This window comes from Phasianus colchicus, chromosome 16, assembly GCF_987193195.1.
Source record: "Phasianus colchicus chromosome 16, bPhaCol1.hap1.1, whole genome shotgun sequence".
Lineage (NCBI taxonomy): Eukaryota > Metazoa > Chordata > Aves > Galliformes > Phasianidae > Phasianus > Phasianus colchicus.
In genome coordinates, this window is record NC_143451.1 from 1,791,702 (window position 1) to 1,858,206 (window position 66,505).

The 66,505-nt window shown below is 53.7% G+C and overlaps 6 protein-coding genes across 6 annotated transcripts; all 6 read left to right on the forward strand.

Moving 5' to 3' along the window:
* Positions 1 to 6,024: 6,024 nt before the first annotated feature.
* LOC149915707 (uncharacterized) lies at positions 6,025 to 11,335 on the forward strand. The gene is made up of 7 exons (XM_090151577.1): positions 6,025 to 6,975; positions 7,652 to 7,729; positions 8,071 to 8,130; positions 8,885 to 8,956; positions 9,157 to 9,216; positions 9,308 to 9,397; positions 10,637 to 11,335. The coding sequence occupies exons 1-7, from the start codon at positions 6,864 to 6,866 to the stop codon at positions 10,870 to 10,872; spliced, it is 708 nt and encodes a 235-aa protein (XP_090007703.1). The 5' UTR covers positions 6,025 to 6,863; the 3' UTR covers positions 10,873 to 11,335.
* Positions 11,336 to 15,236: 3,901 nt separating this feature from the next.
* LOC149915708 (uncharacterized) lies at positions 15,237 to 20,083 on the forward strand. Its single transcript, XM_090151775.1, has 7 exons — positions 15,237 to 16,170; positions 16,847 to 16,924; positions 17,266 to 17,325; positions 18,080 to 18,151; positions 18,368 to 18,427; positions 18,519 to 18,608; positions 19,848 to 20,083. The coding sequence occupies exons 1-7, from the start codon at positions 16,059 to 16,061 to the stop codon at positions 20,081 to 20,083; spliced, it is 708 nt and encodes a 235-aa protein (XP_090007901.1). The 5' UTR covers positions 15,237 to 16,058.
* Positions 20,084 to 25,189: 5,106 nt separating this feature from the next.
* On the forward strand, positions 25,190 to 29,295 carry LOC149915709 (uncharacterized). The gene is made up of 7 exons (XM_090151776.1): positions 25,190 to 25,382; positions 26,059 to 26,136; positions 26,478 to 26,537; positions 27,292 to 27,363; positions 27,580 to 27,639; positions 27,731 to 27,820; positions 29,060 to 29,295. The coding sequence occupies exons 1-7, from the start codon at positions 25,271 to 25,273 to the stop codon at positions 29,293 to 29,295; spliced, it is 708 nt and encodes a 235-aa protein (XP_090007902.1). The 5' UTR covers positions 25,190 to 25,270.
* A 5,105-nt stretch (positions 29,296 to 34,400) lies between these two features.
* Positions 34,401 to 38,506, forward strand: LOC149915710 (uncharacterized). Its single transcript, XM_090151777.1, has 7 exons — positions 34,401 to 34,593; positions 35,270 to 35,347; positions 35,689 to 35,748; positions 36,503 to 36,574; positions 36,791 to 36,850; positions 36,942 to 37,031; positions 38,271 to 38,506. The coding sequence occupies exons 1-7, from the start codon at positions 34,482 to 34,484 to the stop codon at positions 38,504 to 38,506; spliced, it is 708 nt and encodes a 235-aa protein (XP_090007903.1). The 5' UTR covers positions 34,401 to 34,481.
* A 5,106-nt stretch (positions 38,507 to 43,612) lies between these two features.
* On the forward strand, positions 43,613 to 47,718 carry LOC149915711 (uncharacterized). The gene is made up of 7 exons (XM_090151778.1): positions 43,613 to 43,805; positions 44,482 to 44,559; positions 44,901 to 44,960; positions 45,715 to 45,786; positions 46,003 to 46,062; positions 46,154 to 46,243; positions 47,483 to 47,718. Exons 1-7 carry the CDS (start codon positions 43,694 to 43,696, stop codon positions 47,716 to 47,718), a joined length of 708 nt encoding a protein of 235 aa, XP_090007904.1. The 5' UTR covers positions 43,613 to 43,693.
* A 14,318-nt stretch (positions 47,719 to 62,036) lies between these two features.
* LOC149915712 (uncharacterized) lies at positions 62,037 to 66,325 on the forward strand. Its single transcript, XM_090151495.1, has 7 exons — positions 62,037 to 62,229; positions 62,906 to 62,983; positions 63,325 to 63,384; positions 64,139 to 64,210; positions 64,427 to 64,486; positions 64,578 to 64,667; positions 65,907 to 66,325. The coding sequence occupies exons 1-7, from the start codon at positions 62,118 to 62,120 to the stop codon at positions 66,140 to 66,142; spliced, it is 708 nt and encodes a 235-aa protein (XP_090007621.1). The 5' UTR covers positions 62,037 to 62,117; the 3' UTR covers positions 66,143 to 66,325.
* Positions 66,326 to 66,505: the final 180 nt, after the last annotated feature.

Below are 66,505 nucleotides of genomic sequence, written 5' to 3' on the forward strand. Positions count from 1 at the left end.
TGCTGTCTTTATGGTGGCTGTATAGTGGCGTGAAGGATGATGTACTGCTGCAGGACAGCTGTGACAATGTATTATAGTACTTAGAGAGCAAGGGAAGCAAAGTGGGTTTTGGAAAGCTTGTGAAAGTGCTGTGGTAGAGAAAACACCCAGGAAAAAAAATGTTTGAAAGGCAGTGAATTTTTTTGCGTTATTTTCTGGCTATTTAGATTTTAAAATATAATAATAAAAAATATCAAACTAACAGCTGATTGCTCCAAGTTTCTGCCAATTCCACGGATGAGCAGGCAACTCCCACATGTTCAATGCCATTTGTCATTAAAATGTTGGATCTTCACCTTTTCCTCTCTTGCTTTTCCATTAGCTTTTTCAAGAAAACAAACAAACAAAAAAAGAGCAGTAACAGTAACAGTATTTGAGCAGCTGCAGGGCAAAAGTCTTCTTGAAATCATCCATTGCTGTTTGTCTATGAATACCATTAGGTTTCAGAAAGTAAAAAGTGTAAAGCTGCATGATTTTTGAGTGAGGGTGTAGGACTGGAACACAGAGGTTTCTGTTCTGTACCTGCTATAATTTGCATTGGTTGGTATTTTGTGCTCTGCTGGTGAGACAGGAAAGCACAAAGCATTGCCAGTAAAACTCAAAGCATCTTTGAAAGCAGGAGAGCTTCTTGGATGTGCACTCATCCAGTTTGCAGAACAACTGAACTGCACATTGTCAGTGTTGAGCATGTCTTTTTATCTCATTTATCAGAAGACCCTCCGTAGCTCTTCTTTTTCTTCCTAAACTGTCCAAAGAAAATGAGAGCAATTCGTAAAACGTTTGCACTCTGAATTAGATCTGCTCAAGCTCACATTATGCAGGCGATGCAGGATCAGGTTTGTAAACTTTCTGAAGTTTCTGCTGCTTTCTGATTTTATTTAGCCTACTTAATCAGGAATCCTACACTAAAACTGGGTGCATCAGAAGATACCACCACTATGTAAAGTTTCAGACAGCTGGATTTCCTAATGTTCTTGCTGCATTAAGATAAAATAGAGGCAACACCGAATTTTCCAATATTTGTTTAATTACCCGAATCCCTTTTTAATAAATTAGGAAGTTGTTTCCCTTCTTGTAAACATGTCTGTTTGCATGAAGCTCCTTTTAATCCAGTATGCCTGTCAAACCATCTTTCTTGCTTGAATTTTGGGTGTCAATTTTTATCACCATCAAGATGATGGAATTTAAATTGGTGATTAAAAAAAGACATCCTTAAGTATTTCATTTGCTTTTAAGAGCCCTGTAAAATACAAGTGGTTCAATTCAGAGCTGCCAGTTAAGACAAAATAGTTGCAGTTTCTGGAGCTGTGACAGACGTGGCTCATCGGAATAACACATCGCGGCCCCACGTGATGCATTTTTTTGGTTTCTTTTTCCTCCATATATATCCATCTTTTGAGCTGGGAGCAGACTGGCTTGCGGAGGTGTTTAGGTTAGCAACAGAAGTTGGAAAAGTATAGGTTTGTGTCTTGTCTTTTTGCTCCCTGAATGAAGATGCCATGTCCCTGAAGATGACAGAGGTGGGTTTGGCCCTTTGGAAGTGCTCTGGGGCCACTCTCTTCTGAATGTACTCCACATCAGGAGAGCAGACACTGGTTTATATCCAATCTTACTTTTACATCTTTTCACTTGCTGCTTACTCTTATCTATTGTAATAATCTTGTACTTAACAAGCAGCAATATAACCAAATGCACACACAAACAGAGATAAAATATTGATGCTATCTGGACACACTGTGCTCTTGCAGGGATATGGAAACTCTTTATGCTGCTCAGAATAACAGCATCAATTATAGATCAGATAATTATACGTGTGACTGTGGGAAATAATAGGCTGAAAGTTAACCAAAACACACCAGTGGTAGAGCAGCAGCTTTAGGTGGCACGAACTGTGAACTGAAGGGGAAGGTTCAGGTTTTCTGATGCCAGTGATGCAAACATTTGTTGCCTGGGCTTGCATCTTAATCCTGAGTCCTCTCACTACCTCAAAACTGAATTTTGGAACTTTTGGGAGGTTTGGAGGTGATGATGAATAGTCAAACCGGAGAGCACTGTGCCAGTGGGGCACTGTTGGGGCAGAAGGCTGCAATGAAGCCTTGGAGCAAATGTCTGTGAGCCCCTCCAGAGCTAACCAGCACTGCCTGGTGGGGACTGGCACCCCAGTGTGGATGCACATCAGTAACCTTGTGGTGTCTGGAGTGAACAAAAGAAACCTGAACAGATCAGCATAACAACGTAGGCAGGCATAGATTTACATGAATTTATTGGTTTAGTTCACAAAAGCCTGCTGTATTTTGCTCTCTGGTTGTACTGCTTGTCTTTGTGCTGATATGTTTGAGTTTGCTTTCCTATGAAGGAAAAATAATAAAAGATGAAACTGCAGGTATTGTCACTGTTTATAGATCTCATACATCTTTGCAAAACAACACTGGTTATAAGGAAGCCTAGCTACAGAGTAGTGTTCTTTGCAGCTTGTAAGATGCTTTTCCAAACAGCACAGTAAATACACGGAGCAGTCACTGCCCAGCTGCTCTCTGCCATTTGGGAGCCTGCACAAAGCCAGGGATCTGCTCGCTCTGAAACCCAGTGTAGATAGCCTTACAGATTTACAGCAGAACTTTTGAAGTAATTGAGTTATTACTGGGGCTTTTTTTTCTTCTCTCTCTCTCTTTCTTTTTTTTTTCTTTTTTTTTTTTTTTGAAGTGTTTTGTTCAGCAGATTTACAGCCATAAGCAACTGCAGTGAGCTGCTGCATCAGCTGGGGAGCTCAGGGCAGCATCAGCCACAGCTCACCTAGGGGAGGTCCCAGCTGTCTGCACGAGTCACCTCCTGATCCACACCGTGCAGATCTCAGTGGCACTGGAGGGTCTTCATGTACAGAGAAAATCCTCTGCAGTTGGTAGCTTAGCAATGACTCCGTAATGGAGATGCTTGTAGGCATCTTTGTGTGTCTTTATGTTGATGCATTTACCTCTTCAGTTGTATGAGTGGCTTTAGTTGGATGCTAGATTTTATTTCGTAAGTAAAGTGGCCTGTAGGTAGGTATCTGTTCTTCTACCTCTAGCTAGAAACAGAGCCTAACTGTAATCTGAATACCCATCTAGACAAACGACTCCAAGGCCCAGAAATGTGAACTGTGATGATTTGCTGGATTCCAGAGCGCTTTGTGCTGTACAACAAAGGTCACTGTGATTTTTTGGAGTTAAATATACTGTAGCTCTCAGGTATTGATGTGTATCAATGTGCACCACAAACACCGAGAATGATGTAGAGGAAAGAATTCTTAGATATATGTTGGGGGACTGATGGCGTAGCCCAGCCCCATGCTGAGGCATCCTGTGTGCACTGTCAGAGAAAGCGCTGCACGTGGTTGTCTCCATCACAGCACTGTCCGAGCTGTTCCTCCTCCCCATCAGTAACTGCTATGAAGACCTTTGCAGATTTGAATTTGCTTGTCCTTGAGTCACCCCTGAAGTAATATTATATCCATTTTACAAATGTGAAGCTGAAGGGCAGGGAAGCTAGATGGCTGTCTACAGCCTCATCTTCAATCAATGTGTATCAAATTACTTAATGTTCATCCGAGTGTTCAGATTTAGCTAGAAGAAAGTGTGATCATCACCAGATAATGTCATTCACGTGTCATTATGGTCAAAATGACCAGACAGCATGAGGATACGTTGCTGCTTGTCCTGAGAGCCAAGTCACTGTGCGTTATGGGTTGAAACTAGATGATCATTCTAGTCCTTTTCAACCCAGGCCACTCTATGATTTTATGATTCTATGATTCAGTGGTAAAGTTTCACCCTATATAGGATCAGGTTGCGGTTGGGTTCAGCTCCCCAGCTTTCAGCTGAGGACATCATCTGTGGTATCTGTCCCCCTCCCCCCCACTCACCCCATTAAGTGCAATTTATGTAGTTTAATACAAGTGCAGTAAGGTTCTCTTTGGGATGATGAATGCTATTTCCTGCCAAGCAGCATTCAGGCTCCCCAGTTCCTGTACTCTGTGTGACAGATAGGTGAGTAAATGTGGTCACTCCCAGAAGGTCACCTCGGATAAATGCATGGCTTTGCCTGCTGGGACAGGCATTAGTGTGTGTCCTAATAAAATGAATGATGAAATGAGAAGAAAAACTCGTTTTCAAATCAGAGATTCTGGCTACAATGCAATTATTCTATGTGCTTATTGAAGAGTGGCTCCCAACAGACTTTGATTTTTGCAAGGCTTTGGACCACAGAGGCAATGTATACTTCCATGGCTCTCTGCTTATAAAGAAAACACGTATCAGCTAATCTCATTCTGTGATTTACAGCATGTGAACTGCAGCACCAGAAACAGCAGGAATACAGCACTGAAAATCAGAATGGTTGCTTCAACATGGACAAACTGCCACTTTTGGAAATGGGTGGATGGGAAGTGATTTCCTTTCCCTATTTTTTTCCTTCGCAGACTTTCCCAAAGGCAATATTTTGAAAACAGGACATCAAAAGAAAAGATCCAGGTATGTATTTGAAATACACTATAGGCATTCAGAGAGCGAGTGAAGACTGTGGGGCTGTATGTCATGCTATATGTTCTGCCTGTGAATTTCTTACCTGGAGCTTTTCATAATAGCAGCTATTCTGTTTCTGCATTATGTCAAACAGACAACAGGCAAATCATGACTTTGAAAGTGAAAACATTTTGTTCCTCTGCATGGGTTAGAACTGGCTAAGCCACGTTTCATAGTAGAGTTGAGACATGCAAATGGGAGAGATTAGGTGAGGGAAAACAACAACAACATCAACAAAGGATTTATAAGAGTCTGAAAAACTGCCATGTTCTTTTTGGCGAGAGAAAAATTCAGCTAGATGTTACTAGGAGGCAAACTGTCTCATCTCCAGTGTTGGGGTTATGGGGTTTTTGCTGACAAGGCAGGCATTCACTTCAGCTTGCCACAGCAGTCATGATCTTCAGTTCTGTGTTCTTTCAGTTATTGCATTTAAATCTTCTTCTTCTTCATTCTTTCTTTTTCCCAGATCTTCTTTAAGCCCCCTAAAATATCAAACATGATGATATCAAATGGGAAAACGAGGAGGACAAACCCACACCAGGATAGCAGGTGATGGCAGACAAAAAGGTAAGAGATGGGAAGGGTGTTGTTATCATTTGAACTGTAGACTCAGATTTTCTATTTTAGACAGTACTGTAGGACTTCTCCTAGCTGAGGGCAGTGTTCATGGATATCTGGGTACAATTCCATCTCTTTGCAGAGGGATGTACTTGATGATACAAAATTGGGAGGAGTGGATTACACATTGGAAGGCTGTGCAACCATACAACATGACAAGGACAGACCAGAGAGTTGGGCAGCGAGAAACCTGATGAGGTTTAACCACACCAAGTGTAGAGTCTTGCACCCTGAAAGAATAACAGCAAACATCAGTAGAGGTTAGGACCTGGGGGTCCTGGTGGACAGCAGGCCAAGAGCCAGCAGCATGCCCTTGTGGCCAAGAAGGCCAATGGTATCCTGGGGCACAGTAAAAACAGTGTGACCAGAAGGACAAGGGAGGTGATCCACTCCCTCTGCTCTGCTATGCTGAACTTGCTGAGTGGATGAATGAAGGAGGGAGAGAAGCCAGGCCCAGAAAATTAGATTGGTCAGAAAGGACAATTAGAGTTGGAAATGTGTGCGGACGGGGTCATGGCAACACGTAAAAACTACGGGATTGAAAGTAACGAGGTTCCTCCGAGGAGACGCTCAGCTTGAGCTGTAAATCTCAAGACCTGCAAATAAATGAGGATGAAGGACAGTCAATCTGATCTACGGAAAGCAGAAGTCGGGGCTTGAAGCAGACTATGTTGGAGGTGGCAGCAGCGGTGGCAGGAGGGCAGCTGCTGCCGCAGTTTCCAGAGACCCAGGTGGGACCCCGTAGGTGATGGCCGTCAGACCCTCTCGCCACCAGACGTCCGGCTGCCAGCAGTGGGTGAGCTCACTGGGACTTTGCGGACGGGAGGTGCAAACTGGCGAGTCTTACATTGCCACTACTAAGTTCAGGTATGGAAGCACACTAACAATGGGAAAAACGCCTGGTGTAGGCAAGGGGATGTCCTTAGGCAAGGTACTGGAAAACTGAAAGAAAATAGGTGAAACTGCAGATCTGTTGATAAAAATGGAAGCACATGACACTAGACTTGGCAGGTTTGTGAGAGGGTCTACCTCTCTGTGTTTGTATTTCAGCATTCATCCTTTGTACTAGAGAGGCTTTATCCGCATGGCTTGCTGAACTGCAGCACGTTTCACATGCGTGGGTAACCTGTGCAATAGCGTCCTGGATCCAGACCACGTTTCAATATCACATCTCGTCCTCGGTGGCCCGAGGTGTCATGGGCACTCCGAGCTGGAAAGCATTCCCTCTCGGGGTTGTCGAGGCACTATAAAAGTTTGCCAAGCAAAGTTGTGGGTGCCCTGTCCCTGGACGCGTTCAAGGCCAGGCTAGAGGGAGCTCTGGGCAGGCTGACTCAGCGGGTGGTATCCCTGCCCACGGCAGCGGGGTTGGAGGTAAAAGCTCTTTGACGTCCCTTCCTACCCCAGCCGTTCCATGATTCCGTGTTTCTATGATGTAAGCACCGGCCCCAGCAGCCCTGGTGCAGCGCATCAGGAGAGGGGCGGGGAGCCTCCACCCGAGGTTCCACCCGGCTTCACGGGGCCGTGAGGTCACAATGCGCAGAGCTGTGATGTCACAAGGCCCAGCTGTGATGCTGTCCCATGACACAGGCATAGCTCCGTGCCTGCCCCACCTGCATCACTTGCTGTGGCTGCAGCGGTGGTGGTGGCAGCATGGCACGAGTGTGGGGGGCCACGGCCCCTGCCCGCCTTGTCGTGCTCCTCCTACTGATGGCCCTGCGTTCCTGCGAGGTTTGTGCTGCTCCGCTTCGAGCACAGGCAGCAGGTGAGTGGGCAGAGACGGGGCCAAAACTGAAGTTGGGCCGTCGCCACGGCCCTACACCACCCCTCCCTGGGGCTACCTTCCATGGTGGACGTTAGGCAAAGGGTGACGGGCAGCACCGCAGGAGCCAAGCAAGAGCCCGTGGCAGCGCTGTTCCCCAGGGCTGGCTCCAGCCGTGCCGGGCCACGGCTCTGCCGCTTGCTGGCTGGAGCACAGCCTTCATCCTGGGTGATGTCCTGGGGGAGGGCTCTGAAGATGTGTGCTGGGAAAAGCCTGAGCATTTCTGCTCCAGCCTCGTGGTGCTCCCCATAGACGAATCCCAGTTCCCAACACAGAGCCCCGAGCCACAGCCCAGAGGAAGACACAGGTGTGTTTTCCTCCGGTGCTTCGGCGTGACCTTCCTTTGTGTACACCAGAGGCATCCCAGTAAGCAAGTCCCGAGGGGCTGCTGCTTCTTCCATGCGGTCCGTAAGGGTTGTTGCACGTGGCATGGAGAGCGCATTAGGCAAGCTGCCAGGTGGCAGCCAAGAGGTCCTCCCGGCCGCTCTGCAACCGTGAAATCGTGACCTGAGTCTTTCTCCCGCCCCACTACCTGACCCAGCTCCAGTTTCTAAGGGAGAAGAAGACCACAACATCCCCAGCAATGGGAACTTCTCTAATCACTTCTTCTTGATTCTAGATGCTGACATTGGTGGTGAATCGACCAATTCTGCTGGTGGCCTGAATCCAGGTTTTGTGCCTTGGGATCAACCCAGAGGTAGGTTCTGAGTGCCTGTTTTCGTGAAGGCAGAAAAATCTGTGCCCCACTAGCATACAATTTTATTTCAGGTCCTCTCAAGGTCTTCCTAACCTGCTTGTAGCTTGGAGGTCTTGCACAGATCAGTCATGAGTATTTTCTTACTGGGAGAGCTGCCACATTTCAGTGGGAAGGTTACCCCTGCCTCTCTTCAGCTGAGAGAAGCCAGACCTTCTTATCTGGGCCATGTCGTTCCCTGACCCGCCACCCCACCCTGCAGCTCACTGAGGAAAAAGAAGGGCCCGACATGCAGAGGAAGCTCTGCTCTGCTCACTTGTGTCTGATCTCACTTGTCCCTGCAGGCCCTCAAGGTCAACTGGCAGAGTGGAATCTGCTCCCTGAGCCTGGGGTGGAGTCCAGAGGTAAGTCCCCTGTCTTCATTTCCTTGATATTTGTTCATACTTGGTGGAGATAGCTCAGCAAGCTTTCAGCTCTTCACTGGCCAGCGTGAAAATGCTGGTTGAAATGCATGGTGTCCACTGATTCTTGGGTGCTGCGTGCTCCCGGTGCTGCCTTTGTCTCTCTGACTCAGAGGTCTCCCCGTAAGAAAGCCTCAAGGGGGGCTGAATATTGTTCCGTGAGGCCTCTGAGGGCTCTTGCCCATGGCCTGGAGAAAGCATTTTGAAAGCTGCTGAATGCCAGCCAGCAGGTCACCTGGCCCCTCTGCAACTTGGGACCTTTTGTCCTGCATCTGGCTCGCGTGTCACTACCTTGTAGTGCCCCTTGTAGTCACTGTAGGTTACTAAGGAAGAGAGAGGTGGCCACGTGCAATGGGAACGTTTCTCATCTGCCCTTGATGACAGCTGTGTCCGTAGGCAGTGGCTTGTCGAAGCCTCGGCTCAAGCTGTTCGAAGAGACTCAGGGCAATCCCACAGTTCAGTCACTGGAAGGAAATAGGTCTTCCCCTTCCCATCCCCATTCCCTTTCCCTGGGCAGTTCCACACATGGTTATGTTTTAATAGCACGGCGCCACTGCAGGCACCCAGCAATTGTTTTCAAGGTGCTCCTGCCTTGAAGAGAGAGAAGAGGGTTGTAAAGTAGTCCCCTGTCACTCCCATCTGAAGAAGTATGTGGACAGGTTTGACAACAACTGCTGTGTCCTGTGTGTCTTTACAGATGTGAACGGTGGAGAATGGGATCCAGCTTCCCAGCTGGGTTCCAGGGCAGACGGTCTGGCGGATCGCATGGGTATGTCATGGCTTTTTACTTCCTTTGAGAGCTGCCAGCTCAAAGCTCTAATGTCAGCCAGGCATGTCTGAAGGCATGAGAATCCAGACGTGCCTTTGCGTGCCCTGCCATTGCGTGATTCCCCGATACCACCTGCCCCTCAGTGATGCCGTTATGCAGTTGTAATATGATGGAAAGTTCTTCTGGTTCTTTGGTTGCAGACGTGCCTCCACAGAGGGCACTGCCAGATCCTCGACTGGCATCCCGCTGGCATCCCAGAGGTGGGTAGTCTGCCTTCATTGACTTCACCAGAAAGAGCACTCACATCAGAAATCGGTTTGCCTGAAATTTATCTTGAAACTTTCCGTGAAGGTCCTGAGAGATGGAATGAGGAACTGAAGACAGGAAAATATTCCCCTGTCCTGAAGGAAATGAAGGAGGATTTGGAGAAGGCAGTCCCTGGTGCGTATATTTCCATCTGTTCACCAAAAGACTTGGGAAGCTGAGGTTCTATGTATATTCGTGGGCAAACTGTAGCATGCACAGCAGGAAGGGATGGATCAGAGCCTTGCTGTGGTGCTGCTCCTGCGTCTGAACCGGCTGCAGTTTTTTCCCATTCCCTCTGAAAGAAGGCATTTAGCATCATCTTGCAGCTTGTCAAAAGCGCACAGCGTGCACTGTGAACAACAAACTCACCTGCAACGTGCCAGTCTCCCAGCAGGCCAGGTTTTGCTGTCCATGCAACAGAACTGGAAAGCGTGTAGCATTTTTTTTTTTTTTTCAATGAATGACACTTTCAGACTGGTGACGAGGCGCACCGCAAAAAGCCCAGACTTTGTTTCAAAATTTTCTTGCTGTATCTTCAGAAGTAGTGCCTCCTGAAGATACCATCTTCCTGATGAGGAGCAGTTACTTACAATGCCATGCTCCTGCCTTCTTTCGAAGGAGGCAGATGGAGAGCCTGTGCAGATGAGGAAGGCAGCAGTCTCGCGCTGCCCATCTCTCGGAAAGAAACAGAGAACACGCAAGCAACTGGTCACGCAGTTAAAGGTCACTCACAGAGCTCTGTGGCTGTGGCTGCATGTTGTACAACTCCCACTGCACCCAGTTCCCAGGGACTTGTCCCATGAGGCACAAGGCATAACAGAAGCCTAGAGTGGGATCCCTCCTGTGAACCGAGGCCCGGGGGGATTCACTGGCCCACACAGATGGGGCACTGGCATTGAGGGATCCTTCTGTTCCTTCTCATGGATAGGTCGCCGAAAGGGAGGAGCATTCTGGTTTTAGTTTTCTTTCCAAATGAATTGTGACTTCATAGCGGCTTTGCAGAAGGGAAGGGAGGTTGTGGGTCAGGCTGAGTGATGTACGTGAAGTGCCGTGCCTTGCAAAGCTGTCTTTGCCGGCCACTTCAGCCCTCAGCTGCTCCCAGTGCCTTCTGCAGAGCTGGCAGCCATGGTGCAGTTGAGTTTAGAGCTGGCGTGAGCTCCAGGGGGACCCAGTTCCTCTGGGTAGCTCCACACAGTGTTAGATTTGTACAATTGTGGTTCCCCACGTGGGCACCCAGGATCTGTTTCCAGGCTGCTCCTGTGTGGAAGGGAGAGAACAGCGTCATGAAGGCATCTCCTGTTTTAGCTGCATGCTCTGTCATTCTGATGGGCAGAACGTCTAAGTAGAGTCGCTCTGTCCTGTGCTTGCTTGCAGGTGTGACTGGAAGTGAAGGTCATCCAGCTTCCCCTCTGAGTCCCAGGACCGAAACTCTGGCAGATCACACGGGTATGCCATGGCTTTTTAGTTCCTTTGAGAGCTGCCAGCCCACAGGCCAAATGTCGGCCAGGTCTCTCGGCAGGTGTGAGAGCGGAGTCCTGCGCGTGTCTGCCCTTCCCTTGCACCATCCCCTGGTATGCTGCACTGTGCTCCACAGTGATGCCGTTGCGTAGGGAAACTTTTCATGGGTCCTGGGCTGCAGAAGTGCCCCCAGGGAGGGCCTTGCTGTGTCCTCGGCACAGGAGATGTAACTTCATGCGTTCTGTTCAGGTCCAAAAAGAGGAAAGGATACATCTAGAAGAGGGCATTACACCTGGTGGTCATCCCCTGTCCTAAGGAAACCCGTGATGAAAATAGGGAAGGCTGAGCGTGGCGGGACTAAAGCGACTGACCAGGAGACTGTGCAGAAGGAGCCGCTGCAGAAGGGCAGCAGTGACACACAGCCAGTCTCTGACCGAAAACCTCAGGCAGAAGAAGCAGCTGGTTTGCCAGGTAATTTCAGTCCCATGGTCATCCGGTGTCACCAACCAGAATCACTGTGTGCCACCAGGCTCTTCCTGCCTGCCCTTGCACACCAGGCCAGCAGCCAAACCTGAGCGTGTTACTGCAGAGCACATGCTACAAAGGAGCCCGAGGGCGATGAGCCCTGCGTGGAAGGAGCCTGCAGGAGTGTTTCTCCACTGGGCTGGCTCCAGCTGTGCCTTGTGCTGGCTGGAGGCCGACCTTCAGCCTGGGGGATGTCCTGGGGGAGAGCTCAGGACATGCGTGCTGGGGAAAGTGTGAGGGTTTCTGCTCTGCAGCGCTCCCCACGGACAAAGCCCAGCCCCCAGGGCAGAGCCCCGGCCCTCAGCCCAGAGGAATGGATGGGCAGTGCCGGTGCAGCCTCTCCCTACCCAACGGGAAGTGGAAGCAACCCTTCTTGTCCTCTGGTGCTTATACACCAGAGACGGAGGTACCCGCTGATGAAAAAGGAAATCTCTCGGTTCCATGGAGCGCACTGGGAGATCATCTGCATTGCAGATGACAGTAACCTGCGGCACTGTCTGGGTTCTTCCAGGGGTGGATGCTGGGAAAATCACGAAGGCTGCCGTTGGCAAAGAGCTAAAAAAGCGCCACATGCTAGTGATTGCTGTGGTCCCAGCCGTGCTGCTGTCCGTGCTGACGCTGGCCTGTATTCCTATGCTATGGATGCTATGGAAAAAATATCGGTGAGTTGACTTTTCCCCAAGGCACTGTATCGCTGCATTTGGCTACAAAGTGTTTGTGGTGACAGGATCCTGATGGCCAAATCAGCTGCTGGCAGTACACTGCCAGGATTTATGTTGCAAGGCCTTTCAAGCATCCCCTCGCTTCCTATCAGTGAGCAGTGCTTTCTGAAACTCATTCCCACAGGGCACGCAAGAGAGAACGGGCAGCTGCAGGACAAGCTCATCCTGACAGCGACTGGGAGAGCGATCGGAATGGAGGCAAAGGCGGAGCGGAGCTGGGGGAGGCTGGAAAGGAGGATGCACTCGACCAAGGAAACAACTCCTCCACCCCATTCTCCTGGGCCTTTGAAGAAGAATTTGCCCAGCTGTGCAGCAGAATCAGCACGGACCCCTCCCTTCAGCCCACATGTCCCAGCAGCTCTCCCACGGACAACATCTCAGAATTCCGTTGATACCAACAGCCCTTAGGATTCTCCTGAGCCATCCAGTGCCCCTGTTACCGGTGCTGAGGGCTCAGGTTCATTGAAAATTCCATCTTTGACACCAATAAAAACATCCTATTCCAAAGCTGCTGCTGTGACCATTGCCATTGGGTTCTAGCATAGGGCTGGGGCCAGCACTTGGTGCAAGGGAAGCAGTCGGAGAGCCGCACGCCAGGGACCCAAGCTTGGGCCCAGCCTCAGCTTGCTTGTCTAACTGGACGGTCACCCAAGCTCCCAGCAGAGCAGGGAATGCTGGGGAGGCTTGGTACGTGAAGAGGCGTCCTTGAGCTCCTCTTCAGAGCTATGCCCTGAATGAGGGCACACAGGGAGGCAGGGAAGGAGGCCTCCAGCACTTGCAAGGAAGGGCCTTCCAGCACTGAGCACATCCAGGAGAACCAACATGGCAGCAGAGGCTGGCGGTACAATGAAGCTGTACCGTGAGGCTGCAGCAAATGCAACTGTACAGAGAAACTGCACAGGGTAATTGTTGATGCCTTCCGGAGAGCAGGCAACAGCAGTGCTGTCCAGCTGGACAGTGAGGGCAGTGAGTGCAGCTGGAGTGCTGAGAGACTGCCTGAGAGAGCGCACTTTGGGGTCGGCTCCCCACAGCTGAGCAGACGCAGGGTTGCGGCCTGCGGCACCTGCAGCAGCCGCCTCCTGTGCCTTCCCCGTGCTCACAGGAAGGCCGGAGCCGGGAAGGATTCTGCAGCTGGGGCAGGACAACGCCGGCTATATGTACGGACTGGGGGAAGAGGGGCTGCGGAAGAGCTCTGTGGAAAGGGACCTGGGGCTTCTGGTTGGTGACAGGTTGAACGTGGGTCAACTGCACGCCCTGGTCAAGCAGGCGGTAATACAGGCCGACTGCATCCTGTTGGGCAAAAGGCACGGCACTGCTGGCTGATCAAGAGAAGAAATTATCTTGCTCTGCCCTGTGCTGGGCGGCCTCAGCTCAACTCCCGTGTGCAGTTTTGATTGGCACAATATAGCAAAGACTGAAAAGTTGGGGGAGGGAGTGCCCAGAGGAGGGCATCAAAGATGGTGGAAGTCTAGAGGGCAATACGTGTGAGGTCACTTGGTTTGTTCTGCTTAGAGAACAGGATATCTGCAGAGAAGGACCTGGGGGTTCTGGTGGACAGCAGGCTGGCCCTGAGCCAGCAGCGTGCCCTTGGGCCAAGAAGGCCAATGGTATCCTGGGGCACATCAAAAAGAGCGTGACCAGCAGGCCAAGGGAGGTGATCCGCTCCCTCTGCTCTGCTCTGCTCTGCTCTGCTCAGCTGAGGCCACATCTAGAATACCGTGTCCAGTTCTGGGCTCCCCAGATCAAAAAAGGCAGGGATCTCCTAGAAGGAGTCTGGCAGAGGGCCACAAAGATGATGAAGGACCTGGAGCACATCCCTGATGAGGAAAGGCTGACCAAGCTGGGTCTGTTCAGACTGGGCAAAAGAAGACTGGGGAGGGGACGTCTGATTCATGTTGATTAATACCTAAAGGGAGCTGGGAGGCAAGTGGATGAGGCCAGGCTCTTCTCGGTGGTGTGTCGCAGTAGGACGAGGAGCGGAGGCCCAAAACTTGAACATAGGAAGTTCCATACAAGCGTGTGGAAGAACTTTTTACGGTAAGGGTGACGGAGAACTGGAACAGGTTGCCCAGACAGGTTCTGGAGTCTCCTTCTATGGAGATATCCAAGATGTGCCTGGATGCCTACCTGTGCGACCTACTGTAGGGAACCTGCTTTAGCAGGGGGGTTGGACTCAATGATCTCTTGAGGTCCCTTCCAAGCCCTGCAATTCTGTGATTCTGTGATATCAAGAGCTAATCTCAGGGTGGTCTACAGCTTCCTCACAAAGGGAAATAGGGAAGAAGACACTGACCGCTTCTCTCTGGTGACCAGCGATGGGACCTGAGGGAACTGCATGAAGCATCAATGGGGGAAATTCAGAATGGATATTAGGAAAAGGTTCTTCACTGAGAGAGAGGGTGGTCACTCTTCTGGGAGCTGGCATGAGCTGTCAGCTCCGGGATTTTCCTTCAGGAGATCACACATTGTCAGGGCTTCCCTCAGGCTGCCGGGAACAGCACGTGCAGCAGCAACGGTCACAACCTGCGTGGCTCACGCAGCCCCAAGAGTAGAGGCCTTGCACAGAGATCTGGTCAAACTAGAGGGCAATCACCAAACATAGGAAATTTAACAAGAGGAACTGTGGGAATACAAGAAAAACTGCTCAGAGCAGAAGCTGTGGAGCAAGATAAACAGCAAGCAACCACGGGATTCTGCACCTGGGACAGGGCAATCCTGCGCAGATACTGAAGGAAGAGATGTAGCACTACTGACTAAAGTAAATGAGGCATTAGGCTGTGCAGAAATGTAGCTTTCCCCTCATTGCTAGATGCCGCCCAAGAAGCACCACCTAGAACTGGATGAATGGATGAACGAAGGAGGGAGAGAAGCCGGGCCCAGAAAATTAGATTGGTCAGAAAGGACAATTAGAGTTGGAAATGTGTGCGGACGGGGTCATGGCAACACGTAAAAACTACGGGATTGAAAGTAACGAGGTTCCTCCGAGGAGACGCTCAGCTTGAGCTGTAAATCTCAAGACCTGCAAATAAATGAGGATGAAGGACAGTCAATCTGATCTGTGGAAAGCAGAAGTCGGGGCTTGAACCAGACTATGTTGGAGGTGGCAGCAGCGTGATTCCTCCAACGCAAGGTGGCAGGAGGGCAGCTGCTGCCGCAGTTTCCAGAGACCCAGGTGGGACCCCGTAGGTGATGGCCGTCAGACCCTCTCGCCACCAGGCATCCGGCTGCCAGCAGTGGGTGAGCTCACTGGGACCTTGCGGACGGGAGGTGCAAACCGGCGAGTCTTACATTGCCACTACTAAGTTCAGGTATGGAAGCACACTAACAATGGGAAAAACGCCTGGTGTAGGCAAGGGGATGTCCTTAGGCAAGGTACTGGAAAACTGAAAGAAAATAGGTGAAACTGCAGATCTGTTGATAAAAATGGAAGCACATGACACTAGACTTGGCAGGTTTGTGAGAGGGTCTACCTCTCTGTGTTTGTATTTCAGCATTCATCCTTTGTACTAGAGAGGCTTTATCCGCATGGCTTGCTGAACTGCAGCACGTTTCACATGCGTGGGTAACCTGTGCAATAGCGTCCTGGATCCAGACCACGTTTCAATATCACATCTCGTCCTCGGTGGCCCGAGGTGTCATGGGCACTCCGAGCTGGAAAGCATTCCCTCTCGGGGTTGTCGAGGCACTATAAAAGTTTGCCAAGCAAAGTTGTGGGTGCCCTGTCCCTGGAAGCGTTCAAGGCCAGGCTAGAGGGAGCTCTGGGCAGGCTGACTCAGCGGGTGGTATCCCTGCCCACGGCAGCGGGGTTGGAGGTAAAAGCTCTTTGACGTCCCTTCCTACCCCAGCCGTTCCATGATTCCGTGTTTCTATGATGTAAGCACCGGCCCCAGCAGCCCTGGTGCAGCGCATCAGGAGAGGGGCGGGGAGCCTCCACCCGAGGTTCCACCCGGCTTCACGGGGCCGTGAGGTCACAATGCGCAGAGCTGTGATGTCACAAGGCCCAGCTGTGATGCTGTCCCATGACACAGGCATAGCTCCGTGCCTGCCCCACCTGCATCACTTGCTGTGGCTGCAGCGGTGGTGGTGGCAGCATGGCACGAGTGTGGGGGGCCACGGCCCCTGCCCGCCTTGTCGTGCTCCTCCTACTGATGGCCCTGCGTTCCTGCGAGGTTTGTGCTGCTCCGCTTCGAGCACAGGCAGCAGGTGAGTGGGCAGAGACGGGGCCAAAACTGAAGTTGGGCCGTCGCCACGGCCCTACACCACCCCTCCCTGGGGCTACCTTCCATGGTGGACGTTAGGCAAAGGGTGACGGGCAGCACCGCAGGAGCCAAGCAAGAGCCCGTGGCAGCGCTGTTCCCCAGGGCTGGCTCCAGCCGTGCCGGGCCACGGCTCTGCCGCTTGCTGGCTGGAGCACAGCCTTCATCCTGGGTGATGTCCTGGGGGAGGGCTCTGAAGATGTGTGCTGGGAAAAGCCTGAGCATTTCTGCTCCAGCCTCGTGGTGCTCCCCATAGACGAATCCCAGTTCCCAACACAGAGCCCCGAGCCACAGCCCAGAGGAAGACACAGGTGTGTTTTCCTCCGGTGCTTCGGCGTGACCTTCCTTTGTGTACACCAGAGGCATCCCAGTAAGCAAGTCCCGAGGGGCTGCTGCTTCTTCCATGCGGTCCGTAAGGGTTGTTGCACGTGGCATGGAGAGCGCATTAGGCAAGCTGCCAGGTGGCAGCCAAGAGGTCCTCCCGGCCGCTCTGCAACCGTGAAATCGTGACCTGAGTCTTTCTCCCGCCCCACTACCTGACCCAGCTCCAGTTTCTAAGGGAGAAGAAGACCACAACATCCCCAGCAATGGGAACTTCTCTAATCACTTCTTCTTGATTCTAGATGCTGACATTGGTGGTGAATCGACCAATTCTGCTGGTGGCCTGAATCCAGGTTTTGTGCCTTGGGATCAACCCAGAGGTAGGTTCTGAGTGCCTGTTTTCGTGAAGGCAGAAAAATCTGTGCCCCACTAGCATACAATTTTATTTCAGGTCCTCTCAAGGTCTTCCTAACCTGCTTGTAGCTTGGAGGTCTTGCACAGATCAGTCATGAGTATTTTCTTACTGGGAGAGCTGCCACATTTCAGTGGGAAGGTTACCCCTGCCTCTCTTCAGCTGAGAGAAGCCAGACCTTCTTATCTGGGCCATGTCGTTCCCTGACCCGCCACCCCACCCTGCAGCTCACTGAGGAAAAAGAAGGGCCCGACATGCAGAGGAAGCTCTGCTCTGCTCACTTGTGTCTGATCTCACTTGTCCCTGCAGGCCCTCAAGGTCAACTGGCAGAGTGGAATCTGCTCCCTGAGCCTGGGGTGGAGTCCAGAGGTAAGTCCCCTGTCTTCATTTCCTTGATATTTGTTCATACTTGGTAGAGATAGCTCAGCAAGCTTTCAGCTCTTCACTGGCCAGCGTGAAAATGCTGGTTGAAATGCATGGTGTCCACTGATTCTTGGGTGCTGCGTGCTCCCGGTGCTGCCTTTGTCTCTCTGACTCAGAGGTCTCCCCGTAAGAAAGCCTCAAGGGGGGCTGAATATTGTTCCGTGAGGCCTCTGAGGGCTCTTGCCCATGGCCTGGAGAAAGCATTTTGAAAGCTGCTGAATGCCAGCCAGCAGGTCACCTGGCCCCTCTGCAACTTGGGACCTTTTGTCCTGCATCTGGCTCGCGTGTCACTACCTTGTAGTGCCCCTTGTAGTCACTGTAGGTTACTAAGGAAGAGAGAGGTGGCCACGTGCAATGGGAACGTTTCTCATCTGCCCTTGATGACAGCTGTGTCCGTAGGCAGTGGCTTGTCGAAGCCTCGGCTCAAGCTGTTCGAAGAGACTCAGGGCAATCCCACAGTTCAGTCACTGGAAGGAAATAGGTCTTCCCCTTCCCATCCCCATTCCCTTTCCCTGGGCAGTTCCACACATGGTTATGTTTTAATAGCACGGCGCCACTGCAGGCACCCAGCAATTGTTTTCAAGGTGCTCCTGCCTTGAAGAGAGAGAAGAGGGTTGTAAAGTAGTCCCCTGTCACTCCCATCTGAAGAAGTATGTGGACAGGTTTGACAACAACTGCTGTGTCCTGTGTGTCTTTACAGATGTGAACGGTGGAGAATGGGATCCAGCTTCCCAGCTGGGTTCCAGGGCAGACGGTCTGGCGGATCGCATGGGTATGTCATGGCTTTTTACTTCCTTTGAGAGCTGCCAGCTCAAAGCTCTAATGTCAGCCAGGCACGTCTGAAGGCATGAGAATCCAGACGTGCCTTTGCGTGCCCTGCCATTGCGTGATTCCCCGATACCACCTGCCCCTCAGTGATGCCGTTATGCAGTTGTAATATGTAGATTGCAGTGTATGATGGAAAGTTCTTGTGGTTCTTTGGTTGCAGACGTGCCTCCACAGAGGGCACTGCCAGATCCTCGACTGGCGTCCCGCTGGCATCCCAGAGGTGGGTAGTCTGCCTTCATTGACTTCACCAGAAAGAGCACTCACATCAGAAATCGGTTTGCCTGAAATTTATCTTGAAACTTTCCGTGAAGGTCCTGAGAGATGGAATGAGGAACTGAAGACAGGAAAATATTCCCCTGTCCTGAAGGAAATGAAGGAGGATTTGGAGAAGGCAGTCCCTGGTGCGTATATTTCCATCTGTTCACCAAAAGACTTGGGAAGCTGAGGTTCTATGTATATTCGTGGGCAAACTGTAGCATGCACAGCAGGAAGGGATGGATCAGAGCCTTGCTGTGGTGCTGCTCCTGCGTCTGAACCGGCTGCAGTTTTTTCCCATTCCCTCTGAAAGAAGGCATTTAGCATCATCTTGCAGCTTGTCAAAAGCGCACAGCGTGCACTGTGAACAACAAACTCACCTGCAACGTGCCAGTCTCCCAGCAGGCCAGGTTTTGCTGTCCATGCAACAGAACTGGAAAGCGTGTAGCATTTTTTTTTTTTTTTCAATGAATGACACTTTCAGACTGGTGACGAGGCGCACCGCAAAAAGCCCAGACTTTGTTTCAAAATTTTCTTGCTGTATCTTCAGAAGTAGTGCCTCCTGAAGATACCATCTTCCTGATGAGGAGCAGTTACTTACAATGCCATGCTCCTGCCTTCTTTCGAAGGAGGCAGATGGAGAGCCTGTGCAGATGAGGAAGGCAGCAGTCTCGCGCTGCCCATCTCTCGGAAAGAAACAGAGAACACGCAAGCAACTGGTCACGCAGTTAAAGGTCACTCACAGAGCTCTGTGGCTGTGGCTGCATGTTGTACAACTCCCACTGCACCCAGTTCCCAGGGACTTGTCCCATGAGGCACAAGGCATAACAGAAGCCTAGAGTGGGATCCCTCCTGTGAACCGAGGCCCGGGGGGATTCACTGGCCCACACAGATGGGGCACTGGCATTGAGGGATCCTTCTGTTCCTTCTCATGGATAGGTCGCCGAAAGGGAGGAGCATTCTGGTTTTAGTTTTCTTTCCAAATGAATTGTGACTTCATAGCGGCTTTGCAGAAGGGAAGGGAGGTTGTGGGTCAGGCTGAGTGATGTACGTGAAGTGCCGTGCCTTGCAAAGCTGTCTTTGCCGGCCACTTCAGCCCTCAGCTGCTCCCAGTGCCTTCTGCAGAGCTGGCAGCCATGGTGCAGTTGAGTTTAGAGCTGGCCTGAGCTCCAGGGGGACCCAGTTCCTCTGGGTAGCTCCACACAGTGTTAGATTTGTACAATTGTGGTTCCCCACGTGGGCACCCAGGATCTGTTTCCAGGCTGCTCCTGTGTGGAAGGGAGAGAACAGCGTCATGAAGGCATCTCCTGTTTTAGCTGCATGCTCTGTCATTCTGATGGGCAGAACGTCTAAGTAGAGTCGCTCTGTCCTGTGCTTGCTTGCAGGTGTGACTGGAAGTGAAGGTCATCCAGCTTCCCCTCTGAGTCCCAGGACCGAAACTCTGGCAGATCACACGGGTATGCCATGGCTTTTTAGTTCCTTTGAGAGCTGCCAGCCCACAGGCCAAATGTCGGCCAGGTCTCTCGGCAGGTGTGAGAGCGGAGTCCTGCGCGTGTCTGCCCTTCCCTTGCACCATCCCCTGGTATGCTGCACTGTGCTCCACAGTGATGCCGTTGCGTAGGGAAACTTTTCATGGGTCCTGGGCTGCAGAAGTGCCCCCAGGGAGGGCCTTGCCGTGTCCTCGGCACAGGAGATGTAACTTCATGCGTTCTGTTCAGGTCCAAAAAGAGGAAAGGATACATCTAGAAGAGGGCATTACACCTGGTGGTCATCCCCTGTCCTAAGGAAACCCGTGATGAAAATAGGGAAGGCTGAGCGTGGCGGGACTAAAGCGACTGACCAGGAGACTGTGCAGAAGGAGCCGCTGCAGAAGGGCAGCAGTGACACACAGCCAGTCTCTGACCGAAAACCTCAGGCAGAAGAAGCAGCTGGTTTGCCAGGTAATTTCAGTCCCATGGTCATCCGGTGTCACCAACCAGAATCACTGTGTGCCACCAGGCTCTTCCTGCCTGCCCTTGCACACCAGGCCAGCAGCCAAACCTGAGCGTGTTACTGCAGAGCACATGCTACAAAGGAGCCCGAGGGCGATGAGCCCTGCGTGGAAGGAGCCTGCAGGAGTGTTTCTCCACTGGGCTGGCTCCAGCTGTGCCTTGTGCTGGCTGGAGGCCGACCTTCAGCCTGGGGGATGTCCTGGGGGAGAGCTCAGGACATGCGTGCTGGGGAAAGTGTGAGGGTTTCTGCTCTGCAGCGCTCCCCACGGACAAAGCCCAGCCCCCAGGGCAGAGCCCCGGCCCTCAGCCCAGAGGAATGGATGGGCAGTGCCGGTGCAGCCTCTCCCTACCCAACGGGAAGTGGAAGCAACCCTTCTTGTCCTCTGGTGCTTATACACCAGAGACGGAGGTACCCGCTGATGAAAAAGGAAATCTCTCGGTTCCATGGAGCGCACTGGGAGATCATCTGCATTGCAGATGACAGTAACCTGCGGCACTGTCTGGGTTCTTCCAGGGGTGGATGCTGGGAAAATCACGAAGGCTGCCGTTGGCAAAGAGCTAAAAAAGCGCCACATGCTAGTGATTGCTGTGGTCCCAGCCGTGCTGCTGTCCGTGCTGACGCTGGCCTGTATTCCTATGCTATGGATGCTATGGAAAAAATATCGGTGAGTTGACTTTTCCCCAAGGCACTGTATCGCTGCATTTGGCTACAAAGTGTTTGTGGTGACAGGATCCTGATGGCCAAATCAGCTGCTGGCAGTACACTGCCAGGATTTATGTTGCAAGGCCTTTCAAGCATCCCCTCGCTTCCTATCAGTGAGCAGTGCTTTCTGAAACTCATTCCCACAGGGCACGCAAGAGAGAACGGGCAGCTGCAGGACAAGCTCATCCTGACAGCGACTGGGAGAGCGATCGGAATGGAGGCAAAGGCGGAGCGGAGCTGGGGGAGGCTGGAAAGGAGGATGCACTCGACCAAGGAAACAACTCCTCCACCCCATTCTCCTGGGCCTTTGAAGAAGAATTTGCCCAGCTGTGCAGCAGAATCAGCACGGACCCCTCCCTTCAGCCCACATGTCCCAGCAGCTCTCCCACGGACAACATCTCAGAATTCCGTTGATACCAACAGCCCTTAGGATTCTCCTGAGCCATCCAGTGCCCCTGTTACCGGTGCTGAGGGCTCAGGTTCATTGAAAATTCCATCTTTGACACCAATAAAAACATCCTATTCCAAAGCTGCTGCTGTGACCATTGCCATTGGGTTCTAGCATAGGGCTGGGGCCAGCACTTGGTGCAAGGGAAGCAGTCGGAGAGCCGCACGCCAGGGAGGGCCTCCTTGGGCCCAGCCTCAGCTTGCTTGTCTAACTGGACGGTCACCCAAGCTCCCAGCAGAGCAGGGAATGCTGGGGAGGCTTGGTACGTGAAGAGGCGTCCTTGAGCTCCTCTTCAGAGCTATGCCCTGAATGAGGGCACACAGGGAGGCAGGGAAGGAGGCCTCCAGCACTTGGAAGGAAGGGCCTTCCAGCACTGAGCACATCCAGGAGAACCAACATGGCAGCAGAGGCTGGCGGTACAATGAAGCTGTACCATGAGGCTGCAGCAAATGCAACGGTACAGAGAAACTGCACAGGGTAATTGTTGATGCCTTCCGGAGAGCAGGCGACAGCAGTGCTGTCCAGCTGGACAGTGAGGGCAGTGAGTGCAGCTGGAGTGCTGAGAGACTGCCTGAGAGAGCGCACTTTGGGGTCGGCTCCCCACAGCTGAGCAGACGCAGGGTTGCGGCCTGCGGCACCTGCAGCAGCCGCCTCCTGTGCCTTCCCCGTGCTCACAGGAAGGCCGGAGCCGGGAAGGATTCTGCAGCTGGGGCAGGACAACGCCGGCTATATGTACGGACTGGGGGAAGAGGGGCTGCGGAAGAGCTCTGTGGAAAGGGACCTGGGGCTTCTGGTTGGTGACAGGTTGAACGTGGGTCAACTGCACGCCCTGGTCAAGCAGGCGGTAATACAGGCCGACTGCATCCTGTTGGGCAAAAGGCACGGCACTGCTGGCTGATCAAGAGAAGAAATTATCTTGCTCTGCCCTGTGCTGGGCGGCCTCAGCTCAACTCCCGTGTGCAGTTTTGATTGGCACAATATAGCAAAGACTGAAAAGTTGGGGGAGGGAGTGCCCAGAGGAGGGCATCAAAGATGGTGGAAGTCTAGAGGGCAATACGTGTGAGGTCACTTGGTTTGTTCTGCTTAGAGAACAGGATATCTGCAGAGAAGGACCTGGGGGTTCTGGTGGACAGCAGGCTGGCCCTGAGCCAGCAGCGTGCCCTTGGGCCAAGAAGGCCAATGGTATCCTGGGGCACATCAAAAAGAGCGTGACCAGCAGGCCAAGGGAGGTGATCCGCTCCCTCTGCTCTGCTCTGCTCTGCTCTGCTCAGCTGAGGCCACATCTAGAATACCGTGTCCAGTTCTGGGCTCCCCAGATCAAAAAAGGCAGGGATCTCCTAGAAGGAGTCTGGCAGAGGGCCACAAAGATGATGAAGGACCTGGAGCACATCCCTGATGAGGAAAGGCTGACCAAGCTGGGTCTGTTCAGCCTGGGCAAAAGAAGACTGGGGAGGGGACGTCTGATTCATGTTGATTAATACCTAAAGGGAGCTGGGAGGCAAGTGGATGAGGCCAGGCTCTTCTCGGTGGTGTGTCGCAGTAGGACGAGGAGCGGAGGCCCAAAACTTGAACATAGGAAGTTCCATACAAGCGTGTGGAAGAACTTTTTACGGTAAGGGTGACGGAGAACTGGAACAGGTTGCCCAGACAGGTTCTGGAGTCTCCTTCTATGGAGATATCCAAGATGTGCCTGGATGCCTACCTGTGCGACCTACTGTAGGGAACCTGCTTTAGCAGGGGGGTTGGACTCAATGATCTCTTGAGGTCCCTTCCAAGCCCTGCAATTCTGTGATTCTGTGATATCAAGAGCTAATCTCAGGGTGGTCTACAGCTTCCTCACAAAGGGAAATAGGGAAGAAGACACTGACCGCTTCTCTCTGGTGACCAGCGATGGGACCTGAGGGAACTGCATGAAGCATCAATGGGGGAAATTCAGAATGGATATTAGGAAAAGGTTCTTCACTGAGAGAGAGGGTGGTCACTCTTCTGGGAGCTGGCATGAGCTGTCAGCTCCGGGATTTTCCTTCAGGAGATCACACATTGTCAGGGCTTCCCTCAGGCTGCCGGGAACAGCACGTGCAGCAGCAACGGTCACAACCTGCGTGGCTCACGCAGCCCCAAGAGTAGAGGCCTTGCACAGAGATCTGGTCAAACTAGAGGGCAATCACCAAACATAGGAAATTTAACAAGAGGAACTGTGGGAATACAAGAAAAACTGCTCAGAGCAGAAGCTGTGGAGCAAGATAAACAGCAAGCAACCACGGGATTCTGCACCTGGGACAGGGCAATCCTGCGCAGATACTGAAGGAAGAGATGTAGCACTACTGACTAAAGTAAATGAGGCATTAGGCTGTGCAGAAATGTAGCTTTCCCCTCATTGCTAGATGCCGCCCAAGAAGCACCGCCTAGAACTGGATGAATGGATGAACGAAGGAGGGAGAGAAGCCGGGCCCAGAAAATTAGATTGGTCAGAAAGGACAATTAGAGTTGGAAATGTGTGCGGACGGGGTCATGGCAACACGTAAAAACTACGGGATTGAAGGTAACAAGGTTCCTCCGAGGAGACGCTCAGCTTGAGCTGTAAATCTCAAGACCTGCAAATAAATGAGGATGAAGGACAGTCAATCTGATCTGTGGAAAGCAGAAGTCGGGGCTTGAACCAGACTATGTTGGAGGTGGCAGCAGCGTGATTCCTCCAACGCAAGGTGGCAGGAGGGCAGCTGCTGCCGCAGTTTCCAGAGACCCAGGTGGGACCCCGTAGGTGATGGCCGTCAGACCCTCTCGCCACCAGACGTCCGGCTGCCAGCAGTGGGTGAGCTCACTGGGACTTTGCGGACGGGAGGTGCAAACCGGCGAGTCTTACATTGCCACTACTAAGTTCAGGTATGGAAGCACACTAACAATGGGAAAAACGCCTGGTGTAGGCAAGGGGATGTCCTTAGGCAAGGTACTGGAAAACTGAAAGAAAATAGGTGAAACTGCAGATCTGTTGATAAAAATGGAAGCACATGACACTAGACTTGGCAGGTTTGTGAGAGGGTCTACCTCTCTGTGTTTGTATTTCAGCATTCATCCTTTGTACTAGAGAGGCTTTATCCGCATGGCTTGCTGAACTGCAGCACGTTTCACATGCGTGGGTAACCTGTGCAATAGCGTCCTGGATCCAGACCACGTTTCAATATCACATCTCGTCCTCGGTGGCCCGAGGTGTCATGGGCACTCCGAGCTGGAAAGCATTCCCTCTCGGGGTTGTCGAGGCACTATAAAAGTTTGCCAAGCAAAGTTGTGGGTGCCCTGTCCCTGGACGCGTTCAAGGCCAGGCTAGAGGGAGCTCTGGGCAGGCTGACTCAGCGGGTGGTATCCCTGCCCACGGCAGCGGGGTTGGAGGTAAAAGCTCTTTGACGTCCCTTCCTACCCCAGCCGTTCCATGATTCCGTGTTTCTATGATGTAAGCACCGGCCCCAGCAGCCCTGGTGCAGCGCATCAGGAGAGGGGTGGGGAGCCTCCACCCGAGGTTCCACCCGGCTTCACGGGGCCGTGAGGTCACAATGCGCAGAGCTGTGATGTCACAAGGCCCAGCTGTGATGCTGTCCCATGACACAGGCATAGCTCCGTGCCTGCCCCACCTGCATCACTTGCTGTGGCTGCAGCGGTGGTGGTGGCAGCATGGCACGAGTGTGGGGGGCCACGGCCCCTGCCCGCCTTGTCGTGCTCCTCCTACTGATGGCCCTGCGTTCCTGCGAGGTTTGTGCTGCTCCGCTTCGAGCACAGGCAGCAGGTGAGTGGGCAGAGACGGGGCCAAAACTGAAGTTGGGCCGTCGCCACGGCCCTACACCACCCCTCCCTGGGGCTACCTTCCATGGTGGACGTTAGGCAAAGGGTGACGGGCAGCACCGCAGGAGCCAAGCAAGAGCCCGTGGCAGCGCTGTTCCCCAGGGCTGGCTCCAGCCGTGCCGGGCCACGGCTCTGCCGCTTGCTGGCTGGAGCACAGCCTTCATCCTGGGTGATGTCCTGGGGGAGGGCTCTGAAGATGTGTGCTGGGAAAAGCCTGAGCATTTCTGCTCCAGCCTCGTGGTGCTCCCCATAGACGAATCCCAGTTCCCAACACAGAGCCCCGAGCCACAGCCCAGAGGAAGACACAGGTGTGTTTTCCTCCGGTGCTTCGGCGTGACCTTCCTTTGTGTACACCAGAGGCATCCCAGTAAGCAAGTCCCGAGGGGCTGCTGCTTCTTCCATGCGGTCCGTAAGGGTTGTTGCACGTGGCATGGAGAGCGCATTAGGCAAGCTGCCAGGTGGCAGCCAAGAGGTCCTCCCGGCCGCTCTGCAACCGTGAAATCGTGACCTGAGTCTTTCTCCCGCCCCACTACCTGACCCAGCTCCAGTTTCTAAGGGAGAAGAAGACCACAACATCCCCAGCAATGGGAACTTCTCTAATCACTTCTTCTTGATTCTAGATGCTGACATTGGTGGTGAATCGACCAATTCTGCTGGTGGCCTGAATCCAGGTTTTGTGCCTTGGGATCAACCCAGAGGTAGGTTCTGAGTGCCTGTTTTCGTGAAGGCAGAAAAATCTGTGCCCCACTAGCATACAATTTTATTTCAGGTCCTCTCAAGGTCTTCCTAACCTGCTTGTAGCTTGGAGGTCTTGCACAGATCAGTCATGAGTATTTTCTTACTGGGAGAGCTGCCACATTTCAGTGGGAAGGTTACCCCTGCCTCTCTTCAGCTGAGAGAAGCCAGACCTTCTTATCTGGGCCATGTCGTTCCCTGACCCGCCACCCCACCCTGCAGCTCACTGAGGAAAAAGAAGGGCCCGACATGCAGAGGAAGCTCTGCTCTGCTCACTTGTGTCTGATCTCACTTGTCCCTGCAGGCCCTCAAGGTCAACTGGCAGAGTGGAATCTGCTCCCTGAGCCTGGGGTGGAGTCCAGAGGTAAGTCCCCTGTCTTCATTTCCTTGATATTTGTTCATACTTGGTAGAGATAGCTCAGCAAGCTTTCAGCTCTTCACTGGCCAGCGTGAAAATGCTGGTTGAAATGCATGGTGTCCACTGATTCTTGGGTGCTGCGTGCTCCCGGTGCTGCCTTTGTCTCTCTGACTCAGAGGTCTCCCCGTAAGAAAGCCTCAAGGGGGGCTGAATATTGTTCCGTGAGGCCTCTGAGGGCTCTTGCCCATGGCCTGGAGAAAGCATTTTGAAAGCTGCTGAATGCCAGCCAGCAGGTCACCTGGCCCCTCTGCAACTTGGGACCTTTTGTCCTGCATCTGGCTCGCGTGTCACTACCTTGTAGTGCCCCTTGTAGTCACTGTAGGTTACTAAGGAAGAGAGAGGTGGCCACGTGCAATGGGAACGTTTCTCATCTGCCCTTGATGACAGCTGTGTCCGTAGGCAGTGGCTTGTCGAAGCCTCGGCTCAAGCTGTTCGAAGAGACTCAGGGCAATCCCACAGTTCAGTCACTGGAAGGAAATAGGTCTTCCCCTTCCCATCCCCATTCCCTTTCCCTGGGCAGTTCCACACATGGTTATGTTTTAATAGCACGGCGCCACTGCAGGCACCCAGCAATTGTTTTCAAGGTGCTCCTGCCTTGAAGAGAGAGAAGAGGGTTGTAAAGTAGTCCCCTGTCACTCCCATCTGAAGAAGTATGTGGACAGGTTTGACAACAACTGCTGTGTCCTGTGTGTCTTTACAGATGTGAACGGTGGAGAATGGGATCCAGCTTCCCAGCTGGGTTCCAGGGCAGACGGTCTGGCGGATCGCATGGGTATGTCATGGCTTTTTACTTCCTTTGAGAGCTGCCAGCTCAAAGCTCTAATGTCAGCCAGGCACGTCTGAAGGCATGAGAATCCAGACGTGCCTTTGCGTGCCCTGCCATTGCGTGATTCCCCGATACCACCTGCCCCTCAGTGATGCCGTTATGCAGTTGTAATATGTAGATTGCAGTGTATGATGGAAAGTTCTTGTGGTTCTTTGGTTGCAGACGTGCCTCCACAGAGGGCACTGCCAGATCCTCGACTGGCGTCCCGCTGGCATCCCAGAGGTGGGTAGTCTGCCTTCATTGACTTCACCAGAAAGAGCACTCACATCAGAAATCGGTTTGCCTGAAATTTATCTTGAAACTTTCCGTGAAGGTCCTGAGAGATGGAATGAGGAACTGAAGACAGGAAAATATTCCCCTGTCCTGAAGGAAATGAAGGAGGATTTGGAGAAGGCAGTCCCTGGTGCGTATATTTCCATCTGTTCACCAAAAGACTTGGGAAGCTGAGGTTCTATGTATATTCGTGGGCAAACTGTAGCATGCACAGCAGGAAGGGATGGATCAGAGCCTTGCTGTGGTGCTGCTCCTGCGTCTGAACCGGCTGCAGTTTTTTCCCATTCCCTCTGAAAGAAGGCATTTAGCATCATCTTGCAGCTTGTCAAAAGCGCACAGCGTGCACTGTGAACAACAAACTCACCTGCAACGTGCCAGTCTCCCAGCAGGCCAGGTTTTGCTGTCCATGCAACAGAACTGGAAAGCGTGTAGCATTTTTTTTTTTTTTTCAATGAATGACACTTTCAGACTGGTGACGAGGCGCACCGCAAAAAGCCCAGACTTTGTTTCAAAATTTTCTTGCTGTATCTTCAGAAGTAGTGCCTCCTGAAGATACCATCTTCCTGATGAGGAGCAGTTACTTACAATGCCATGCTCCTGCCTTCTTTCGAAGGAGGCAGATGGAGAGCCTGTGCAGATGAGGAAGGCAGCAGTCTCGCGCTGCCCATCTCTCGGAAAGAAACAGAGAACACGCAAGCAACTGGTCACGCAGTTAAAGGTCACTCACAGAGCTCTGTGGCTGTGGCTGCATGTTGTACAACTCCCACTGCACCCAGTTCCCAGGGACTTGTCCCATGAGGCACAAGGCATAACAGAAGCCTAGAGTGGGATCCCTCCTGTGAACCGAGGCCCGGGGGGATTCACTGGCCCACACAGATGGGGCACTGGCATTGAGGGATCCTTCTGTTCCTTCTCATGGATAGGTCGCCGAAAGGGAGGAGCATTCTGGTTTTAGTTTTCTTTCCAAATGAATTGTGACTTCATAGCGGCTTTGCAGAAGGGAAGGGAGGTTGTGGGTCAGGCTGAGTGATGTACGTGAAGTGCCGTGCCTTGCAAAGCTGTCTTTGCCGGCCACTTCAGCCCTCAGCTGCTCCCAGTGCCTTCTGCAGAGCTGGCAGCCATGGTGCAGTTGAGTTTAGAGCTGGCCTGAGCTCCAGGGGGACCCAGTTCCTCTGGGTAGCTCCACACAGTGTTAGATTTGTACAATTGTGGTTCCCCACGTGGGCACCCAGGATCTGTTTCCAGGCTGCTCCTGTGTGGAAGGGAGAGAACAGCGTCATGAAGGCATCTCCTGTTTTAGCTGCATGCTCTGTCATTCTGATGGGCAGAACGTCTAAGTAGAGTCGCTCTGTCCTGTGCTTGCTTGCAGGTGTGACTGGAAGTGAAGGTCATCCAGCTTCCCCTCTGAGTCCCAGGACCGAAACTCTGGCAGATCACACGGGTATGCCATGGCTTTTTAGTTCCTTTGAGAGCTGCCAGCCCACAGGCCAAATGTCGGCCAGGTCTCTCGGCAGGTGTGAGAGCGGAGTCCTGCGCGTGTCTGCCCTTCCCTTGCACCATCCCCTGGTATGCTGCACTGTGCTCCACAGTGATGCCGTTGCGTAGGGAAACTTTTCATGGGTCCTGGGCTGCAGAAGTGCCCCCAGGGAGGGCCTTGCCGTGTCCTCGGCACAGGAGATGTAACTTCATGCGTTCTGTTCAGGTCCAAAAAGAGGAAAGGATACATCTAGAAGAGGGCATTACACCTGGTGGTCATCCCCTGTCCTAAGGAAACCCGTGATGAAAATAGGGAAGGCTGAGCGTGGCGGGACTAAAGCGACTGACCAGGAGACTGTGCAGAAGGAGCCGCTGCAGAAGGGCAGCAGTGACACACAGCCAGTCTCTGACCGAAAACCTCAGGCAGAAGAAGCAGCTGGTTTGCCAGGTAATTTCAGTCCCATGGTCATCCGGTGTCACCAACCAGAATCACTGTGTGCCACCAGGCTCTTCCTGCCTGCCCTTGCACACCAGGCCAGCAGCCAAACCTGAGCGTGTTACTGCAGAGCACATGCTACAAAGGAGCCCGAGGGCGATGAGCCCTGCGTGGAAGGAGCCTGCAGGAGTGTTTCTCCACTGGGCTGGGTCCAGCTGTGCCTTGTGCTGGCTGGAGGCCGACCTTCAGCCTGGGGGATGTCCTGGGGGAGAGCTCAGGACATGCGTGCTGGGGAAAGTGTGAGGGTTTCTGCTCTGCAGCGCTCCCCACGGACAAAGCCCAGCCCCCAGGGCAGAGCCCCGGCCCTCAGCCCAGAGGAATGGATGGGCAGTGCCGGTGCAGCCTCTCCCTACCCAACGGGAAGTGGAAGCAACCCTTCTTGTCCTCTGGTGCTTATACACCAGAGACGGAGGTACCCGCTGATGAAAAAGGAAATCTCTCGGTTCCATGGAGCGCACTGGGAGATCATCTGCATTGCAGATGACAGTAACCTGCGGCACTGTCTGGGTTCTTCCAGGGGTGGATGCTGGGAAAATCACGAAGGCTGCCGTTGGCAAAGAGCTAAAAAAGCGCCACATGCTAGTGATTGCTGTGGTCCCAGCCGTGCTGCTGTCCGTGCTGACGCTGGCCTGTATTCCTATGCTATGGATGCTATGGAAAAAATATCGGTGAGTTGACTTTTCCCCAAGGCACTGTATCGCTGCATTTGGCTACAAAGTGTTTGTGGTGACAGGATCCTGATGGCCAAATCAGCTGCTGGCAGTACACTGCCAGGATTTATGTTGCAAGGCCTTTCAAGCATCCCCTCACTTCCTATCAGTGAGCAGTGCTTTCTGAAACTCATTCCCACAGGGCACGCAAGAGAGAACGGGCAGCTGCAGGACAAGCTCATCCTGACAGCGACTGGGAGAGCGATCGGAATGGAGGCAAAGGCGGAGCGGAGCTGGGGGAGGCTGGAAAGGAGGATGCACTCGACCAAGGAAACAACTCCTCCACCCCATTCTCCTGGGCCTTTGAAGAAGAATTTGCCCAGCTGTGCAGCAGAATCAGCACGGACCCCTCCCTTCAGCCCACATGTCCCAGCAGCTCTCCCACGGACAACATCTCAGAATTCCGTTGATACCAACAGCCCTTAGGATTCTCCTGAGCCATCCAGTGCCCCTGTTACCGGTGCTGAGGGCTCAGGTTCATTGAAAATTCCATCTTTGACACCAATAAAAACATCCTATTCCAAAGCTGCTGCTGTGACCATTGCCATTGGGTTCTAGCATAGGGCTGGGGCCAGCACTTGGTGCAAGGGAAGCAGTCGGAGAGCCGCACGCCAGGGACCCAAGCTTGGGCCCAGCCTCAGCTTGCTTGTCTAACTGGACGGTCACCCAAGCTCCCAGCAGAGCAGGGAATGCTGGGGAGGCTTGGTACGTGAAGAGGCGTCCTTGAGCTCCTCTTCAGAGCTATGCCCTGAATGAGGGCACACAGGGAGGCAGGGAAGGAGGCCTCCAGCACTTGCAAGGAAGGGCCTTCCAGCACTGAGCACATCCAGGAGAACCAACATGGCAGCAGAGGCTGGCGGTACAATGAAGCTGTACCGTGAGGCTGCAGCAAATGCAACTGTACAGAGAAACTGCACAGGGTAATTGTTGATGCCTTCCGGAGAGCAGGCGACAGCAGTGCTGTCCAGCTGGACAGTGAGGGCAGTGAGTGCAGCTGGAGTGCTGAGAGACTGCCTGAGAGAGCGCACTTTGGGGTCGGCTCCCCACAGCTGAGCAGACGCAGGGTTGCGGCCTGCGGCACCTGCAGCAGCCGCCTCCTGTGCCTTCCCCGTGCTCACAGGAAGGCCGGAGCCGGGAAGGATTCTGCAGCTGGGGCAGGACAACGCCGGCTATATGTACGGACTGGGGGAAGAGGGGCTGCGGAAGAGCTCTGTGGAAAGGGACCTGGGGCTTCTGGTTGGTGACAGGTTGAACGTGGGTCAACTGCACGCCCTGGTCAAGCAGGCGGTAATACAGGCCGACTGCATCCTGTTGGGCAAAAGGCACGGCACTGCTGGCTGATCAAGAGAAGAAATTATCTTGCTCTGCCCTGTGCTGGGCGGCCTCAGCTCAACTCCCGTGTGCAGTTTTGATTGGCACAATATAGCAAAGACTGAAAAGTTGGGGGAGGGAGTGCCCAGAGGAGGGCATCAAAGATGGTGGAAGTCTAGAGGGCAATACGTGTGAGGTCACTTGGTTTGTTCTGCTTAGAGAACAGGATATCTGCAGAGAAGGACCTGGGGGTTCTGGTGGACAGCAGGCTGGCCCTGAGCCAGCAGCGTGCCCTTGGGCCAAGAAGGCCAATGGTATCCTGGGGCACATCAAAAAGAGCGTGACCAGCAGGCCAAGGGAGGTGATCCGCTCCCTCTGCTCTGCTCTGCTCTGCTCTGCTCAGCTGAGGCCACATCTAGAATACCATGTCCAGTTCTGGGCTCCCCAGATCAAAAAAGGCAGGGATCTCCTAGAAGGAGTCTGGCAGAGGGCCACAAAGATGATGAAGGACCTGGAGCACATCCCTGATGAGGAAAGGCTGACCAAGCTGGGTCTGTTCAGCCTGGGCAAAAGAAGACTGGGGAGGGGACGTCTGATTCATGTTGATTAATACCTAAAGGGAGCTGGGAGGCAAGTGGATGAGGCCAGGCTCTTCTCGGTGGTGTGTCGCAGTAGGACGAGGAGCGGAGGCCCAAAACTTGAACATAGGAAGTTCCATACAAGCGTGTGGAAGAACTTTTTACGGTAAGGGTGACGGAGAACTGGAACAGGTTGCCCAGACAGGTTCTGGAGTCTCCTTCTATGGAGATATCCAAGATGTGCCTGGATGCCTACCTGTGCGACCTACTGTAGGGAACCTGCTTTAGCAGGGGGGTTGGACTCAATGATCTCTTGAGGTCCCTTCCAAGCCCTGCAATTCTGTGATTCTGTGATATCAAGAGCTAATCTCAGGGTGGTCTACAGCTTCCTCACAAAGGGAAATAGGGAAGAAGACACTGACCGCTTCTCTCTGGTGACCAGCGATGGGACCTGAGGGAACTGCATGAAGCATCAATGGGGGAAATTCAGAATGGATATTAGGAAAAGGTTCTTCACTGAGAGAGAGGGTGGTCACTCTTCTGGGAGCTGGCATGAGCTGTCAGCTCCGGGATTTTCCTTCAGGAGATCACACATTGTCAGGGCTTCCCTCAGGCTGCCGGGAACAGCACGTGCAGCAGCAACGGTCACAACCTGCGTGGCTCACGCAGCCCCAAGAGTAGAGGCCTTGCACAGAGATCTGGTCAAACTAGAGGGCAATCACCAAACATAGGAAATTTAACAAGAGGAACTGTGGGAATACAAGAAAAACTGCTCAGAGCAGAAGCTGTGGAGCAAGATAAACAGCAAGCAACCACGGGATTCTGCACCTGGGACAGGGCAATCCTGCGCAGATACTGAAGGAAGAGATGTAGCACTACTGACTAAAGTAAATGAGGCATTAGGCTGTGCAGAAATGTAGCTTTCCCCTCATTGCTAGATGCCGCCCAAGAAGCACCGCCTAGAACTGGATGAATGGATGAACGAAGGAGGGAGAGAAGCCGGGCCCAGAAAATTAGATTGGTCAGAAAGGACAATTAGAGTTGGAAATGTGTGCGGACGGGGTCATGGCAACACGTAAAAACTACGGGATTGAAAGTAACGAGGTTCCTCCGAGGAGACGCTCAGCTTGAGCTGTAAATCTCAAGACCTGCAAATAAATGAGGATGAAGGACAGTCAATCTGATCTGTGGAAAGCAGAAGTCGGGGCTTGAACCAGACTATGTTGGAGGTGGCAGCAGCGTGATTCCTCCAACGCAAGGTGGCAGGAGGGCAGCTGCTGCCGCAGTTTCCAGAGACCCAGGTGGGACCCCGTAGGTGATGGCCGTCAGACCCTCTTGCCACCAGACGTCCAGCTGCCAGCAGTGGGTGAGCTCACTGGGACTTTGCGGACGGGAGGTGCAAACCGGCGAGTCTTACATTGCCACTACTAAGTTCAGGTATGGAAGCACACTAACAATGGGAAAAACGCCTGGTGTAGGCAAGGGGATGTCCTTAGGCAAGGTACTGGAAAACTGAAAGAAAATAGGTGAAACTGCAGATCTGTTGATAAAAATGGAAGCACATGACACTAGACTTGGCAGGTTTGTGAGAGGGTCTACCTCTCTGTGTTTGTATTTCAGCATTCATCCTTTGTACTAGAGAGGCTTTATCCGCATGGCTTGCTGAACTGCAGCACGTTTCACATGCGTGGGTAACCTGTGCAATAGCGTCCTGGATCCAGACCACGTTTCAATATCACATCTCGTCCTCGGTGGCCCGAGGTGTCATGGGCACTCCGAGCTGGAAAGCATTCCCTCTCGGGGTTGTCGAGGCACTATAAAAGTTTGCCAAGCAAAGTTGTGGGTGCCCTGTCCCTGGACGCGTTCAAGGCCAGGCTAGAGGGAGCTCTGGGCAGGCTGACTCAGCGGGTGGTATCCCTGCCCACGGCAGCGGGGTTGGAGGTAAAAGCTCTTTGACGTCCCTTCCTACCCCAGCCGTTCCATGATTCCGTGTTTCTATGATGTAAGCACCGGCCCCAGCAGCCCTGGTGCAGCGCATCAGGAGAGGGGTGGGGAGCCTCCACCCGAGGTTCCACCCGGCTTCACGGGGCCGTGAGGTCACAATGCGCAGAGCTGTGATGTCACAAGGCCCAGCTGTGATGCTGTCCCATGACACAGGCATAGCTCCGTGCCTGCCCCACCTGCATCACTTGCTGTGGCTGCAGCGGTGGTGGTGGCAGCATGGCACGAGTGTGGGGGGCCACGGCCCCTGCCCGCCTTGTCGTGCTCCTCCTACTGATGGCCCTGCGTTCCTGCGAGGTTTGTGCTGCTCCGCTTCGAGCACAGGCAGCAGGTGAGTGGGCAGAGACGGGGCCAAAACTGAAGTTGGGCCGTCGCCACGGCCCTACACCACCCCTCCCTGGGGCTACCTTCCATGGTGGACGTTAGGCAAAGGGTGACGGGCAGCACCGCAGGAGCCAAGCAAGAGCCCGTGGCAGCGCTGTTCCCCAGGGCTGGCTCCAGCCGTGCCGGGCCACGGCTCTGCCGCTTGCTGGCTGGAGCACAGCCTTCATCCTGGGTGATGTCCTGGGGGAGGGCTCTGAAGATGTGTGCTGGGAAAAGCCTGAGCATTTCTGCTCCAGCCTCGTGGTGCTCCCCATAGACGAATCCCAGTTCCCAACACAGAGCCCCGAGCCACAGCCCAGAGGAAGACACAGGTGTGTTTTCCTCCGGTGCTTCGGCGTGACCTTCCTTTGTGTACACCAGAGGCATCCCAGTAAGCAAGTCCCGAGGGGCTGCTGCTTCTTCCATGCGGTCCGTAAGGGTTGTTGCACGTGGCATGGAGAGCGCATTAGGCAAGCTGCCAGGTGGCAGCCAAGAGGTCCTCCCGGCCGCTCTGCAACCGTGAAATCGTGACCTGAGTCTTTCTCCCGCCCCACTACCTGACCCAGCTCCAGTTTCTAAGGGAGAAGAAGACCACAACATCCCCAGCAATGGGAACTTCTCTAATCACTTCTTCTTGATTCTAGATGCTGACATTGGTGGTGAATCGACCAATTCTGCTGGTGGCCTGAATCCAGGTTTTGTGCCTTGGGATCAACCCAGAGGTAGGTTCTGAGTGCCTGTTTTCGTGAAGGCAGAAAAATCTGTGCCCCACTAGCATACAATTTTATTTCAGGTCCTCTCAAGGTCTTCCTAACCTGCTTGTAGCTTGGAGGTCTTGCACAGATCAGTCATGAGTATTTTCTTACTGGGAGAGCTGCCACATTTCAGTGGGAAGGTTACCCCTGCCTCTCTTCAGCTGAGAGAAGCCAGACCTTCTTATCTGGGCCATGTCGTTCCCTGACCCGCCACCCCACCCTGCAGCTCACTGAGGAAAAAGAAGGGCCCGACATGCAGAGGAAGCTCTGCTCTGCTCACTTGTGTCTGATCTCACTTGTCCCTGCAGGCCCTCAAGGTCAACTGGCAGAGTGGAATCTGCTCCCTGAGCCTGGGGTGGAGTCCAGAGGTAAGTCCCCTGTCTTCATTTCCTTGATATTTGTTCATACTTGGTGGAGATAGCTCAGCAAGCTTTCAGCTCTTCACTGGCCAGCGTGAAAATGCTGGTTGAAATGCATGGTGTCCACTGATTCTTGGGTGCTGCGTGCTCCCGGTGCTGCCTTTGTCTCTCTGACTCAGAGGTCTCCCCGTAAGAAAGCCTCAAGGGGGGCTGAATATTGTTCCGTGAGGCCTCTGAGGGCTCTTGCCCATGGCCTGGAGAAAGCATTTTGAAAGCTGCTGAATGCCAGCCAGCAGGTCACCTGGCCCCTCTGCAACTTGGGACCTTTTGTCCTGCATCTGGCTCGCGTGTCACTACCTTGTAGTGCCCCTTGTAGTCACTGTAGGTTACTAAGGAAGAGAGAGGTGGCCACGTGCAATGGGAACGTTTCTCATCTGCCCTTGATGACAGCTGTGTCCGTAGGCAGTGGCTTGTCGAAGCCTCGGCTCAAGCTGTTCGAAGAGACTCAGGGCAATCCCACAGTTCAGTCACTGGAAGGAAATAGGTCTTCCCCTTCCCATCCCCATTCCCTTTCCCTGGGCAGTTCCACACATGGTTATGTTTTAATAGCACGGCGCCACTGCAGGCACCCAGCAATTGTTTTCAAGGTGCTCCTGCCTTGAAGAGAGAGAAGAGGGTTGTAAAGTAGTCCCCTGTCACTCCCATCTGAAGAAGTATGTGGACAGGTTTGACAACAACTGCTGTGTCCTGTGTGTCTTTACAGATGTGAACGGTGGAGAATGGGATCCAGCTTCCCAGCTGGGTTCCAGGGCAGACGGTCTGGCGGATCGCATGGGTATGTCATGGCTTTTTACTTCCTTTGAGAGCTGCCAGCTCAAAGCTCTAATGTCAGCCAGGCACGTCTGAAGGCATGAGAATCCAGACGTGCCTTTGCGTGCCCTGCCATTGCGTGATTCCCCGATACCACCTGCCCCTCAGTGATGCCGTTATGCAGTTGTAATATGTAGATTGCAGTGTATGATGGAAAGTTCTTGTGGTTCTTTGGTTGCAGACGTGCCTCCACAGAGGGCACTGCCAGATCCTCGACTGGCGTCCCGCTGGCATCCCAGAGGTGGGTAGTCTGCCTTCATTGACTTCACCAGAAAGAGCACTCACATCAGAAATCGGTTTGCCTGAAATTTATCTTGAAACTTTCCGTGAAGGTCCTGAGAGATGGAATGAGGAACTGAAGACAGGAAAATATTCCCCTGTCCTGAAGGAAATGAAGGAGGATTTGGAGAAGGCAGTCCCTGGTGCGTATATTTCCATCTGTTCACCAAAAGACTTGGGAAGCTGAGGTTCTATGTATATTCGTGGGCAAACTGTAGCATGCACAGCAGGAAGGGATGGATCAGAGCCTTGCTGTGGTGCTGCTCCTGCGTCTGAACCGGCTGCAGTTTTTTCCCATTCCCTCTGAAAGAAGGCATTTAGCATCATCTTGCAGCTTGTCAAAAGCGCACAGCGTGCACTGTGAACAACAAACTCACCTGCAACGTGCCAGTCTCCCAGCAGGCCAGGTTTTGCTGTCCATGCAACAGAACTGGAAAGCGTGTAGCATTTTTTTTTTTTTTTCAATGAATGACACTTTCAGACTGGTGACGACGCGCACCGCAAAAAGCCCAGACTTTGTTTCAAAATTTTCTTGCTGTATCTTCAGAAGTAGTGCCTCCTGAAGATACCATCTTCCTGATGAGGAGCAGTTACTTACAATGCCATGCTCCTGCCTTCTTTCGAAAGAGGCAGATGGAGAGCCTGTGCAGATGAGGAAGGCAGCAGTCTCGCGCTGCCCATCTCTCGGAAAGAAACAGAGAACACGCAAGCAACTGGTCACGCAGTTAAAGGTCACTCACAGAGCTCTGTGGCTGTGGCTGCATGTTGTACAACTCCCACTGCACCCAGTTCCCAGGGACTTGTCCCATGAGGCACAAGGCATAACAGAAGCCTAGAGTGGGATCCCTCCTGTGAACCGAGGCCCGGGGGGATTCACTGGCCCACACAGATGGGGCACTGGCATTGAGGGATCCTTCTGTTCCTTCTCATGGATAGGTCGCCGAAAGGGAGGAGCATTCTGGTTTTAGTTTTCTTTCCAAATGAATTGTAACTTCATAGCGGCTTTGCAGAAGGGAAGGGAGGTTGTGGGTCAGGCTGAGTGATGTACGTGAAGTGCTGTGCCTTGCAAAGCTGTCTTTGCCGGCCACTTCAGCCCTCAGCTGCTCCCAGTGCCTTCTGCAGAGCTGGCAGCCATGGTGCAGTTGAGTTTAGAGCTGGCCTGAGCTCCAGGGGGACCCAGTTCCTCTGGGTAGCTCCACACAGTGTTAGATTTGTACAATTGTGGTTCCCCACGTGGGCACCCAGGATCTGTTTCCAGGCTGCTCCTGTGTGGAAGGGAGAGAACAGCGTCATGAAGGCATCTCCTGTTTTAGCTGCATGCTCTGTCATTCTGATGGGCAGAACGTCTAAGTAGAGTCGCTCTGTCCTGTGCTTGCTTGCAGGTGTGACTGGAAGTGAAGGTCATCCAGCTTCCCCTCTGAGTCCCAGGACCGAAACTCTGGCAGATCACACGGGTATGCCATGGCTTTTTAGTTCCTTTGAGAGCTGCCAGCCCACAGGCCAAATGTCGGCCAGGTCTCTCGGCAGGTGTGAGAGCGGAGTCCTGCGCGTGTCTGCCCTTCCCTTGCACCATCCCCTGGTATGCTGCACTGTGCTCCACAGTGATGCCGTTGCGTAGGGAAACTTTTCATGGGTCCTGGGCTGCAGAAGTGCCCCCAGGGAGGGCCTTGCCGTGTCCTCGGCACAGGAGATGTAACTTCATGCGTTCTGTTCAGGTCCAAAAAGAGGAAAGGATACATCTAGAAGAGGGCATTACACCTGGTGGTCATCCCCTGTCCTAAGGAAACCCGTGATGAAAATAGGGAAGGCTGAGCGTGGCGGGACTAAAGCGACTGACCAGGAGACTGTGCAGAAGGAGCCGCTGCAGAAGGGCAGCAGTGACACACAGCCAGTCTCTGACCAAAAACCTCAGGCAGAAGAAGCAGCTGGTTTGCCAGGTAATTTCAGTCCCATGGTCATCCGGTGTCACCAACCAGAATCACTGTGTGCCACCAGGCTCTTCCTGCCTGCCCTTGCACACCAGGCCAGCAGCCAAACCTGAGCGTGTTACTGCAGAGCACATGCTACAAAGGAGCCCGAGGGCGATGAGCCCTGCGTGGAAGGAGCCTGCAGGAGTGTTTCTCCACTGGGCTGGCTCCAGCTGTGCCTTGTGCTGGCTGGAGGCCGACCTTCAGCCTGGGGGATGTCCTGGGGGAGAGCTCAGGACATGCGTGCTGGGGAAAGTGTGAGGGTTTCTGCTCTGCAGCGCTCCCCACGGACAAAGCCCAGCCCCCAGGGCAGAGCCCCGGCCCTCAGCCCAGAGGAATGGATGGGCAGTGCCGGTGCAGCCTCTCCCTACCCAACGGGAAGTGGAAGCAACCCTTCTTGTCCTCTGGTGCTTATACACCAGAGACGGAGGTACCCGCTGATGAAAAAGGAAATCTCTCGGCTCCATGGAGCGCACTGGGAGATCATCTGCATTGCAGATGACAGTAACCTGCGGCACTGTCTGGGTTCTTCCAGGGGTGGATGCTGGGAAAATCACGAAGGCTGCCGTTGGCAAAGAGCTAAAAAAGCGCCACATGCTAGTGATTGCTGTGGTCCCAGCCGTGCTGCTGTCCGTGCTGACGCTGGCCTGTATTCCTATGCTATGGATGCTATGGAAAAAATATCGGTGAGTTGACTTTTCCCCAAGGCACTGTATCGCTGCATTTGGCTACAAAGTGTTTGTGGTGACAGGATCCTGATGGCCAAATCAGCTGCTGGCAGTACACTGCCAGGATTTATGTTGCAAGGCCTTTCAAGCATCCCCTCACTTCCTATCAGTGAGCAGTGCTTTCTGAAACTCATTCCCACAGGGCACGCAAGAGAGAACGGGCAGCTGCAGGACAAGCTCATCCTGACAGCGACTGGGAGAGCGATCGGAATGGAGGCAAAGGCGGAGCGGAGCTGGGGGAGGCTGGAAAGGAGGATGCACTCGACCAAGGAAACAACTCCTCCACCCCATTCTCCTGGGCCTTTGAAGAAGAATTTGCCCAGCTGTGCAGCAGAATCAGCACGGACCCCTCCCTTCAGCCCACATGTCCCAGCAGCTCTCCCACGGACAACATCTCAGAATTCCGTTGATACCAACAGCCCTTAGGATTCTCCTGAGCCATCCAGTGCCCCTGTTACCGGTGCTGAGGGCTCAGGTTCATTGAAAATTCCATCTTTGACACCAATAAAAACATCCTATTCCAAAGCTGCTGCTGTGACCATTGCCATTGGGTTCTAGCATAGGGCTGGGGCCAGCACTTGGTGCAAGGGAAGCAGTCGGAGAGCCGCACGCCAGGGAGGGCCTCCTTGGGCCCAGCCTCAGCTTGCTTGTCTAACTGGACGGTCACCCAAGCTCCCAGCAGAGCAGGGAATGCTGGGGAGGCTTGGTACGTGAAGAGGCGTCCTTGAGCTCCTCTTCAGAGCTATGCCCTGAATGAGGGCACACAGGGAGGCAGGGAAGGAGGCCTCCAGCACTTGGAAGGAAGGGCCTTCCAGCACTGAGCACATCCAGGAGAACCAACATGGCAGCAGAGGCTGGCGGTACAATGAAGCTGTACCGTGAGGCTGCAGCAAATGCAACGGTACAGAGAAACTGCACAGGGTAATTGTTGATGCCTTCCGGAGAGCAGGCGACAGCAGTGCTGTCCAGCTGGACAGTGAGGGCAGTGAGTGCAGCTGGAGTGCTGAGAGACTGCCTGAGAGAGCGCACTTTGGGGTCGGCTCCCCACAGCTGAGCAGACGCAGGGTTGCGGCCTGCGGCACCTGCAGCAGCCGCCTCCTGTGCCTTCCCCGTGCTCACAGGAAGGCCGGAGCCGGGAAGGATTCTGCAGCTGGGGCAGGACAACGCCGGCTATATGTACGGACTGGGGGAAGAGGGGCTGCGGAAGAGCTCTGTGGAAAGGGACCTGGGGCTTCTGGTTGGTGACAGGTTGAACGTGGGTCAACTGCACGCCCTGGTCAAGCAGGCGGTAATACAGGCCGACTGCATCCTGTTGGGCAAAAGGCACGGCACTGCTGGCTGATCAAGAGAAGAAATTATCTTGCTCTGCCCTGTGCTGGGCGGCCTCAGCTCAACTCCCGTGTGCAGTTTTGGGTGCCACAATATAGCAAAGACTGAAAAGTTGGGGGAGGGAGTGCCCAGAGGAGGGCATCAAAGATGGTGGAAGTCTAGAGGGCAATACGTGTGAGGTCACTTGGTTTGTTCTGCTTAGAGAACAGGATATCTGCAGAGAAGGACCTGGGGGTTCTGGTGGACAGCAGGCTGGCCCTGAGCCAGCAGCGTGCCCTTGGGCCAAGAAGGCCAATGGTATCCTGGGGCACATCAAAAAGAGCGTGACCAGCAGGCCAAGGGAGGTGATCCGCTCCCTCTGCTCTGCTCTGCTCTGCTCTGCTCAGCTGAGGCCACATCTAGAATACCGTGTCCAGTTCTGGGCTCCCCAGATCAAAAAAGGCAGGGATCTCCTAGAAGGAGTCTGGCAGAGGGCCACAAAGATGATGAAGGACCTGGAGCACATCCCTGATGAGGAAAGGCTGACCAAGCTGGGTCTGTTCAGCCTGGGCAAAAGAAGACTGGGGAGGGGACGTCTGATTCATGTTGATTAATACCTAAAGGGAGCTGGGAGGCAAGTGGATGAGGCCAGGCTCTTCTCGGTGGTGTGTCGCAGTAGGACGAGGAGCGGAGGCCCAAAACTTGAACATAGGAAGTTCCATACAAGCGTGTAGAAGAACTTTTTACGGTAAGGGTGACGGAGAACTGGAACAGGTTGCCCAGACAGGTTCTGGAGTCTCCTTCTATGGAGATATCCAAGATGTGCCTGGATGCCTACCTGTGCGACCTACTGTAGGGAACCTGCTTTAGCAGGGGGGTTGGACTCAATGATCTCTTGAGGTCCCTTCCAAGCCCTGCAATTCTGTGATTCTGTGATATCAAGAGCTAATCTCAGGGTGGTCTACAGCTTCCTCACAAAGGGAAATAGGGAAGAAGACACTGACCGCTTCTCTCTGGTGACCAGCGATGGGACCTGAGGGAACTGCATGAAGCATCAATGGGGGAAATTCAGAATGGATATTAGGAAAAGGTTCTTCACTGAGAGAGAGGGTGGTCACTCTTCTGGGAGCTGGCATGAGCTGTCAGCTCCGGGATTTTCCTTCAGGAGATCACACATTGTCAGGGCTTCCCTCAGGCTGCCGGGAACAGCACGTGCAGCAGCAACGGTCACAACCTGCGTGGCTCACGCAGCCCCAAGAGTAGAGGCCTTGCACAGAGATCTGGTCAAACTAGAGGGCAATCACCAAACATAGGAAATTTAACAAGAGGAACTGTGGGAATACAAGAAAAACTGCTCAGAGCAGAAGCTGTGGAGCAAGATAAACAGCAAGCAACCACGGGATTCTGCACCTGGGACAGGGCAATCCTGCGCAGATACTGAAGGAAGAGATGTAGCACTACTGACTAAAGTAAATGAGGCATTAGGCTGTGCAGAAATGTAGCTTTCCCCTCATTGCTAGATGCCGCCCAAGAAGCACCGCCTAGAACTGGATGAATGGATGAACGAAGGAGGGAGAGAAGCCGGGCCCAGAAAATTAGATTGGTCAGAAAGGACAATTAGAGTTGGAAATGTGTGCGGACGGGGTCATGGCAACACGTAAAAACTACGGGATTGAAAGTAACGAGGTTCCTCCGAGGAGACGCTCAGCTTGAGCTGTAAATCTCAAGACCTGCAAATAAATGAGGATGAAGGACAGTCAATCTGATCTGTGGAAAGCAGAAGTCGGGGCTTGAACCAGACTATGTTGGAGGTGGCAGCAGCGTGATTCCTCCAACGCAAGGTGGCAGGAGGGCAGCTGCTGCCGCAGTTTCCAGAGACCCAGGTGGGACCCCGTAGGTGATGGCCGTCAGACCCTCTTGCCACCAGACGTCCAGCTGCCAGCAGTGGGTGAGCTCACTGGGACTTTGCGGACGGGAGGTGCAAACCGGCGAGTCTTACATTGCCACTACTAAGTTCAGGTATGGAAGCACACTAACAATGGGAAAAACGCCTGGTGTAGGCAAGGGGATGTCCTTAGGCAAGGTACTGGAAAACTGAAAGAAAATAGGTGAAACTGCAGATCTGTTGATAAAAATGGAAGCACATGACACTAGACTTGGCAGGTTTGTGAGAGGGTCTACCTCTCTGTGTTTGTATTTCAGCATTCATCCTTTGTACTAGAGAGGCTTTATCCGCATGGCTTGCTGAACTGCAGCACGTTTCACATGCGTGGGTAACCTGTGCAATAGCGTCCTGGATCCAGACCACGTTTCAATATCACATCTCGTCCTCGGTGGCCCGAGGTGTCATGGGCACTCCGAGCTGGAAAGCATTCCCTCTCGGGGTTGTCGAGGCACTATAAAAGTTTGCCAAGCAAAGTTGTGGGTGCCCTGTCCCTGGACGCGTTCAAGGCCAGGCTAGAGGGAGCTCTGGGCAGGCTGACTCAGCGGGTGGTATCCCTGCCCACGGCAGCGGGGTTGGAGGTAAAAGCTCTTTGACGTCCCTTCCTACCCCAGCCGTTCCATGATTCCGTGTTTCTATGATGTAAGCACCGGCCCCAGCAGCCCTGGTGCAGCGCATCAGGAGAGGGGTGGGGAGCCTCCACCCGAGGTTCCACCCGGCTTCACGGGGCCGTGAGGTCACAATGCGCAGAGCTGTGATGTCACAAGGCCCAGCTGTGATGCTGTCCCATGACACAGGCATAGCTCCGTGCCTGCCCCACCTGCATCACTTGCTGTGGCTGCAGCGGTGGTGGTGGCAGCATGGCACGAGTGTGGGGGGCCACGGCCCCTGCCCGCCTTGTCGTGCTCCTCCTACTGATGGCCCTGCGTTCCTGCGAGGTTTGTGCTGCTCCGCTTCGAGCACAGGCAGCAGGTGAGTGGGCAGAGACGGGGCCAAAACTGAAGTTGGGCCGTCGCCACGGCCCTACACCACCCCTCCCTGGGGCTACCTTCCATGGTGGACGTTAGGCAAAGGGTGACGGGCAGCACCGCAGGAGCCAAGCAAGAGCCCGTGGCAGCGCTGTTCCCCAGGGCTGGCTCCAGCCGTGCCGGGCCACGGCTCTGCCGCTTGCTGGCTGGAGCACAGCCTTCATCCTGGGTGATGTCCTGGGGGAGGGCTCTGAAGATGTGTGCTGGGAAAAGCCTGAGCATTTCTGCTCCAGCCTCGTGGTGCTCCCCATAGACGAATCCCAGTTCCCAACACAGAGCCCCGAGCCACAGCCCAGAGGAAGACACAGGTGTGTTTTCCTCCGGTGCTTCGGCGTGACCTTCCTTTGTGTACACCAGAGGCATCCCAGTAAGCAAGTCCCGAGGGGCTGCTGCTTCTTCCATGCGGTCCGTAAGGGTTGTTGCACGTGGCATGGAGAGCGCATTAGGCAAGCTGCCAGGTGGCAGCCAAGAGGTCCTCCCGGCCGCTCTGCAACCGTGAAATCGTGACCTGAGTCTTTCTCCCGCCCCACTACCTGACCCAGCTCCAGTTTCTAAGGGAGAAGAAGACCACAACATCCCCAGCAATGGGAACTTCTCTAATCACTTCTTCTTGATTCTAGATGCTGACATTGGTGGTGAATCGACCAATTCTGCTGGTGGCCTGAATCCAGGTTTTGTGCCTTGGGATCAACCCAGAGGTAGGTTCTGAGTGCCTGTTTTCGTGAAGGCAGAAAAATCTGTGCCCCACTAGCATACAATTTTATTTCAGGTCCTCTCAAGGTCTTCCTAACCTGCTTGTAGCTTGGAGGTCTTGCACAGATCAGTCATGAGTATTTTCTTACTGGGAGAGCTGCCACATTTCAGTGGGAAGGTTACCCCTGCCTCTCTTCAGCTGAGAGAAGCCAGACCTTCTTATCTGGGCCATGTCGTTCCCTGACCCGCCACCCCACCCTGCAGCTCACTGAGGAAAAAGAAGGGCCCGACATGCAGAGGAAGCTCTGCTCTGCTCACTTGTGTCTGATCTCACTTGTCCCTGCAGGCCCTCAAGGTCAACTGGCAGAGTGGAATCTGCTCCCTGAGCCTGGGGTGGAGTCCAGAGGTAAGTCCCCTGTCTTCATTTCCTTGATATTTGTTCATACTTGGTGGAGATAGCTCAGCAAGCTTTCAGCTCTTCACTGGCCAGCGTGAAAATGCTGGTTGAAATGCATGGTGTCCACTGATTCTTGGGTGCTGCGTGCTCCCGGTGCTGCCTTTGTCTCTCTGACTCAGAGGTCTCCCCGTAAGAAAGCCTCAAGGGGGGCTGAATATTGTTCCGTGAGGCCTCTGAGGGCTCTTGCCCATGGCCTGGAGAAAGCATTTTGAAAGCTGCTGAATGCCAGCCAGCAGGTCACCTGGCCCCTCTGCAACCTGGGACCTTTTGTCCTGCATCTGGCTCGCGTGTCACTACCTTGTAGTGCCCCTTGTAGTCACTGTAGGTTACTAAGGAAGAGAGAGGTGGCCACGTGCAATGGGAACGTTTCTCATCTGCCCTTGATGACAGCTGTGTCCGTAGGCAGTGGCTTGTCGAAGCCTCGGCTCAAGCTGTTCGAAGAGACTCAGGGCAATCCCACAGTTCAGTCACTGGAAGGAAATAGGTCTTCCCCTTCCCATCCCCATTCCCTTTCCCTGGGCAGTTCCACACATGGTTATGTTTTAATAGCACGGCGCCACTGCAGGCACCCAGCAATTGTTTTCAAGGTGCTCCTGCCTTGAAGAGAGAGAAGAGGGTTGTAAAGTAGTCCCCTGTCACTCCCATCTGAAGAAGTATGTGGACAGGTTTGACAACAACTGCTGTGTCCTGTGTGTCTTTACAGATGTGAACGGTGGAGAATGGGATCCAGCTTCCCAGCTGGGTTCCAGGGCAGACGGTCTGGCGGATCGCATGGGTATGTCATGGCTTTTTACTTCCTTTGAGAGCTGCCAGCTCAAAGCTCTAATGTCAGCCAGGCACGTCTGAAGGCATGAGAATCCAGACGTGCCTTTGCGTGCCCTGCCATTGCGTGATTCCCCGATACCACCTGCCCCTCAGTGATGCCGTTATGCAGTTGTAATATGTAGATTGCAGTGTATGATGGAAAGTTCTTGTGGTTCTTTGGTTGCAGACGTGCCTCCACAGAGGGCACTGCCAGATCCTCGACTGGCGTCCCGCTGGCATCCCAGAGGTGGGTAGTCTGCCTTCATTGACTTCACCAGAAAGAGCACTCACATCAGAAATCGGTTTGCCTGAAATTTATCTTGAAACTTTCCGTGAAGGTCCTGAGAGATGGAATGAGGAACTGAAGACAGGAAAATATTCCCCTGTCCTGAAGGAAATGAAGGAGGATTTGGAGAAGGCAGTCCCTGGTGCGTATATTTCCATCTGTTCACCAAAAGACTTGGGAAGCTGAGGTTCTATGTATATTCGTGGGCAAACTGTAGCATGCACAGCAGGAAGGGATGGATCAGAGCCTTGCTGTGGTGCTGCTCCTGCGTCTGAACCGGCTGCAGTTTTTTCCCATTCCCTCTGAAAGAAGGCATTTAGCATCATCTTGCAGCTTGTCAAAAGCGCACAGCGTGCACTGTGAACAACAAACTCACCTGCAACGTGCCAGTCTCCCAGCAGGCCAGGTTTTGCTGTCCATGCAACAGAACTGGAAAGCGTGTAGCATTTTTTTTTTTTTTTCAATGAATGACACTTTCAGACTGGTGACGAGGCGCACCGCAAAAAGCCCAGACTTTGTTTCAAAATTTTCTTGCTGTATCTTCAGAAGTAGTGCCTCCTGAAGATACCATCTTCCTGATGAGGAGCAGTTACTTACAATGCCATGCTCCTGCCTTCTTTCGAAAGAGGCAGATGGAGAGCCTGTGCAGATGAGGAAGGCAGCAGTCTCGCGCTGCCCATCTCTCGGAAAGAAACAGAGAACACGCAAGCAACTGGTCACGCAGTTAAAGGTCACTCACAGAGCTCTGTGGCTGTGGCTGCATGTTGTACAACTCCCACTGCACCCAGTTCCCAGGGACTTGTCCCATGAGGCACAAGGCATAACAGAAGCCTAGAGTGGGATCCCTCCTGTGAACCGAGGCCCGGGGGGATTCACTGGCCCACACAGATGGGGCACTGGCATTGAGGGATCCTTCTGTTCCTTCTCATGGATAGGTCGCCGAAAGGGAGGAGCATTCTGGTTTTAGTTTTCTTTCCAAATGAATTGTGACTTCATAGCGGCTTTGCAGAAGGGAAGGGAGGTTGTGGGTCAGGCTGAGTGATGTACGTGAAGTGCCGTGCCTTGCAAAGCTGTCTTTGCCGGCCACTTCAGCCCTCAGCTGCTCCCAGTGCCTTCTGCAGAGCTGGCAGCCATGGTGCAGTTGAGTTTAGAGCTGGCGTGAGCTCCAGGGGGACCCAGTTCCTCTGGGTAGCTCCACACAGTGTTAGATTTGTACAATTGTGGTTCCCCACGTGGGCACCCAGGATCTGTTTCCAGGCTGCTCCTGTGTGGAAGGGAGAGAACAGCGTCATGAAGGCATCTCCTGTTTTAGCTGCATGCTCTGTCATTCTGATGGGCAGAACGTCTAAGTAGAGTCGCTCTGTCCTGTGCTTGCTTGCAGGTGTGACTGGAAGTGAAGGTCATCCAGCTTCCCCTCTGAGTCCCAGGACCGAAACTCTGGCAGATCACACGGGTATGCCATGGCTTTTTAGTTCCTTTGAGAGCTGCCAGCCCACAGGCCAAATGTCGGCCAGGTCTCTCGGCAGGTGTGAGAGCGGAGTCCTGCGCGTGTCTGCCCTTCCCTTGCACCATCCCCTGGTATGCTGCACTGTGCTCCACAGTGATGCCGTTGCGTAGGGAAACTTTTCATGGGTCCTGGGCTGCAGAAGTGCCCCCAGGGAGGGCCTTGCCGTGTCCTCGGCACAGGAGATGTAACTTCATGCGTTCTGTTCAGGTCCAAAAAGAGGAAAGGATACATCTAGAAGAGGGCATTACACCTGGTGGTCATCCCCTGTCCTAAGGAAACCCGTGATGAAAATAGGGAAGGCTGAGCGTGGCGGGACTAAAGCGACTGACCAGGAGACTGTGCAGAAGGAGCCGCTGCAGAAGGGCAGCAGTGACACACAGCCAGTCTCTGACCAAAAACCTCAGGCAGAAGAAGCAGCTGGTTTGCCAGGTAATTTCAGTCCCATGGTCATCCGGTGTCACCAACCAGAATCACTGTGTGCCACCAGGCTCTTCCTGCCTGCCCTTGCACACCAGGCCAGCAGCCAAACCTGAGCGTGTTACTGCAGAGCACATGCTACAAAGGAGCCCGAGGGCGATGAGCCCTGCGTGGAAGGAGCCTGCAGGAGTGTTTCTCCACTGGGCTGGCTCCAGCTGTGCCTTGTGCTGGCTGGAGGCCGACCTTCAGCCTGGGGGATGTCCTGGGGGAGAGCTCAGGACATGCGTGCTGGGGAAAGTGTGAGGGTTTCTGCTCTGCAGCGCTCCCCACGGACAAAGCCCAGCCCCCAGGGCAGAGCCCCGGCCCTCAGCCCAGAGGAATGGATGGGCAGTGCCGGTGCAGCCTCTCCCTACCCAACGGGAAGTGGAAGCAACCCTTCTTGTCCTCTGGTGCTTATACACCAGAGACGGAGGTACCCGCTGATGAAAAAGGAAATCTCTCGGCTCCATGGAGCGCACTGGGAGATCATCTGCATTGCAGATGACAGTAACCTGCGGCACTGTCTGGGTTCTTCCAGGGGTGGATGCTGGGAAAATCACGAAGGCTGCCGTTGGCAAAGAGCTAAAAAAGCGCCACATGCTAGTGATTGCTGTGGTCCCAGCCGTGCTGCTGTCCGTGCTGACGCTGGCCTGTATTCCTATGCTATGGATGCTATGGAAAAAATATCGGTGAGTTGACTTTTCCCCAAGGCACTGTATCGCTGCATTTGGCTACAAAGTGTTTGTGGTGACAGGATCCTGATGGCCAAATCAGCTGCTGGCAGTACACTGCCAGGATTTATGTTGCAAGGCCTTTCAAGCATCCCCTCGCTTCCTATCAGTGAGCAGTGCTTTCTGAAACTCATTCCCACAGGGCACGCAAGAGAGAACGGGCAGCTGCAGGACAAGCTCATCCTGACAGCGACTGGGAGAGCGATCGGAATGGAGGCAAAGGCGGAGCGGAGCTGGGGGAGGCTGGAAAGGAGGATGCACTCGACCAAGGAAACAACTCCTCCACCCCATTCTCCTGGGCCTTTGAAGAAGAATTTGCCCAGCTGTGCAGCAGAATCAGCACGGACCCCTCCCTTCAGCCCACATGTCCCAGCAGCTCTCCCACGGACAACATCTCAGAATTCCGTTGATACCAACAGCCCTTAGGATTCTCCTGAGCCATCCAGTGCCCCTGTTACCGGTGCTGAGGGCTCAGGTTCATTGAAAATTCCATCTTTGACACCAATAAAAACATCCTATTCCAAAGCTGCTGCTGTGACCATTGCCATTGGGTTCTAGCATAGGGCTGGGGCCAGCACTTGGTGCAAGGGAAGCAGTCGGAGAGCCGCACGCCAGGGAGGGCCTCCTTGGGCCCAGCCTCAGCTTGCTTGTCTAACTGGACGGTCACCCAAGCTCCCAGCAGAGCAGGGAATGCTGGGGAGGCTTGGTACGTGAAGAGGCATCCTTGAGCTCCTCTTCAGAGCTATGCCCTGAATGAGGGCACACAGGGAGGCAGGGAAGGAGGCCTCCAGCACTTGGAAGGAAGGGCCTTCCAGCACTGAGCACATCCAGGAGAACCAACATGGCAGCAGAGGCTGGCGGTACAATGAAGCTGTACCGTGAGGCTGCAGCAAATGCAACGGTACAGAGAAACTGCACAGGGTAATTGTTGATGCCTTCCGGAGAGCAGGCGACAGCAGTGCTGTCCAGCTGGACAGTGAGGGCAGTGAGTGCAGCTGGAGTGCTGAGAGAATGCCTGAGAGAGCGCACTTTGGGGTCGGCTCCCCACAGCTGAGCAGACGCAGGGTTGCGGCCTGCGGCACCTGCAGCAGCCGCCTCCTGTGCCTTCCCCGTGCTCACAGGAAGGCCGGAGCCGGGAAGGATTCTGCAGCTGGGGCAGGACAACGCCGGCTATATGTACGGACTGGGGGAAGAGGGGCTGCGGAAGAGCTCTGTGGAAAGGGACCTGGGGCTTCTGGTTGGTGACAGGTTGAACGTGGGTCAACTGCACGCCCTGGTCAAGCAGGCGGTAATACAGGCCGACTGCATCCTGTTGGGCAAAAGGCACGGCACTGCTGGCTGATCAAGAGAAGAAATTATCTTGCTCTGCCCTGTGCTGGGCGGCCTCAGCTCAACTCCCGTGTGCAGTTTTGGGTGCCACAATATAGCAAAGACTGAAAAGTTGGGGGAGGGAGTGCCCAGAGGAGGGCATCAAAGATGGTGGAAGTCTAGAGGGAAATACGTGTGAGGTCACTTGGTTTGTTCTGCTTAGAGAACAGGATATCTGCAGAGAAGGACCTGGGGGTTCTGGTGGACAGCAGGCTGGCCCTGAGCCAGCAGCGTGCCCTTGGGCCAAGAAGGCCAATGGTATCCTGGGGCACATCAAAAAGAGCGTGACCAGCAGGCCAAGGGAGGTGATCCGCTCCCTCTGCTCTGCTCTGCTCTGCTCTGCTCAGCTGAGGCCACATCTAGAATACCGTGTCCAGTTCTGGGCTCCCCAGATCAAAAAAGGCAGGGATCTCCTAGAAGGAGTCTGGCAGAGGGCCACAAAGATGATGAAGGACCTGGAGCACATCCCTGATGAGGAAAGGCTGACCAAGCTGGGTCTGTTCAGCCTGGGCAAAAGAAGACTGGGGAGGGGACGTCTGATTCATGTTGATTAATACCTAAAGGGAGCTGGGAGGCAAGTGGATGAGGCCAGGCTCTTCTCGGTGGTGTGTCGCAGTAGGACGAGGAGCGGAGGCCCAAAACTTGAACATAGGAAGTTCCATACAAGCGTGTGGAAGAACTTTTTACGGTAAGGGTGACGGAGAACTGGAACAGGTTGCCCAGACAGGTTCTGGAGTCTCCTTCTATGGAGATATCCAAGATGTGCCTGGATGCCTACCTGTGCGACCTACTGTAGGGAACCTGCTTTAGCAGGGGGGTTGGACTCAATGATCTCTTGAGGTCCCTTCCAAGCCCTGCAATTCTGTGATTCTGTGATATCAAGAGCTAATCTCAGGGTGGTCTACAGCTTCCTCACAAAGGGAAATAGGGAAGAAGACACTGACCGCTTCTCTCTGGTGACCAGCGATGGGACCTGAGGGAACTGCATGAAGCATCAATGGGGGAAATTCAGAATGGATATTAGGAAAAGGTTCTTCACTGAGAGAGAGGGTGGTCACTCTTCTGGGAGCTGGCATGAGCTGTCAGCTCCGGGATTTTCCTTCAGGAGATCACACATTGTCAGGGCTTCCCTCAGGCTGCCGGGAACAGCACGTGCAGCAGCAACGGTCACAACCTGCGTGGCTCACGCAGCCCCAAGAGTAGAGGCCTTGCACAGAGATCTGGTCAAACTAGAGGGCAATCACCAAACATAGGAAATTTAACAAGAGGAACTGTGGGAATACAAGAAAAACTGCTCAGAGCAGAAGCTGTGGAGCAAGATAAACAGCAAGCAACCACGGGATTCTGCACCTGGGACAGGGCAATCCTGCGCAGATACTGAAGGAAGAGATGTAGCACTACTGACTAAAGTAAATGAGGCATTAGGCTGTGCAGAAATGTAGCTTTCCCCTCATTGCTAGATGCCGCCCAAGAAGCACCACCTAGAACTGGATGAATGGATGAACGAAGGAGGGAGAGAAGCCGGGCCCAGAAAATTAGATTGGTCAGAAAGGACAATTAGAGTTGGAAATGTGTGCGGACGGGGTCATGGCAACACGTAAAAACTACGGGATTGAAGGTAACAAGGTTCCTCCGAGGAGACGCTCAGCTTGAGCTGTAAATCTCAAGACCTGCAAATAAATGAGGATGAAGGACAGTCAATCTGATCTGTGGAAAGCAGAAGTCGGGGCTTGAACCAGACTATGTTGGAGGTGGCAGCAGCGTGATTCCTCCAACGCAAGGTGGCAGGAGGGCAGCTGCTGCCGCAGTTTCCAGAGACCCAGGTGGGACCCCGTAGGTGATGGCCGTCAGACCCTCTTGCCACCAGACGTCCAGCTGCCAGCAGTGGGTGAGCTCACTGGGACTTTGCGGACGGGAGGTGCAAACCGGCGAGTCTTACATTGCCACTACTAAGTTCAGGTATGGAAGCACACTAACAATGGGAAAAACGCCTGGTGTAGGCAAGGGGATGTCCTTAGGCAAGGTACTGGAAAACTGAAAGAAAATAGGTGAAACTGCAGATCTGTTGATAAAAATGGAAGCACATGACACTAGACTTGGCAGGTTTGTGAGAGGGTCTACCTCTCTGTGTTTGTATTTCAGCATTCATCCTTTGTACTAGAGAGGCTTTATCCGCATGGCTTGCTGAACTGCAGCACGTTTCACATGCGTGGGTAACCTGTGCAATAGCGTCCTGGATCCAGACCACGTTTCAATATCACATCTCGTCCTCGGTGGCCCGAGGTGTCATGGGCACTCCGAGCTGGAAAGCATTCCCTCTCGGGGTTGTCGAGGCACTATAAAAGTTTGCCAAGCAAAGTTGTGGGTGCCCTGTCCCTGGACGCGTTCAAGGCCAGGCTAGAGGGAGCTCTGGGCAGGCTGACTCAGCGGGTGGTATCCCTGCCCACGGCAGCGGGGTTGGAGGTAAAAGCTCTTTGACGTCCCTTCCTACCCCAGCCGTTCCATGATTCCGTGTTTCTATGATGTAAGCACCGGCCCCAGCAGCCCTGGTGCAGCGCATCAGGAGAGGGGTGGGGAGCCTCCACCCGAGGTTCCACCCGGCTTCACGGGGCCGTGAGGTCACAATGCGCAGAGCTGTGATGTCACAAGGCCCAGCTGTGATGCTGTCCCATGACACAGGCATAGCTCCGTGCCTGCCCCACCTGCATCACTTGCTGTGGCTGCAGCGGTGGTGGTGGCAGCATGGCACGAGTGTGGGGGGCCACGGCCCCTGCCCGCCTTGTCGTGCTCCTCCTACTGATGGCCCTGCGTTCCTGCGAGGTTTGTGCTGCTCCGCTTCGAGCACAGGCAGCAGGTGAGTGGGCAGAGACGGGGCCAAAACTGAAGTTGGGCCGTCGCCACGGCCCTACACCACCCCTCCCTGGGGCTACCTTCCATGGTGGACGTTAGGCAAAGGGTGACGGGCAGCACCGCAGGAGCCAAGCAAGAGCCCGTGGCAGCGCTGTTCCCCAGGGCTGGCTCCAGCCGTGCCGGGCCACGGCTCTGCCGCTTGCTGGCTGGAGCACAGCCTTCATCCTGGGTGATGTCCTGGGGGAGGGCTCTGAAGATGTGTGCTGGGAAAAGCCTGAGCATTTCTGCTCCAGCCTCGTGGTGCTCCCCATAGACGAATCCCAGTTCCCAACACAGAGCCCCGAGCCACAGCCCAGAGGAAGACACAGGTGTGTTTTCCTCCGGTGCTTCGGCGTGACCTTCCTTTGTGTACACCAGAGGCATCCCAGTAAGCAAGTCCCGAGGGGCTGCTGCTTCTTCCATGCGGTCCGTAAGGGTTGTTGCACGTGGCATGGAGAGCGCATTAGGCAAGCTGCCAGGTGGCAGCCAAGAGGTCCTCCCGGCCGCTCTGCAACCGTGAAATCGTGACCTGAGTCTTTCTCCCGCCCCACTACCTGACCCAGCTCCAGTTTCTAAGGGAGAAGAAGACCACAACATCCCCAGCAATGGGAACTTCTCTAATCACTTCTTCTTGATTCTAGATGCTGACATTGGTGGTGAATCGACCAATTCTGCTGGTGGCCTGAATCCAGGTTTTGTGCCTTGGGATCAACCCAGAGGTAGGTTCTGAGTGCCTGTTTTCGTGAAGGCAGAAAAATCTGTGCCCCACTAGCATACAATTTTATTTCAGGTCCTCTCAAGGTCTTCCTAACCTGCTTGTAGCTTGGAGGTCTTGCACAGATCAGTCATGAGTATTTTCTTACTGGGAGAGCTGCCACATTTCAGTGGGAAGGTTACCCCTGCCTCTCTTCAGCTGAGAGAAGCCAGACCTTCTTATCTGGGCCATGTCGTTCCCTGCCCCGCCACCCCACCCTGCAGCTCACTGAGGAAAAAGAAGGGCCCGACATGCAGAGGAAGCTCTGCTCTGCTCACTTGTGTCTGATCTCACTTGTCCCTGCAGGCTCTCAAGGTCAACTGGCAGAGTGGAATCTGCTCCCTGAGCCTGGGGTGGAGTCCAGAGGTAAGTCCCCTGTCTTCATTTCCTTGATATTTGTTCATACTTGGTAGAGATAGCTCAGCAAGCTTTCAGCTCTTCACTGGCCAGCGTGAAAATGCTGGTTGAAATGCATGGTGTCCACTGATTCTTGGGTGCTGCGTGCTCCCGGTGCTGCCTTTGTCTCTCTGACTCAGAGGTCTCCCCGTAAGAAAGCCTCAAGGGGGGCTGAATATTGTTCCGTGAGGCCTCTGAGGGCTCTTGCCCATGGCCTGGAGAAAGCATTTTGAAAGCTGCTGAATGCCAGCCAGCAGGTCACCTGGCCCCTCTGCAACTTGGGACCTTTTGTCCTGCATCTGGCTCGCGTGTCACTACCTTGTAGTGCCCCTTGTAGTCACTGTAGGTTACTAAGGAAGAGAGAGGTGGCCACGTGCAATGGGAACGTTTCTCATCTGCCCTTGATGACAGCTGTGTCCGTAGGCAGTGGCTTGTCGAAGCCTCGGCTCAAGCTGTTCGAAGAGACTCAGGGCAATCCCACAGTTCAGTCACTGGAAGGAAATAGGTCTTCCCCTTCCCATCCCCATTCCCTTTCCCTGGGCAGTTCCACACATGGTTATGTTTTAATAGCACGGCGCCACTGCAGGCACCCAGCAATTGTTTTCAAGGTGCTCCTGCCTTGAAGAGAGAGAAGAGGGTTGTAAAGTAGTCCCCTGTCACTCCCATCTGAAGAAGTATGTGGACAGGTTTGACAACAACTGCTGTGTCCTGTGTGTCTTTACAGATGTGAACGGTGGAGAATGGGATCCAGCTTCCCAGCTGGGTTCCAGGGCAGACGGTCTGGCGGATCGCATGGGTATGTCATGGCTTTTTACTTCCTTTGAGAGCTGCCAGCTCAAAGCTCTAATGTCAGCCAGGCACGTCTGAAGGCATGAGAATCCAGACGTGCCTTTGCGTGCCCTGCCATTGCGTGATTCCCCGATACCACCTGCCCCTCAGTGATGCCGTTATGCAGTTGTAATATGTAGATTGCAGTGTATGATGGAAAGTTCTTGTGGTTCTTTGGTTGCAGACGTGCCTCCACAGAGGGCACTGCCAGATCCTCGACTGGCGTCCCGCTGGCATCCCAGAGGTGGGTAGTCTGCCTTCATTGACTTCACCAGAAAGAGCACTCACATCAGAAATCGGTTTGCCTGAAATTTATCTTGAAACTTTCCGTGAAGGTCCTGAGAGATGGAATGAGGAACTGAAGACAGGAAAATATTCCCCTGTCCTGAAGGAAATGAAGGAGGATTTGGAGAAGGCAGTCCCTGGTGCGTATATTTCCATCTGTTCACCAAAAGACTTGGGAAGCTGAGGTTCTATGTATATTCGTGGGCAAACTGTAGCATGCACAGCAGGAAGGGATGGATCAGAGCCTTGCTGTGGTGCTGCTCCTGCGTCTGAACCGGCTGCAGTTTTTTCCCATTCCCTCTGAAAGAAGGCATTTAGCATCATCTTGCAGCTTGTCAAAAGCACACAGCGTGCACTGTGAACAACAAACTCACCTGCAACGTGCCAGTCTCCCAGCAGGCCAGGTTTTGCTGTCCATGCAACAGAACTGGAAAGCGTGTAGCATTTTTTTTTTTTTTTCAATGAATGACACTTTCAGACTGGTGACGAGGCGCACCGCAAAAAGCCCAGACTTTGTTTCAAAATTTTCTTGCTGTATCTTCAGAAGTAGTGCCTCCTGAAGATACCATCTTCCTGATGAGGAGCAGTTACTTACAATGCCATGCTCCTGCCTTCTTTCGAAAGAGGCAGATGGAGAGCCTGTGCAGATGAGGAAGGCAGCAGTCTCGCGCTGCCCATCTCTCGGAAAGAAACAGAGAACACGCAAGCAACTGGTCACGCAGTTAAAGGTCACTCACAGAGCTCTGTGGCTGTGGCTGCATGTTGTACAACTCCCACTGCACCCAGTTCCCAGGGACTTGTCCCATGAGGCACAAGGCATAACAGAAGCCTAGAGTGGGATCCCTCCTGTGAACCGAGGCCCGGGGGGATTCACTGGCCCACACAGATGGGGCACTGGCATTGAGGGATCCTTCTGTTCCTTCTCATGGATAGGTCGCCGAAAGGGAGGAGCATTCTGGTTTTAGTTTTCTTTCCAAATGAATTGTGACTTCATAGCGGCTTTGCAGAAGGGAAGGGAGGTTGTGGGTCAGGCTGAGTGATGTACGTGAAGTGCCGTGCCTTGCAAAGCTGTCTTTGCCGGCCACTTCAGCCCTCAGCTGCTCCCAGTGCCTTCTGCAGAGCTGGCAGCCATGGTGCAGTTGAGTTTAGAGCTGGCCTGAGCTCCAGGGGGACCCAGTTCCTCTGGGTAGCTCCACACAGTGTTAGATTTGTACAATTGTGGTTCCCCACGTGGGCACCCAGGATCTGTTTCCAGGCTGCTCCTGTGTGGAAGGGAGAGAACAGCGTCATGAAGGCATCTCCTGTTTTAGCTGCATGCTCTGTCATTCTGATGGGCAGAACGTCTAAGTAGAGTCGCTCTGTCCTGTGCTTGCTTGCAGGTGTGACTGGAAGTGAAGGTCATCCAGCTTCCCCTCTGAGTCCCAGGACCGAAACTCTGGCAGATCACACGGGTATGCCATGGCTTTTTAGTTCCTTTGAGAGCTGCCAGCCCACAGGCCAAATGTCGGCCAGGTCTCTCGGCAGGTGTGAGAGCGGAGTCCTGCGCGTGTCTGCCCTTCCCTTGCACCATCCCCTGGTATGCTGCACTGTGCTCCACAGTGATGCCGTTGCGTAGGGAAACTTTTCATGGGTCCTGGGCTGCAGAAGTGCCCCCAGGGAGGGCCTTGCCGTGTCCTCGGCACAGGAGATGTAACTTCATGCGTTCTGTTCAGGTCCAAAAAGAGGAAAGGATACATCTAGAAGAGGGCATTACACCTGGTGGTCATCCCCTGTCCTAAGGAAACCCGTGATGAAAATAGGGAAGGCTGAGCGTGGCGGGACTAAAGCGACTGACCAGGAGACTGTGCAGAAGGAGCCGCTGCAGAAGGGCAGCAGTGACACACAGCCAGTCTCTGACCAAAAACCTCAGGCAGAAGAAGCAGCTGGTTTGCCAGGTAATTTCAGTCCCATGGTCATCCGGTGTCACCAACCAGAATCACTGTGTGCCACCAGGCTCTTCCTGCCTGCCCTTGCACACCAGGCCAGCAGCCAAACCTGAGCGTGTTACTGCAGAGCACATGCTACAAAGGAGCCCGAGGGCGATGAGCCCTGCGTGGAAGGAGCCTGCAGGAGTGTTTCTCCACTGGGCTGGCTCCAGCTGTGCCTTGTGCTGGCTGGAGGCCGACCTTCAGCCTGGGGGATGTCCTGGGGGAGAGCTCAGGACATGCGTGCTGGGGAAAGTGTGAGGGTTTCTGCTCTGCAGCGCTCCCCACGGACAAAGCCCAGCCCCCAGGGCAGAGCCCCGGCCCTCAGCCCAGAGGAATGGATGGGCAGTGCCGGTGCAGCCTCTCCCTACCCAACGGGAAGTGGAAGCAACCCTTCTTGTCCTCTGGTGCTTATACACCAGAGACGGAGGTACCCGCTGATGAAAAAGGAAATCTCTCGGCTCCATGGAGCGCACTGGGAGATCATCTGCATTGCAGATGACAGTAACCTGCGGCACTGTCTGGGTTCTTCCAGGGGTGGATGCTGGGAAAATCACGAAGGCTGCCGTTGGCAAAGAGCTAAAAAAGCGCCACATGCTAGTGATTGCTGTGGTCCCAGCCGTGCTGCTGTCCGTGCTGACGCTGGCCTGTATTCCTATGCTATGGATGCTATGGAAAAAATATCGGTGAGTTGACTTTTCCCCAAGGCACTGTATCGCTGCATTTGGCTACAAAGTGTTTGTGGTGACAGGATCCTGATGGCCAAATCAGCTGCTGGCAGTACACTGCCAGGATTTATGTTGCAAGGCCTTTCAAGCATCCCCTCACTTCCTATCAGTGAGCAGTGCTTTCTGAAACTCATTCCCACAGGGCACGCAAGAGAGAACGGGCAGCTGCAGGACAAGCTCATCCTGACAGCGACTGGGAGAGCGATCGGAATGGAGGCAAAGGCGGAGCGGAGCTGGGGGAGGCTGGAAAGGAGGATGCACTCGACCAAGGAAACAACTCCTCCACCCCATTCTCCTGGGCCTTTGAAGAAGAATTTGCCCAGCTGTGCAGCAGAATCAGCACGGACCCCTCCCTTCAGCCCACATGTCCCAGCAGCTCTCCCACGGACAACATCTCAGAATTCCGTTGATACCAACAGCCCTTAGGATTCTCCTGAGCCATCCAGTGCCCCTGTTACCGGTGCTGAGGGCTCAGGTTCATTGAAAATTCCATCTTTGACACCAATAAAAACATCCTATTCCAAAGCTGCTGCTGTGACCATTGCCATTGGGTTCTAGCATAGGGCTGGGGCCAGCACTTGGTGCAAGGGAAGCAGTCGGAGAGCCGCACGCCAGGGAGGGCCTCCTTGGGCCCAGCCTCAGCTTGCTTGTCTAACTGGACGGTCACCCAAGCTCCCAGCAGAGCAGGGAATGCTGGGGAGGCTTGGTACGTGAAGAGGCGTCCTTGAGCTCCTCTTCAGAGCTATGCCCTGAATGAGGGCACACAGGGAGGCAGGGAAGGAGGCCTCCAGCACTTGGAAGGAAGGGCCTTCCAGCACTGAGCACATCCAGGAGAACCAACATGGCAGCAGAGGCTGGCGGTACAATGAAGCTGTACCGTGAGGCTGCAGCAAATGCAACGGTACAGAGAAACTGCACAGGGTAATTGTTGATGCCTTCCGGAGAGCAGGCGACAGCAGTGCTGTCCAGCTGGACAGTGAGGGCAGTGAGTGCAGCTGGAGTGCTGAGAGACTGCCTGAGAGAGCGCACTTTGGGGTCGGCTCCCCACAGCTGAGCAGACGCAGGGTTGCGGCCTGCGGCACCTGCAGCAGCCGCCTCCTGTGCCTTCCCTGTGCTCACAGGAAGGCCGGAGCCGGGAAGGATTCTGCAGCTGGGGCAGGACAACGCCGGCTATATGTACGGACTGGGGGAAGAGGGGCTGCGGAAGAGCTCTGTGGAAAGGGACCTGGGGCTTCTGGTTGGTGACAGGTTGAACGTGGGTCAACTGCACGCCCTGGTCAAGCAGGCGGTAATACAGGCCGACTGCATCCTGTTGGGCAAAAGGCACGGCACTGCTGGCTGATCAAGAGAAGAAATTATCTTGCTCTGCCCTGTGCTGGGCGGCCTCAGCTCAACTCCCGTGTGCAGTTTTGGGTGCCACAATATAGCAAAGACTGAAAAGTTGGGGGAGGGAGTGCCCAGAGGAGGGCATCAAAGATGGTGGAAGTCTAGAGGGCAATACGTGTGAGGTCACTTGGTTTGTTCTGCTTAGAGAACAGGATATCTGCAGAGAAGGACCTGGGGGTTCTGGTGGACAGCAGGCTGGCCCTGAGCCAGCAGCGTGCCCTTGGGCCAAGAAGGCCAATGGTATCCTGGGGCACATCAAAAAGAGCGTGACCAGCAGGCCAAGGGAGGTGATCCGCTCCCTCTGCTCTGCTCTGCTCTGCTCTGCTCAGCTGAGGCCACATCTAGAATACCATGTCCAGTTCTGGGCTCCCCAGATCAAAAAAGGCAGGGATCTCCTAGAAGGAGTCTGGCAGAGGGCCACAAAGATGATGAAGGACCTGGAGCACATCCCTGATGAGGAAAGGCTGACCAAGCTGGGTCTGTTCAGCCTGGGCAAAAGAAGACTGGGGAGGGGACGTCTGATTCATGTTGATTAATACCTAAAGGGAGCTGGGAGGCAAGTGGATGAGGCCAGGCTCTTCTCGGTGGTGTGTCGCAGTAGGACGAGGAGCGGAGGCCCAAAACTTGAACATAGGAAGTTCCATACAAGCGTGTAGAAGAACTTTTTACGGTAAGGGTGACGGAGAACTGGAACAGGTTGCCCAGACAGGTTCTGGAGTCTCCTTCTATGGAGATATCCAAGATGTGCCTGGATGCCTACCTGTGCGACCTACTGTAGGGAACCTGCTTTAGCAGGGGGGTTGGACTCAATGATCTCTTGAGGTCCCTTCCAAGCCCTGCAATTCTGTGATTCTGTGATATCAAGAGCTAATCTCAGGGTGGTCTACAGCTTCCTCACAAAGGGAAATAGGGAAGAAGACACTGACCGCTTCTCTCTGGTGACCAGCGATGGGACCTGAGGGAACTGCATGAAGCATCAATGGGGGAAATTCAGAATGGATATTAGGAAAAGGTTCTTCACTGAGAGAGAGGGTGGTCACTCTTCTGGGAGCTGGCATGAGCTGTCAGCTCCGGGATTTTCCTTCAGGAGATCACACATTGTCAGGGCTTCCCTCAGGCTGCCGGGAACAGCACGTGCAGCAGCAACGGTCACAACCTGCGTGGCTCACGCAGCCCCAAGAGTAGAGGCCTTGCACAGAGATCTGGTCAAACTAGAGGGCAATCACCAAACATAGGAAATTTAACAAGAGGAACTGTGGGAATACAAGAAAAACTGCTCAGAGCAGAAGCTGTGGAGCAAGATAAACAGCAAGCAACCACGGGATTCTGCACCTGGGACAGGGCAATCCTGCGCAGATACTGAAGGAAGAGATGTAGCACTACTGACTAAAGTAAATGAGGCATTAGGCTGTGCAGAAATGTAGCTTTCCCCTCATTGCTAGATGCCGCCCAAGAAGCACCACCTAGAACTGGATGAATGGATGAACGAAGGAGGGAGAGAAGCCGGGCCCAGAAAATTAGATTGGTCAGAAAGGACAATTAGAGTTGGAAATGTGTGCGGACGGGGTCATGGCAACACGTAAAAACTACGGGATTGAAAGTAACGAGGTTCCTCCGAGGAGACGCTCAGCTTGAGCTGTAAATCTCAAGACCTGCAAATAAATGAGGATGAAGGACAGTCAATCTGATCTGTGGAAAGCAGAAGTCGGGGCTTGAACCAGACTATGTTGGAGGTGGCAGCAGCGTGATTCCTCCAACGCAAGGTGGCAGGAGGGCAGCTGCTGCCGCAGTTTCCAGAGACCCAGGTGGGACCCCGTAGGTGATGGCCGTCAGACCCTCTCGCCACCAGACGTCCGGCTGCCAGCAGTGGGTGAGCTCACTGGGACTTTGCGGACGGGAGGTGCAAACCGGCGAGTCTTACATTGCCACTACTAAGTTCAGGTATGGAAGCACACTAACAATGGGAAAAACGCCTGGTGTAGGCAAGGGGATGTCCTTAGGCAAGGTACTGGAAAACTGAAAGAAAATAGGTGAAACTGCAGATCTGTTGATAAAAATGGAAGCACATGACACTAGACTTGGCAGGTTTGTGAGAGGGTCTACCTCTCTGTGTTTGTATTTCAGCATTCATCCTTTGTACTAGAGAGGCTTTATCCGCATGGCTTGCTGAACTGCAGCACGTTTCACATGCGTGGGTAACCTGTGCAATAGCGTCCTGGATCCAGACCACGTTTCAATATCACATCTCGTCCTCGGTGGCCCGAGGTGTCATGGGCACTCCGAGCTGGAAAGCATTCCCTCTCGGGGTTGTCGAGGCACTATAAAAGTTTGCCAAGCAAAGTTGTGGGTGCCCTGTCCCTGGACGCATTCAAGGCCAGGCTAGAGGGAGCTCTGGGCAGGCTGACTCAGCGGGTGGTATCCCTGCCCACGGCAGCGGGGTTGGAGGTAAAAGCTCTTTGACGTCCCTTCCTACCCCAGCCGTTCCATGATTCCGTGTTTCTATGATGTAAGCACCGGCCCCAGCAGCCCTGGTGCAGCGCATCAGGAGAGGGGTGGGGAGCCTCCACCCGAGGTTCCACCCGGCTTCACGGGGCCGTGAGGTCACAATGCGCAGAGCTGTGATGTCACAAGGCCCAGCTGTGATGCTGTCCCATGACACAGGCATAGCTCCGTGCCTGCCCCACCTGCATCACTTGCTGTGGCTGCAGCGGTGGTGGTGGCAGCATGGCACGAGTGTGGGGGGCCACGGCCCCTGCCCGCCTTGTCGTGCTCCTCCTACTGATGGCCCTGCGTTCCTGCGAGGTTTGTGCTGCTCCGCTTCGAGCACAGGCAGCAGGTGAGTGGGCAGAGACGGGGCCAAAACTGAAGTTGGGCCGTCGCCACGGCCCTACACCACCCCTCCCTGGGGCTACCTTCCATGGTGGACGTTAGGCAAAGGGTGACGGGCAGCACCGCAGGAGCCAAGCAAGAGCCCGTGGCAGCGCTGTTCCCCAGGGCTGGCTCCAGCCGTGCCGGGCCACGGCTCTGCCGCTTGCTGGCTGGAGCACAGCCTTCATCCTGGGTGATGTCCTGGGGGAGGGCTCTGAAGATGTGTGCTGGGAAAAGCCTGAGCATTTCTGCTCCAGCCTCGTGGTGCTCCCCATAGACGAATCCCAGTTCCCAACACAGAGCCCCGAGCCACAGCCCAGAGGAAGACACAGGTGTGTTTTCCTCCGGTGCTTCGGCGTGACCTTCCTTTGTGTACACCAGAGGCATCCCAGTAAGCAAGTCCCGAGGGGCTGCTGCTTCTTCCATGCGGTCCGTAAGGGTTGTTGCACGTGGCATGGAGAGCGCATTAGGCAAGCTGCCAGGTGGCAGCCAAGAGGTCCTCCCGGCCGCTCTGCAACCGTGAAATCGTGACCTGAGTCTTTCTCCCGCCCCACTACCTGACCCAGCTCCAGTTTCTAAGGGAGAAGAAGACCACAACATCCCCAGCAATGGGAACTTCTCTAATCACTTCTTCTTGATTCTAGATGCTGACATTGGTGGTGAATCGACCAATTCTGCTGGTGGCCTGAATCCAGGTTTTGTGCCTTGGGATCAACCCAGAGGTAGGTTCTGAGTGCCTGTTTTCGTGAAGGCAGAAAAATCTGTGCCCCACTAGCATACAATTTTATTTCAGGTCCTCTCAAGGTCTTCCTAACCTGCTTGTAGCTTGGAGGTCTTGCACAGATCAGTCATGAGTATTTTCTTACTGGGAGAGCTGCCACATTTCAGTGGGAAGGTTACCCCTGCCTCTCTTCAGCTGAGAGAAGCCAGACCTTCTTATCTGGGCCATGTCGTTCCCTGACCCGCCACCCCACCCTGCAGCTCACTGAGGAAAAAGAAGGGCCCGACATGCAGAGGAAGCTCTGCTCTGCTCACTTGTGTCTGATCTCACTTGTCCCTGCAGGCCCTCAAGGTCAACTGGCAGAGTGGAATCTGCTCCCTGAGCCTGGGGTGGAGTCCAGAGGTAAGTCCCCTGTCTTCATTTCCTTGATATTTGTTCATACTTGGTGGAGATAGCTCAGCAAGCTTTCAGCTCTTCACTGGCCAGCGTGAAAATGCTGGTTGAAATGCATGGTGTCCACTGATTCTTGGGTGCTGCGTGCTCCCGGTGCTGCCTTTGTCTCTCTGACTCAGAGGTCTCCCCGTAAGAAAGCCTCAAGGGGGGCTGAATATTGTTCCGTGAGGCCTCTGAGGGCTCTTGCCCATGGCCTGGAGAAAGCATTTTGAAAGCTGCTGAATGCCAGCCAGCAGGTCACCTGGCCCCTCTGCAACCTGGGACCTTTTGTCCTGCATCTGGCTCGCGTGTCACTACCTTGTAGTGCCCCTTGTAGTCACTGTAGGTTACTAAGGAAGAGAGAGGTGGCCACGTGCAATGGGAACGTTTCTCATCTGCCCTTGATGACAGCTGTGTCCGTAGGCAGTGGCTTGTCGAAGCCTCGGCTCAAGCTGTTCGAAGAGACTCAGGGCAATCCCACAGTTCAGTCACTGGAAGGAAATAGGTCTTCCCCTTCCCATCCCCATTCCCTTTCCCTGGGCAGTTCCACACATGGTTATGTTTTAATAGCACGGCGCCACTGCAGGCACCCAGCAATTGTTTTCAAGGTGCTCCTGCCTTGAAGAGAGAGAAGAGGGTTGTAAAGTAGTCCCCTGTCACTCCCATCTGAAGAAGTATGTGGACAGGTTTGACAACAACTGCTGTGTCCTGTGTGTCTTTACAGATGTGAACGGTGGAGAATGGGATCCAGCTTCCCAGCTGGGTTCCAGGGCAGACGGTCTGGCGGATCGCATGGGTATGTCATGGCTTTTTACTTCCTTTGAGAGCTGCCAGCTCAAAGCTCTAATGTCAGCCAGGCACGTCTGAAGGCATGAGAATCCAGACGTGCCTTTGCGTGCCCTGCCATTGCGTGATTCCCCGATACCACCTGCCCCTCAGTGATGCCGTTATGCAGTTGTAATATGTAGATTGCAGTGTATGATGGAAAGTTCTTGTGGTTCTTTGGTTGCAGACGTGCCTCCACAGAGGGCACTGCCAGATCCTCGACTGGCGTCCCGCTGGCATCCCAGAGGTGGGTAGTCTGCCTTCATTGACTTCACCAGAAAGAGCACTCACATCAGAAATCGGTTTGCCTGAAATTTATCTTGAAACTTTCCGTGAAGGTCCTGAGAGATGGAATGAGGAACTGAAGACAGGAAAATATTCCCCTGTCCTGAAGGAAATGAAGGAGGATTTGGAGAAGGCAGTCCCTGGTGCGTATATTTCCATCTGTTCACCAAAAGACTTGGGAAGCTGAGGTTCTATGTATATTCGTGGGCAAACTGTAGCATGCACAGCAGGAAGGGATGGATCAGAGCCTTGCTGTGGTGCTGCTCCTGCGTCTGAACCGGCTGCAGTTTTTTCCCATTCCCTCTGAAAGAAGGCATTTAGCATCATCTTGCAGCTTGTCAAAAGCGCACAGCGTGCACTGTGAACAACAAACTCACCTGCAACGTGCCAGTCTCCCAGCAGGCCAGGTTTTGCTGTCCATGCAACAGAACTGGAAAGCGTGTAGCATTTTTTTTTTTTTTTCAATGAATGACACTTTCAGACTGGTGACGAGGCGCACCGCAAAAAGCCCAGACTTTGTTTCAAAATTTTCTTGCTGTATCTTCAGAAGTAGTGCCTCCTGAAGATACCATCTTCCTGATGAGGAGCAGTTACTTACAATGCCATGCTCCTGCCTTCTTTCGAAAGAGGCAGATGGAGAGCCTGTGCAGATGAGGAAGGCAGCAGTCTCGCGCTGCCCATCTCTCGGAAAGAAACAGAGAACACGCAAGCAACTGGTCACGCAGTTAAAGGTCACTCACAGAGCTCTGTGGCTGTGGCTGCATGTTGTACAACTCCCACTGCACCCAGTTCCCAGGGACTTGTCCCATGAGGCACAAGGCATAACAGAAGCCTAGAGTGGGATCCCTCCTGTGAACCGAGGCCCGGGGGGATTCACTGGCCCACACAGATGGGGCACTGGCATTGAGGGATCCTTCTGTTCCTTCTCATGGATAGGTCGCCGAAAGGGAGGAGCATTCTGGTTTTAGTTTTCTTTCCAAATGAATTGTGACTTCATAGCGGCTTTGCAGAAGGGAAGGGAGGTTGTGGGTCAGGCTGAGTGATGTACGTGAAGTGCCGTGCCTTGCAAAGCTGTCTTTGCCGGCCACTTCAGCCCTCAGCTGCTCCCAGTGCCTTCTGCAGAGCTGGCAGCCATGGTGCAGTTGAGTTTAGAGCTGGCCTGAGCTCCAGGGGGACCCAGTTCCTCTGGGTAGCTCCACACAGTGTTAGATTTGTACAATTGTGGTTCCCCACGTGGGCACCCAGGATCTGTTTCCAGGCTGCTCCTGTGTGGAAGGGAGAGAACAGCGTCATGAAGGCATCTCCTGTTTTAGCTGCATGCTCTGTCATTCTGATGGGCAGAACGTCTAAGTAGAGTCGCTCTGTCCTGTGCTTGCTTGCAGGTGTGACTGGAAGTGAAGGTCATCCAGCTTCCCCTCTGAGTCCCAGGACCGAAACTCTGGCAGATCACACGGGTATGCCATGGCTTTTTAGTTCCTTTGAGAGCTGCCAGCCCACAGGCCAAATGTCGGCCAGGTCTCTCGGCAGGTGTGAGAGCGGAGTCCTGCGCGTGTCTGCCCTTCCCTTGCACCATCCCCTGGTATGCTGCACTGTGCTCCACAGTGATGCCGTTGCGTAGGGAAACTTTTCATGGGTCCTGGGCTGCAGAAGTGCCCCCAGGGAGGGCCTTGCTGTGTCCTCGGCACAGGAGATGTAACTTCATGCGTTCTGTTCAGGTCCAAAAAGAGGAAAGGATACATCTAGAAGAGGGCATTACACCTGGTGGTCATCCCCTGTCCTAAGGAAACCCGTGATGAAAATAGGGAAGGCTGAGCGTGGCGGGACTAAAGCGACTGACCAGGAGACTGTGCAGAAGGAGCCGCTGCAGAAGGGCAGCAGTGACACACAGCCAGTCTCTGACCAAAAACCTCAGGCAGAAGAAGCAGCTGGTTTGCCAGGTAATTTCAGTCCCATGGTCATCCGGTGTCACCAACCAGAATCA

Bases quoted from the DNA above. Each gene is read 5' to 3' on its own strand.
- LOC149915707 (XM_090151577.1), top strand. From the start codon at position 6,864: ATGGCACGAGTGTGGGGGGCCACGGCCCCTGCCCGCCTTGTCGTGCTC. The intron at 6,976-7,651 runs GTGAGTGGGCAG...TCTTGATTCTAG, and splicing joins GCTTCGAGCACAGGCAGCAG to ATGCTGACATTGGTGGTGAA. The intron at 9,398-10,636 runs GTGCGTATATTT...GCTTGCTTGCAG, and splicing joins TTTGGAGAAGGCAGTCCCTG to GTGTGACTGGAAGTGAAGGT.
- LOC149915708 (XM_090151775.1), top strand. From the start codon at position 16,059: ATGGCACGAGTGTGGGGGGCCACGGCCCCTGCCCGCCTTGTCGTGCTC. The intron at 16,171-16,846 runs GTGAGTGGGCAG...TCTTGATTCTAG, and splicing joins GCTTCGAGCACAGGCAGCAG to ATGCTGACATTGGTGGTGAA. The intron at 17,326-18,079 runs GTAAGTCCCCTG...GTGTCTTTACAG, and splicing joins GCCTGGGGTGGAGTCCAGAG to ATGTGAACGGTGGAGAATGG.
- LOC149915709 (XM_090151776.1), top strand. From the start codon at position 25,271: ATGGCACGAGTGTGGGGGGCCACGGCCCCTGCCCGCCTTGTCGTGCTC. The intron at 26,137-26,477 runs GTAGGTTCTGAG...TTGTCCCTGCAG, and splicing joins GCCTTGGGATCAACCCAGAG to GCCCTCAAGGTCAACTGGCA. The intron at 27,640-27,730 runs GTGGGTAGTCTG...CTTTCCGTGAAG, and splicing joins GTCCCGCTGGCATCCCAGAG to GTCCTGAGAGATGGAATGAG.
- LOC149915710 (XM_090151777.1), top strand. From the start codon at position 34,482: ATGGCACGAGTGTGGGGGGCCACGGCCCCTGCCCGCCTTGTCGTGCTC. The intron at 34,594-35,269 runs GTGAGTGGGCAG...TCTTGATTCTAG, and splicing joins GCTTCGAGCACAGGCAGCAG to ATGCTGACATTGGTGGTGAA. The intron at 36,851-36,941 runs GTGGGTAGTCTG...CTTTCCGTGAAG, and splicing joins GTCCCGCTGGCATCCCAGAG to GTCCTGAGAGATGGAATGAG.
- LOC149915711 (XM_090151778.1), top strand. From the start codon at position 43,694: ATGGCACGAGTGTGGGGGGCCACGGCCCCTGCCCGCCTTGTCGTGCTC. The intron at 44,560-44,900 runs GTAGGTTCTGAG...TTGTCCCTGCAG, and splicing joins GCCTTGGGATCAACCCAGAG to GCCCTCAAGGTCAACTGGCA. The intron at 46,244-47,482 runs GTGCGTATATTT...GCTTGCTTGCAG, and splicing joins TTTGGAGAAGGCAGTCCCTG to GTGTGACTGGAAGTGAAGGT.
- LOC149915712 (XM_090151495.1), top strand. From the start codon at position 62,118: ATGGCACGAGTGTGGGGGGCCACGGCCCCTGCCCGCCTTGTCGTGCTC. The intron at 63,385-64,138 runs GTAAGTCCCCTG...GTGTCTTTACAG, and splicing joins GCCTGGGGTGGAGTCCAGAG to ATGTGAACGGTGGAGAATGG. The intron at 64,668-65,906 runs GTGCGTATATTT...GCTTGCTTGCAG, and splicing joins TTTGGAGAAGGCAGTCCCTG to GTGTGACTGGAAGTGAAGGT.